Genomic DNA, 72089 nt, shown 5'->3' on the forward strand with positions numbered 1-72089 from the left:
AAAATGAAAAAAATAATTCTGGAAGAAGTAAAGGAGTAAATTTGCTCTTTTAATGATGAAATCATGGATGAAAAACTTTCTGAATCAGTTTTTCACACTTTACTGTGCTCTCTGAGCTGCAGCCTGCCCGCGGGGGAGGGGAGAGTGGGCAGTTCAGCACAAACAGCCTGCCTGGATTTTAGAAAACTCCTGATGCCTCGGTCCCACCGAATAATGAAGGCTGAAGAAGGAGCCACGCATGGGTGTGGGGTGATTATTCGAAGAATGACCCACGTTTTGATCTATCACGTATCCACTATGAAGGTGCCACTATGTGCCTCTCTGTACCCCGCATGTGCCGCATAGCATCCTCTAGTGAGCCACGACCGACCTGTCATTACAGCCTCGAATGGCTCGCATCAGCCACACTAAGCCACATAGTGCCATGATAGTGCTATGATAACGCCATGTTGGCGGACATTTAGGCATGAGTTTGGTCCAAACTTCCAGCCCTCCCACACCTGGTCCCTTCAAAGTCTGGGTTTTCAATTCACAGATTCACAGCAGCATTCAAAGATGTCCCTTCTTTTTTTTTTTTTTTTTTTTTTTTAAACACAGTCCAAAAATAGACACTCCAGCACAGTTCCGCAGTTGTGCGCTGTGCGCCAGGCTGCTGTCCACCTGTAATGCACCAGACCAGCTAGACCCGAAGCATGGGTTCCCGGAGAGCCCCCTCTGTGCTCCTCGCTGGCTCCGCGGCTCTCTGGCTTTTATTCTGAGGCTTTAAACACACAAAACTTTATGTTTGTCGTTTATTTCTACAAAAGCGCTCTTTTGCGCGCGCGCTGCTGTTGTCTTTTCATGGACAGCCGCCTCTGTGCTCTTTCTAAGTGGCTTCCTTTCCATCCCTGGCTTGCTGGCTTTATTTTTTCCCTGGCTTTAAACATAGTCATTTTTACAATGTGACTCCACTTTTGACTTTGTGTTCGTCCGTTTATTTCTGCAAAAGCGCTCTTTCGCGCGCGGTGCCATTCTGCATACAGAATGAGGTGGCCATTTTATTATATACACCTGTGGATCATTTTATTTATATATATATATATATATATATATATATATATATGTATATATATATTTTTTTATTTTATTTCTTCCGCAGCTTACAAGTCACCATGATACAACTTTTAACTTTGTGTTACGTCTTCAAAATCGGTCTTTTGCGCGCTCTCCACCTGTGTTGCTGCACAGCTTCTGCTCTTAGCTGCTCCACTGGAGTTATTATCTTCCATGGCTTTAACATCCACGTTCACGCAGTCACCCAAATTTTAACTTTGTGTTCGTCCAATATTGACTGAAATATCACTCTTTTGTGAGCTGGCGTTCTGCCTAAATGCTCGTTTGAAGCATGATGATGAGTCACTGCCTCAGTGCGCACACACAGAACGGAGCTCATGTGATCCATTAATTCCAGAAGTGATTAGAGGTGTTTTCAGCATCCAAGGTTTGACAGAAAATGATTAATCCGCTACAAAATAATTATTTTATATAGAGTCCAGTGCACAGAGCAGGTGGAATTGTGTGCGCAAGAGAGCCGCTCCAAAAATAGCGTCAGTGCGCACACACAGCGGAGGTCATATGCTCCATTAACAAGATATTAAATCAACATACTTTTACATACAACAGACATCAACATACAGACATACTTTTACAGCTAGGAACTGTTTTATCAAGCTATAAAAAAAACATTAAAAATAATTACCTTAAGCTGTTCAAAATACATCCCACATGGAGCAGGAAAGAGAGGGAAAAAAGTGTCCAGATGAAACAGTCCTCTGTGATGCCAGAAGTGATTAGAAGTGTTTTCAACATCCAAGGTTTGGCAGAAAATGATTAATCCACTACAAAATAATTATTTTATAGAGTCCAGCGCACAGAGCAGGTGCAATTGTGTGCGCAAGAGGAGAGCTGTTCCAAAAATAGCCTCTCAGGTCCTGCGAAGGTGCCAAGCGCACGGATAATGGACTTTTTGCACCACGCAAATGCCTCTAAGCCGTCGCAGTAAGTCGAACACAAACTGCGCCATGCTGTTGTTGCTAAATTTTGAACATCTTGAAATTAGCGCCATGCTCAGAGAGGAGCCTTGTTAACTGAAGATAATGCCTCTAAGAGCCACTCTGAGCCACTATACTGCCACGATAGCTCACAAAACAAAACAGGGTGCGTGGCTCCTTCTTCATCCTTTATTATTCGGTGGGACCGCGGCTTGAGAGCAGAGCAGAGTGTGACGGCACTGTCAGAACACTGACGGCGCAGCGCCGTTGTTCCATTGTCTGGGGAGAACCCTGTGATATCATGTTTTCCGATTGTCTGCTGCATGGAGAGTGGCGGGAAAAACCAAAGATGCTTTCTTGCGAGGTGTGACAAGACGTGATGTAAATAAGAAAACAAAAAGGCGGCGGTCAGGTATTTTGGTTCCGAGTAATGAAAATAAAGAATTTGAACGTTTTAAACCCAAAAAAAAAATGCCACTTGTCCAGCCGGACAACGATTTAGAGCTATTGCTTGTCCGATCACATTTTACACTTGTCCCAGTCAATCGGACAAGCATTAATGTCGATGGTAGCTTCAGATATCTGTCCCTGAAAGAGATGATGACTGGAGTGCAGTCTGAAGCAGAAACGAGGTGTTAATCTGTGAACCGCATCATCGGGGAGGATTTTTAGAGGGGCCGTTCAGTCTGTGACACCAGTATTAAGTCCTGGATGGAGGACAGGCTGGCTGCAAAAAGAGGGATTTTTAAAAAAAATCATGCAGGGAGCCTGTCCACCAACATAAAAAAAAAAAACCTTAAAAATGGTTAATAAAACAAAACAGAAAGACACATCCCATTGCCATTTCAGCAAAATGACAAGACTTTGGTGCAGTGACATTGTGCCATTGCTTAGGGAAAGTCCTGGACTCTTGATGTTTAAAAGCACAAAAGTACTTTTTATCAGATTACTCGATTCATTGCCAGAATAATCGATAGAATACTCGATTACTAAAATAATCGATAGCTGCAGCCCTAAAAGCCACCTCTCTGAAATCTTATGAGATTTAAGCCTGGTTCATACGACAGGATTTTAAAATGGTCTTTCGGTTTCCAAAACCTGAGAGACCACACACGTGAAGATAAAAAAAATCATAGCTCTAACAGGTTTGGAGGTACAGTGTGTAGTGTTCAGCCACACGGTGAGGACAACACCACCACACACCAACAGATTTCACACACGGACATTCACAGCTCAGACAGGAAATCTCGCAAAATCTCTCGAGATTAAACGTGACTTCAGAGTAAACAAACGGAGGTACTTTGTGGACTATTTAAAACAGAGGGAAAAAAGCGATACAAAAAGAAAAAGAAAAGGTGTTCTTTAAAGGAGTGGAGACAGCGCGACCACCGGACTTTCTGGTAAGTCAGAACAGCTGTTTTGATTTTATTTTCCACTCCGTGCGTCAGTCACCTCGCTTTCTGATTGGCTGAACGTCACATTCAGCAGGCTGCATACTTGTTTTGGTCGGAGGACAAAACACACACAGCAATAGTGGGCCAAGAAAATCCAACATGTTGAATATCCCCAATTTGCAATCGGAGCGCTCCTGACATCCTTCCGAGCAGATCAGAGTCCTCTTAACACACCACACACGGCAGGAATATCTGATAAGATTATCTTTAGCGTCATCACGATTGTCGCAGCGTCCTTAAGATTGTCGGAAGGGGAAGATCGGGTCCGATATTGGCCTAATTATCCTGCCGTGTGAACCAGGCCTTAGAGGGATTTGAAACCTCAATAGGGTGAATTGATTGCCGGTGTAGCGGTCTGATCAGTCTCCCCCGTCTGGTCTGTCCCCCCTGCCTTCACTGCACATGTGTCATTTCAGAGCGTCAGCAGTCATTCACTGATTAACACCTCGTTTCTGCTTAACACTGCACTCCAATCATCATATTTCTCAGCAGCAGATCTCTGAAGCTTTTGTACAACATTCATTTCCACATAAATTCAGCATTATTTCATCATGAAAGATTGATCAGGCCATGACACCAGCGCATATTCTGATTCTTTACACCCAAGCCGATCAAAGGGAATAATGTGAATATTACCATCAGATGACAAAGTAAAACCTCTTAAATCATTCTAAAGTCAGTTTATGCAGAAATGAGGCAATAATCAGTTCATCGCTGCTGACACTCTGAAATGACACATGCGCAGTGAAGACAGGGGTAATCAGCCCGCAACACCAGACCGAGATCCGGATATGCTGGTTTTAAGTGGTTTTAATCAATCAATCAATCAATTTTTTTTAATATAGTGCCAAATCACAACAAACAGTTGCCCCAAGGCGCTTTATATTGTAAGGCAAGGCCATACAATAATTATGTAAAACCCCAACAGTCAAAACGACCCCCTGTGAGCAAGCACTTGGCTACAGCAGGAAGGAAAAACTCCCTTTTAACAGGAAGAAACCTCCAGCAGAACCAGGCTCAGGGAGGGGCAGTCTTCTGCTGGGACTGGTTGGGGCTGAGGGAGAGAACCAGGAAAAAGACATGCTGTGGAGGGGAGCAGAGATCGATCACTAGTGATCGATCTCTTTTAAAGTGGGGGCTTCTTAAGCTGGAACTACAGGAGGAATGTTTTTGGCTAACTTTGCCCTTTCCAGTTAGTCTCGATTCCTCCCGTCAGTGTGTAGCTGACTAAAAACTTACACGGTAGGAGTCGACTTTTCTACTACATTTTAACACAGTCCCATCACCTGAAGCCTGAATATTTAAGAGGCTTGTGGATCCAGAGTCCAGTTATCAGAATGATGAACTCTGACAGATGTTTTTGCCAAAGCTTCTGCCTTGTCATTCCTCCTGGATGGACTGCTAGCCCCGATGACGCTCTTCTATTCACTACAAGGTTGTAATTGTTTCATCTATTTCTGTTTAACACTTTTTTTTAGTTTTTAAGTGCATCTACTGTGACTTTTATTTAACCAATTCTCTCCTGTGTGAATCTTAGGAGTGGTTAGTGTTTCCTTTAGTGGTTAGCTTGCATTAGCTCTGCAACACGCTTGAATTTTCTGGTGTACAAAGTACATTAATCTTGCGTGATGCTAGCAGATAGGGTTGCTCTTTTAGAGCGCTGTGTTCGTAAGCTAGAGCACAATCCCGCAAAACTTCAGAGAGTTCGCTGCTCTGCAATATGTCAATAACATTGAGAAGGTCTGATAACAATGCAATTTAACCGCTGCACACGGACAACAGCATTAACGTCGCAACATAAAACTCTTTGTATATTGTGCTTAAAACTCTTGTGAATACTCGTATATTGTCTGGGTTTTTAGACGTTACTATATTTTTATGTAAACATGCGAGTAGGGCTGAAACGATTCATCAAGTAATTTGACTAATTCGATCACAAAAAATGTTCGCGGCAAATTCTTTGTCTCGAGGCTTCGTTTAAAGCTGTAGTACATCCGCCAGGCCTGTGTGTGGCGCTGTAACGCTCCCACAAAAAACACAGAAGATGACCATAGCGCTAATCAATGTAGCAGGCGATGCTACAAGTTTGCAAAGCCACATGCTGAGTAAAATAAAGCCTTTTAAGAGAAAGGGTCCGCGCGGATCGTCTGAAACGGACTTACTGCGCATTTAAAGTGAAGCAGTGTGTTTGTATATATATTTTTTAAAAAAACACGTTTTGCTCCACGAGCTGTTCTCCACCTCCGCAGATGAAGCAAAAGGATGCACACTTTAAATGAGTCATGTTTAATGATTAAAAAGCGCTTTAATTCAGATTTGGTAAGAGTTTTTATCAACAGGCAGCTTTTGTGGAAACGCTGCAATCCACAGCCGTTTGTCAAAGGCTCTGTTATTCGCCAAGTATCCACAGAAAACAAAGAATTTGACTTTGGTTTGAGCTGCACTCTGTACAGCATGTATAAATATACACCAAACACTGAATAAATCACAGTAATAAAAAGTGTAAGTGAAATATGCAATAAGAAGGAAAAAAGAATGCAGACTGAAGATTTCACAGACTGCCTGGGTTTATGGTTTGGCAAAGCTCTAAAACTCTTAATATGAAAAAATAAATAATTACCCGGCAAAACAGAGAGAGGGAACACCCTAAACTTAAAATCTGCATGATGGCACAGAAACATTGTGCCACTGCTTTAGGGAGAGCCCTGCCACTACTGATATTGTTTAAAAACACAAAGGTACTTTTTATCAAATTACTCGATTAATCGATAAAATAATTGATAGAATATTTGATATTAATATGCGATAGCTGCAGCCCTACATGCGAGAAGCTCGGGTTGTTTCTCCGTTATTTTCAGTGGGAATCGCTGTGAGCCGCGATCGCTTCCTGTTCGTGTCATTTTGGTGGAAAGTGCAGTTTGCTCTTTAACGCCGTGCCGCAGTTTGTTCCAGAGTAATATAAAATTCAGTTTGCATATGTAAAGTTCCACGCAGGTTAAATGTAGCAGACACGGAATGTTTGGAATATTTGTTTTAGCAATTTTTCAGGGTCTCGTGCATGCACTCTCTTATAAAGTTTATGAAAGGCATAAAAAGCTACATTCTGGTTGTCTAATGTTCATTTGCAATCGTCATCATGTGGTTTCTCCATGTTGTTTAGACTGCAGTGACTCTCTGGCACGCAAGGGATTATGGGATATCTCAATAAGGTGAATAAAAGTCTGCTATTCTGGCGTCTCCTAGACTCAGAACCCCCTGTATTCACTGTGCATGCATCATGACGGAGCGCTCGCCGTGATTAACAGATTATCACTTCGTTTCTGCTTAAATGTGACTTTAGAATGATTTAAGAGGTTTGACGTTGTCATGTGATGGTTAATAACCACATTGTTCCGTTTGACTGCTTTGGGTGTAGAGATTCAGACAGATGTCCTGCTGTCACACTGTGATCGCTCCCCATCTCTTATGTGGAAATGACTGTTGTAGAAAAGCTTCAGATATCTGGCGCTGAGATAATGACTGGAGGCAGTTTTTGAAGCAGAAACGAGGCGATAATCTGTGAACCACTGCTGACGCTCCGAGATGACGCACGCGCAGTACAAACTGTGATAAGTTATTTCGCTAATTTTTAAGAAGGCTATAACTCGTCATTTTTTTAGCTCTGGCTATGCTAACAGCTGACGTAACCCTAAAGTCAGTTAGCAGATGCTGCTGTTAGCAGAGTTAGCTCATTTACATATAGTCTTAAAAACAAACACGGTCAAATCACCTTCGTCTGTATCGACGGTGAACCCACACAGAGAGCTCCGGTAACCTGGTAACACTCACTTTACATCCGTCCTTTTGCAGCTTGGCAACTGAACACACTCTTCTTCTACTTCTTCGGGTTTATTGGCGGATCACAAACAACGTCACAGGCAGCCGAGCGCCGCTCTCATTGGACCGACATCTCTGCTACCCCCCCCCCCCCCCACGAGCGCCACTAGCTTAGCTTATGACAAGCTAAAAGTGGACGCTCTCGTTATGGCCGAACAACTTCCACACTGTGGACGGATCGATCCTAATATCGATAATGTCGAAACCAATGCCGGCATTGATATTGAACGATCCTCGTGTAAAAAGATCGATACTCAAGCTTTTTTTTCTCTCCTCCACACACACTCATCAAAGTCTACACTGTCAGAGCAGCGCTCTTTCTTTCTTTATTTAATTTTCACTTATTGTTTTTATTTTGTTTAAAGCCAGAAGTGCACTGAAGGGAGGAAATTCCTTATTCTTTGTATTATTGTATTGTTCAACTTGGAAAAAAAAACAACTTTGAAACTGTTTACAGTATTTGTTGTGGTGTGTTAGTTTTTCTCTGTTGTGGTTTGTCAGCTCTCTAACCTCAGAAGATTGTTTTAATTTGCTTTAAGTTCTAATTTTTTACACTCTTTATTTCAATCAATCAATCAACTTTTTTCTTATATAGCGCCAAATCACAACAAACAGTTGCCCCAAGGCGCTCCATATTGTAAGGCAAGGCCATACAATAATTATGAAAAACCCCAACGGTCAAAACGACCCCCTATGAGCAAGCACTTGGCAACAGTGCTTTTTTTTTTTTTTTTACTGTGCTCCAACGCCTAAGGAAGACCTCTAACGGTCGAAACATCGCGACGGAGCACTTTTATCAGCTAACTTTCATCAGCGTTGGCAAGCTAACTAGCTTGCTAACGCTTTCGTTTTTATTTATTTATTTATTTTTTTTTTTTCCTCTTTTAGCACTGTTGTTGTGCGTTATCTGTGCTGCTCCACAGCGTGTTTAGTTGATTTTTATTTTATTTTAGCACCGTTGTCGTGCGTTCGCTGTTGTCATGCGTTGCCTGTGCTGCTTCATGGCCTGTTTGGTGCCTTGATTGGGGCACTCCTTCTGCTGAATCACCTTTAAATTATTTACACATTATTCACTTTGTGTGTTTTTAGGAATCCGCTAGGTTGCGTAGCTACTAGCTCTTAGCCGATTTAGCATGGCGGCTTCTCCTGTCTCTCCCGTACTTTTCTGCTCTGGGTGTGAAATGTTTAGTTATTCCTCGGCCTCCTTTAGCAGTAACGGTACTTGTAATAAGTGTAGCTTATTCGTAGCTTTGGAGGCCAGGCTGGACGAATTGGAGACTCGGCTCCGCACCGTGGAAAATTCTACAGCTAGCCAGGCCCCTGTAGTCGGTGCGGACCAAGGTAGCTTAGCCGCCGCTAGTTCCCCCCTGGCAGATCCCGGGCAGTCGGGAAAGCAGGCTGACTGGGTGACTGTGAGGAGGAAGCGTAGCCCTAAACAGAAGCCCCGTGTACACCGTCAACCCGTTCACATCTCTAACCGTTTTTCCCCACTTGACGATACACTCGCCGAGGATCAAACTCTGGTTATTGGCGACTCTGTTCTGAGAAATGTGAAGTTAGCGACACCAGCAACCATTGTCAATTGTCTTCCGGGGGCCAGAGCAGGCGACATCGAAGGACATTTGAAATTGCTGGCTAAGGTTAAGCGTAAATTTGGTAAGATTGTAATTCACGTCGGCAGTAATGACACTCAGTTACACCAATCGGAGGTCACTAAAATTAACATTAAATCGGTGTGTAACTTTGCAAAAACAATGTCGGACTCTGTAGTTTTCTCTGGGCCCCTCCCCAATCAGACCGGGAGTGACATGTTTAGCCGCATGTTCTCCTTGAATTGCTGGCTGTCTGAGTGATGTCCAAAAAATGAGGTGGGCTTCATTGATAATTGGCAAAGCTTCTGGGGAAAACCTGGTCTTGTTAGGAGAGACGGCATCCATCCCACTTTAGATGGAGCAGCTCTCATTTCTAGAAATCTGGCCAATTTTCTTGGATCCTCCAAACTGTGACTGTCCAGCGTTGGGACCAGGAGGCAGAGCTGTGGTCTTATACACCTCTCTGCAGCTTCTCTCCCCCTGCCATCCCCTCATTACCCCATCCCCGTAGAGACGGTGCCTGCTCCCAGACTACCAATAACCAGCAAAAATCTATTTAAGCATAAAAATTCAAAAAGAAAAAATAATATAGCACCTTCAATTGCACCACAGACTAAAACAGTTAAATGTGGTCTATTAAACATTAGGTCTCTCTCTTCTAAGTCCCTGTTGGTAAATGATATAATAATTGATCAACGTATTGATTTATTCTGCCTTACAGAAACCTGGTTACAGCAGGATGAATATGTTAGTTTAAATGAGTCAACACCCCCGAGTCACACTAACTGTCAGAATGCTCGTAGCACGGGCCGAGGCGGAGGATTAGCAGCAATCTTCCATTCCAGCTTATTAATTAATCAAAAACCTAGACAGAGCTTTAATTCATTTGAAAGCTTGTCTCTTAGTCTTGTCCATCCAAATTGGAAGTCCCAAAAACCAGTTTTATTTGTTATTATCTATCGTCCACCTGGTCGTTACTGTGAGTTTCTCTGGGAATTTTCTGACCTTTTGTCTGACTTAGTGCTTAGCTCAGATAAGATAATTATAGTGGGCGATTTTAACATCCACACAGATGCTGAGAATGACAGCCTCAACACTGCATTTAATCTATTATTAGACTCTATCGGCTTTGCTCAAAAAGTAAATGAGTCCACCCACCACTTTAATCATATCTTAGATCTTGTTCTGACTTATGGTATGGAAATAGAAGACTTAACAGTATTCCCTGAAAACTCCCTTCTGTCTGATCATTTTTTAATAACATTTACATTTACTCTGATGGACTACCCAGCAGTAGGGAATAAGTTTCATTACACTAGAAGTCTTTCAGAAAGCGCTGTAACTAGGTTTAAGGATATGATTCCTTCGTTACGTTCTCTAATGTCATATACCAACACAGAGCAGAGTAGCTACCTAATCTCTGTAAGGGAGTTAGAGTATCTCGTCAATAGTTTTACATCCTCTTTGAAGACAACTTTGGATGCTGTAGCTCCTCTGAAAAAGAGAGCTTTAAATCAGAAGTGTCTGACTCCGTGGTATAACTCACAAACTCGTAGCTTAAAGCAGATAACCCGTAAGTTGGAGAGGAAATGGCGTCTCACTAATTTAGAAGATCTTCACTTAGCCTGGAAAAAGAGTTTGTTGCTCTATAAAAAAGCCCTCTGTAAAGCTAGGACATCTTTCTACTCATCACTAATTGAAGAAAATAAGAATAACCTCAGGTTTCTTTTCAGCACGGTAGCCAGGCTGACAAAGAGTCAGAGTTCTATTGAGCTGAGTATTCCTTTAACTTTAACTAGTAATGACTTCATGACTTTCTTTGCTAACAAAATTTTGACTATTAGAGAAAAAATTACTCATAACCATCCCAAAGATGTATCGTTATCTTTGGCTGTTTTCAGTGATGCCGGTATTTGGTTAGACTCTTTCTCTCCGGTTGTTCTGTCTGAGTTATTTTCATTGGTTGCTTCGTCCAAACCATCGGCATGTTTATTGGACCCCATTCCTGCCAGGCTGCTGAAGGAAGTCCTACCATTATTTAATGCTTCAATCTTAAATATGATCAATCTATCTTTGTTAGTTGGCTATGTACCACAGGCCTTTAAGGTGGCAGTAATTAAACCATTACTTAAAAAGCCATCACTTGACCCAGCTATCTTAGCTAATTATAGGCCAATTTCAGATAAAACTGAAGTTATTGTACTTGGCCCCACAAATCTTAGAAGCATGGTGTCTAACCAGATCGTTACTCTGGATGGCATTTCCCTGATCTCTAGTAATACTGTGAGAAATCTTGGAGTCATTTTTGATCAGGATATGTCATTCAAAGCGCATATTAAACAAATATGTAGGACTGCCTTTTTGCATTTACGCAATATCTCTAGAATCAGAAAGGTCTTGTCTCAGAGTGATGCTGAAAAACTAATTCATGCATTTATTTCCTCTAGGCTGGACTATTGTAATTCATTATTATCAGGTTGTCCTAAAAGTTCCCTAAAAAGCCTTCAGTTGGTTCAGAATGCTGCAGCTAGAGTACTGACGGGGACTAGAAGGAGAGAGCATATCTCACCCGTGTTGGCCTCTCTTCATTGGCTTCCTGTTAATTCTAGAATTTAAAATTCTTCTTCTTACTTATAAGGTTTTGAATAATCAGGTCCCATCTTATCTTAGGGACCTCGTAGTACCATATCACCCCATTAGAGCGCTTCGCTCTCAGACTGCGGGCTTACTTGTAGTTCCTAGGGTTTGTAAGAGTAGAATGGGAGGCAGAGCCTTCAGCTTTCAGGCTCCTCTCCTGTGGAACCAGCTCCCAATTCAGATCAGGGAGACAGACACCCTCTCTACTTTTAAGATTAGGCTTAAAACTTTCCTTTTTGCTAAAGCTTATAGTTAGGGCTGGATCAGGTGACCCTAAACCATCCCTTGGTTATGCTGCTTTAGACGTAGATTGTGGGGGGGTTCCCATGATGCACTGTTTCTTTCTCTTTTTGCTCCGTATGCATCACTCTGCATTTAATCATTAGTGATCGATCTCTGCCCCCCTCCACAGCATGTCTTTTTCCTGGTTTTTTCCCTCAGCCCCAACCAGTCTCAGCAGAAGACTGCCCCTCCCTGAGCCTGGTTCTGCTGGAGGTTTCTTCCTGTTAAAAGGGAGTTTTTCCTTCCCACTGTTGCCAAGTGCTTGCTCATAGGGGGTCGTTTTGACCGTTGGGGTTTTTCATAATTATTGTATGGCCTTGCCTTACAATATGGAGCGCCTTGGGGCAACTGTTTGTTGTGATTTGGCGCTATATAAGAAAAAAGTTGATTGATTGATTGAACAGTGGGAAGATTGAACAGTCTGAGAACGAAGCGCTCTAATGGGGTGATATGGTACTACGAGGTCCCTAAGATAAGATGGGACCTGATTATTCAAAACCTTATTAGTAAGAAGAAGAATTTTAAATTCTATTCTAGAATTAACAGGAAGCCAATGAAGAGAGGCCAACACGGGTGAGATATGCTCTCTCCTGCTAGTCCTCGTCAGTACTCTAGCTGCAGCATTCTGAACCAACTAAAGTTTTTTTAGGGAACTTTTAGGACAACCTGATAATAATGAATTACAATAGTCCAGCCTAGAGGAAATAAATGCATGAATTAGTTTTTCAGCATCACTCTGAGACAAGACCTTTCTGATTTTAGAGATATTGCGTAAATGCAAAAAGGCAGTCCTACATATTTGTTTAATATGCGCTTTGAATGACATATCCTGATCAAAAATGACTCCAAGATTTCTCACAGTATTACTAGAGATCAGGGAAATGCCATCCAGAGTAACGATCTGGTTAGACACCATGCTTCTAAGATTTGTGGGGCCAAGTACAATAACTTCAGTTTTATCTGAGTTTAAAAGCAGGAAATTAGAGGTCATCCATGTCTTTATGTCTGAAAGACATTCCTGCAGTTTAGCTAATTGGTGTGTGTCCTCTGGCTTCATGGATAGATAAAGCTGGGTATCATCTGTGTAACAATGAAAATTTAAGCAATACCGTCTAATAATACTGCCTAAGGGAAGCATGTATAAAGTGAATAAAATTGGTCCTAGCACAGAACCTTATGGAACTCCATAATTAACTTTAGTCTGTGAAGAAGATTCCCCATTTACATGAACAAACTGTAATCTATTAGACAAATATGATTCAAACCACTGCAGCGCAGTGCCTTTAATACCTATGACATGCTCTAATCTCTGTAATAAAATTTTATGGTCAACAGTATCAAAAGCAGCACTGAGGTCCAACAGAACAAGCACAGAGATAAGTCCACTGTCTGAGGCCATAAGAAGATCATTTGTAACCTTCACTAATGCTGTTTCTGTACTATGATGAATTCTAAAACCTGACTGAAACTCTTCAAATAGACCATTCCTCTGCAGATGATCAGTTAGCTGTTTTACAACTACCCTCTCAAGAATCTTTGAGAGAAAAGGAAGGTTGGAGATTGGCCTATAATTAGCTAAGATAGCTGGGTCAAGTGATGGCTTTTTAAGTAATGGTTTAATTACTGCCACCTTAAAAGCCTGTGGTACATAGCCAACTAACAAAGATAGATTGATCATATTTAAGATTGAAGCATTAAATAATGGTAGGACTTCCTTGAGCAGCCTGGTAGGAATGGGGTCCAATAAACATGCCGATGGTTTGGACGAAGCAACCAATGAAAATAACTCAGACAGAACAACCGGAGAGAAAGAGTCTAACCAAATACCGGCATCACTGAAAGCAGCCAAAGATAATGATACATCTTTGGGATGGTTATGAGTAATTTTTTCTCTAATAGTCAAAATTTTGTTAGCAAAGAAAGTCATGAAGTCATTACTAGTTAAAGTTAATGGAATACTCAGCTCAATAGAGCTCTGACTCTTTGTCAGCCTGGCTACAGTGCTGAAAAGAAACCTGAGGTTATTCTTATTTTCTTCAATTAGTGATGAGTAGAAAGATGTCCTAGCTTTACGGAGGGCTTTTTTATAGAGCAACAGACTCTTTTTCCAGGCTAAGTGAAGATCTTCTAAATCAGTGAGACGCCATTTCCTCTCCAACTTACGGGTTATCTGCTTTAAGCTACGAGTTTGTGAGTTATACCACGGAGTCAGACACTTCTGATTTAAAGCTCTCTTTTTTAGAGGAGCTACAGCATCCAAAGTTGTCTTCAATGAGGATGTAAAACTATTGACGAGATACTCTATCTCCCTTACAGAGTTTAGGTAGCTACTCTGCACTGTGTTGGTATATGTTATCAATCAAGCACATTGTAAACATTGACACGATGGAGTTTGATGTGGAAGAGTTCAGAAAGATACGATTGGAATGTTTTGATGACCATTTACAGTTGGAGATGAAAGACTTGGGTGTTAACAATAATTAAAAAACAAATAAATAATAACAGAGATAATAATCCAAAAGGAATGAGGCAACAATATCTATAATAATATCAATAGCAAATTTAATAATAATAATAATAATAACAATAAAGAATAAATCATAATTATCACAAATAATAAAGATAGATAGGATAATAAAGAAAGATGTTCTCAATTCTTTGGAATTGAGAAGCATCATTTCATGCTTCAGTCATGTGTGGTGTCTGTATTTCACAAAGTAAAGCTGCACCACATCACAAAATTAACTCCACCGGAGTTACAGAGTGCCAGCAAGCATAAGAAGCTGTGCAAGAGAGTTCTTATTCAAGGGTTGTAACTCTCCAGCCCCAGTCAAAAGCCTAACAAGGTAGTTTAAGACCCTGGAATGACCTGGAACTTTCTTTTCCTGGTCTTGAAAAAAATGTTCATCTTTGTAACAAAAACTGGTGAGCGAAGCAGAGAAAATTAATGTCCCCGGTGTGTGTGAGAGAGAGAGAGAGAGAGAGAGAGAAATAAATTCAAAAGAACAATCCAAACTTGTGTCTTTACTCAATTATAAAATTTATTTATACATTTATCGATATGCCATACCATATTTCTTTGTTAAAGAGCCTAAGACAAAGTCTTTCAGCATGAAAGTACGTATTTTTAATGTGTGACAGCATCCTGTATCATAACTGAATCTCTGCTGTTTCTAGCAAACCAGACTGTGGCAAAATCAGGTAAAAATTCAGGGAGTTGCAGATTATTGTATAGTACAAATAAATGCACTGGGGGCGAAATAGGGACCCATCCAAGATGGCGGCCAGCTGATATGTCAGCTCCAATAGGCAGTGGCAGCCCATGAGGTGTCTACGTATATAATGTCTATGCCTGAACCTGCAATGCACACTAGAGGTGGGTGATACTGAGAATTTTGGTATTGATCCGATACCAAGTAAATACAGGTCCAGTATCACCGATATCAATACCTATACTGATAATTTTCTTATTTAAGCTTCATAGATCCAAAGGATCCAAAAGACCTAGGACAGAATTTCGTCAAACACTGTACTTGACAACAAAATACTTTATCGCAATCAACATTTTTCTTTAAAAAACATCACTCAACACAACTTTAAACAAAATGGCTGACAAACCACAATACAAGGGTGCGCTGATCCGTGTTGTGTGACACAGCGCAGCGCTGCTCTTACAGACAGAGAGTAGACTTTGATGAATCTGCGTGCGCAGCAGTCAGTGCGTGAGGGAGAGAAAAAAAATTTTGAGTATCGATCTTTTTACACAAGGATCGTTCAATATCAATACCAGCATTGGTATCAATATTATCGATATAAGGATCAATCCGCCCACCTCTAACGCACACTCTCATGAACGCCACTAGCTTAGCTTATGACAAGATAAAAGTGGACGCTCTCGTTATGGCTGAACAACTTTCCACAGTTTCTGGGGCTTCTCTGCCTGCTCAGGGTGCTGCTGTCGTTGGACCGACATCTCTGCTATTTTGGAACTGTGGGACATCTCGCGCCCACAGGTTGAGCTCCCCGGACTACTTTCTCCATCCTGCTCAGGGTGCCACTCTCGTTGGACCGACATCTCTGCTATTTTGGAACTGTGGGACATATCGCGCCCACAGATTGAGCTCCCCGGACTACTTTCTCCATCCTGCTCAGGGTGCCGCTCTCGTTGGACCGACATCTCTGCTATCTTGGAACTGTGGGACATCTCGCGCCCACAGATTGAGCTCCCCGGACTACTTTCTCCATCCTGCTCAGGGTGCCGCTCTCGTTGGACCGACATCTCTGCTATCTTGGAACTGTGGGACAGCTCGCGCCCACAGATTGAGCTTCCCGGACTACTTTCTCCATCCTGCTCAGGGTGCCACTCTTGTTGGACCGACATCTCTGCTATTTTGGAACTGTGGGACAGCTCGCGCCCACAGATTGAGCTCCCCGGACTACTTTCTCTATCCTGGTCAGGGTGCCGCTCTCGTTGGACCGACATCTCTGCTATCTTGGAACTGTGGGACAGCTCGCGCCCACAGATTGAGCTTCCCGGACTACTTTCTCCATCCTGCTCAGGGTGCCGCTCTCGTTGGACTGACATCTCTGCTGTTTTGGAACTGTGGGACAGCTCGCGCCCACAGATTGAGCTTCCCGGACTACCTTCTCCATCCTGCTCAGGGTGCTGTTGTCGTTGGACCGACATCTCTGCTATTTTGGCATTATGGGACAGCTCGCGCCCACAGATTGAGCTTCCCAGACTACTTTCTCCATCCTGCTCAGGGTGCCACACTCGTTGGACCGACATCTCTGCTATTTTGGAACTGTGGGACAGCTCGCGCCCACAGGTTGAGCTCCCCGGACTACTTTCTCCATCCTGCTCAGGGTGCCACTCTCGTTGGACTGACATCTCTGCTATTTTGGAACTGTGGGACAGCTCGCGCCCACAGATTGAGCTCCCCGGACTACTTTCTCTATCCTGCTCAGGGTGCCGCTCTCGTTGGACCGACATCTCTGCTATCTTGGAACTGTGGGACAGCTCGCGCCCACAGATTGAGCTTCCCGGACTACTTTCTCCATCCTGCTCAGGGTGCCGCTCTCGTTGGACCGACATCTCTGCTGTTTTGGAACTGTGGGACAGCTCGCACCCACAGATTGAGCTTCCCGGACTACTTTCTCCATCCTGCTCAGGGTGCTGTTGTCGTTGGACCGACATCTCTGCTATTTTGGCATTGTCGGACAGCTCGCGCCCACAGATTGAGCTTCCCGGACTACTTTCTCCATCCTGCTCAGGGTGCCGCTCTCGTTGGACCGACATCTCTGCTATTTTGGAACTGTGGGACAGCTCGCGCCCACAGGTTGAGCTCCCCGGACTACTTTCTCCATCCTGCTCAGGGTGCCACTCTCGTTGGACCGACATCTCTGCTATTTTGGAACTGTGGGACAGCTCGCGCCCACAGATTGAGCTCCCCGGACTACTTTCTCCATCCTGCTCAGGGTGCCACTCTCGTTGGACCGACATCTCTGCTATTTTGGAACTGTGGGACAGCTCGCGCCCACAGGTTGAGCTCCCCGGACTACTTTCTCCATCCTGCTCAGGGTGCCACTCTCGTTGGACCGACATCTCTGCTATTTTGGAACTGTGGGACAGCTCGCGCCCACAGGTTGAGCTCCCCGGACTACTTTCTCCATCCTGCTCAGGGTGCCACTCTCGTTGGACCGACATATCTGCTATTTTGGAACTGTGGGACATCTCGCGCCCACAGGTTGAGCTCCCCGGACTACTTTCTCCATCCTGCTCAGGGTGCCACTCTCGTTGGACCGACATCTCTGCTATTTTGGAACTGTGGGACATCTCGCGCCCACAGGTTGAGCTCCCCGGACTACTTTCTCCATCCTGCTCAGGGTGCCACTCTCGTTGGACCGACATCTCTGCTATTTTGGAACTGTGGGACATCTCGCGCCCACAGGTTGAGCTCCCCGGACTACTTTCTCCATCCTGCTCAATGTGCCGCCCTCGTTGGACCAACAACACACAGAATGTGTCTCTTTGTCCCAGATTGATCTCTTTCAGTGCAGCTTCTTGTTCTGACTTTAACACCAAGTTAACATCCAACTCTTTCATCTCCAACTATAAATGGTCATCAAAACATTCCAATCGTATCTTTCTGAACTCTTCAGCATCAAACTCCATCGTGTCAATGTTTACAATGTGCTTGAACAACAGGTGAAGTTGCTCATAAACTTTAAGTTTGTTAAATATTTATTACGGCCACTCTTAAAACTTCAGTTATCTTTATAATTTAAAATTTTAGAATTAATGTAGATGAGATATACTCATCAATTATCTGGGAACTACTTTTTGCGCAGGAATTCATCAAGCACGTCGGACGCGGGCGTGTACTAACACAGAATACCCAGAAACTGGACAGTTGTTCGGCCATAAGTCGAGCGTCCACTTTTAGCTTGTCATAAGCTAAGCTAGTGGCGCTCGTGAGTGTGATGGGCCTTTCACATTGAACACATCGTGCTGACGCGTTCAATGTGAAAGGCCCATGAGAGATCAGTGCGCTGAGCAGGGTGGGATTCAGGTTCTTCTTCTTTGTCGTTTAAATGCAGCCGGCATCCGTGTTGCACTGCTGCCACCTTCTGCATCAGTCTGTTATAGCAGTACTAAATCCTCTTCATGAGTCCAGTGTCTTTCAAGTATTTAAAAAGCCAACACTTCCCCTCTCACGTGACCTTACAGCTAAAATACTTCCTTCAGAAACTTCTTTCAGGCCTATTCTTATAAATTCTCAGAGAAGTTCTTGCCTTACTCTATTCAATTCAATTCAATTTATTTTGTTTACATAGCACCAAGTCACAACAAAGCTGCTTCACACAAGTAACATCTAACCTTACCAAGCTGGAACATTTATTACATATTAGGAATATTATTACATACACATATTATGCAATGGAAGACTCCAGGGTTGTAGCTAGGACCATGTTAGTCCCGAGTAAATTATGAGATACTGTTGAGGGGTTAGGGTCAATCAATCAATCAATTTTATTTATATAGCGCCAAATCACAACAAACAGTTGCCCCAAGGCGCTTTATATTGTAAGGCAAGGCCATACAATAATTATGTAAAACCCCAACGGTCAAAACGACCCCCTGTGAGCAAGCACTTGGCTACAGTGGGAAGGAAAAACTCCCTTTTAACAGGAAGAAACCTCCAGCAGAACCAGGCTCAGGGAGGGGCAGTCTTCTGCTGAGACTGGTTGGGGCTGAGGGAGAGAACCAGGAAAAAGACATGCTGTGGAGGGGAGCAGAGATCGATCACTAATGATTAAATGCAGAGTGGTGCATACAGAGCAAAAAGAGAAAGAAACACTCAGTGCATCATGGGAACCCCCCAGCAGTCTAAGTCTATAGCAGCATAACTAAGGGATGGTTCAGGGTCACCTGATCCAGCCCTAACTATAAGCTTTAGCAAAAAGGAAAGTTTTAAGCCTAATCTTAAAAGTAGAGAGGGTGTCTGTCTCCCTGATCTGAATTGGGAGCTGGTTCCACAGGAGAGGAGCCTGAAAGCTGAAGGCTCTGCCTCCCATTCTACTCTTACAAACCCTAGGAACTACAAGTAAGCCTGCAGTCTGAGAGCGAAGCGCCCTATTGGGGTGATATGGTACTACGAGGTCCCTAAGATAAGATGGGACCTGATTATTCAAAACCTTATAAGTAAGAAGAAGAATTTTAAATTCTATTCTAGAATTAACAGGAAGCCAATGAAGAGAGGCCAATATGGGTGAGATATGCTCTCTCCTTCTAGTCCCCGTCAGTACTCTAGCTGCAGCATTTTGAATTAACTGAAGGCTTTTTAGGGAACTTTTAGGACAACCTGATAATAATGAATTACAATAGTCCAGCCTAGAGGAAATAAATGCATGAATTAATTTTTCAGCATCACTCTGAGACAAGACCTTTCTGATTTTAGAGATATTGCGTAAATGCAAAAAAGCAGTCCTACATATTTGTTTAATATGCGCTTTGAATGACATATCCTGATCAAAAATGACTCCAAGATTTCTCACAGTATTACTAGAGGTCAGGGTAATGCCATCCAGAGTAAGGATCTGGTTAGACACCATGTTTCTAAGATTTGTGGGGCCAAGTACAATAACTTCAGTTTTATCTGAGTTTAAAAGCAGGAAATTAGAGGTCATCCATGTCTTTATGTCTGTAAGACAATCCTGCAGTTTAGCTAATTGGTGTGTGTCCTCTGGCTTCATGGATAGATAAAGCTGGGTATCATCTGCGTAACAATGAAAATTTAAGCAATACCGTCTAATAATACTGCCTAAGGGAAGCATGTATAAAGTGAATAAAATTGGTCCTAGCACAGAACCTTGTGGAACTCCATAATTAACTTTAGTCTGTGAAGAAGATTCCCCATTTACATGAACAAATTGTAATCTATTAGACAAATATGATTCAAACCACCGCAGCGCAGTGCCTTTAATACCTATGGCATGCTCTAATCTCTGTAATAAAATTTTATGGTCAACAGTATCAAAAGCAGCACTGAGGTCTAACAGAACAAGCACAGAGATGAGTCCACTGTCCGAGGCCATAAGAAGATCATTTGTAACCTTCACTAATGCTGTTTCTGTACTATGATGAATTCTGAAACCTGACTGAAACTCTTCAAATAGACCATTCCTCTGCAGATGATCAGTTAGCTGTTTTACAACTACCCTTTCAAGAATTTTTGAGAGAAAAGGAAGGTTGGAGATTGGCCTATAATTAGCTAAGATAGCTGGGTCAAGTGATGGCTTTTTAAGTAATGGTTTAATTACTGCCACCTTAAAAGCCTGTGGTACATAGCCAACTAACAAAGATAGATTGATCATATTTAAGATCAAAGCATTAAATAATGGTAGGGCTTCCTTGAGCAGCCTGGCCCCCCTTCCTAGCCCCCCCGAAGCTATAGGGTTTTATACCGCTAAAATGTTATTGGCAGGCCTTTAACTAATTTTTGGTGGTTTTAGACACATTGAAAGCAAGAATAATAAACAAAAAATTATATTTATTTTGTAATATTTTGTAAGATCATAGTTATTTTTTGCATGTTTCTGTCAAAGTCTAAATTAATAAATAACATTGAAAATGTTAAAAACACATTATTTAATGGACACAGCATTTAGTCTCTTCTTCAGAAATGACACACAGTGGCTTTTAATCCAATGAAGCAGGCAGTTTTTCTACCATCCTGACAGTTTTTTTTTTTTTTTTTTTTTTTTTTACAATTTCAGTGGGATTGCATTAAATTTTCTTTTTAAACAATATAACCCCTAATTGCCTTGTTTGAACAAGAGCTGAACCTGGACTGATTTTTCAAACCTGCTCTTTTAAATGATAAACTTTGTGAGTCATTTTTTTCACTTCTTTCACTGACGCTGTGCCCCTCCTCCTCCACTCTCTCTCCAGGGGTCGAAATACATTTTTTAACCTACTTGCACAGGTGCTAGTAACAAAAAAATTACTTGCACCAAAAAAAAAAGTTACTTGCACAAACAAAAGTCACTTTAGTCACTTTCACACCGGGCCCACTTCGAGTTGCTTCTTCCTGTGGAGTCATGATGACGCAGGAATTTCTGCATCAGGTGCGCGCAGCAGGGGGCAGAGAGGTGGTGAGAACAGCCTACAGGCATGGAAATAGAGACCTGGAATGGACGTCACATGACTAGCAGCGTGCCACATGGCGGCCATTACTAAGGGTGGAGAGAGCACCTTGAGCCTGTTAAGGCACTTGTTAAACAGAAGAGAAATGAGGGAAAAAAGGCAGCCAGTGCTTCAGCATCAACTGCACCAACTACAAAAACAAATTCCCCAATACTAAAATGAACTGTACAAGAGCCTTAATATAATTATGTAAAATAAATGTCTATTAAAGTTGTTATGTCGCAATTTAATATCAATATACTGAGACTATAACTCAACGCCATAAGTTCTTTTCATTAAGCTGTGTTCACATGCGGAAACAAAAACGTTTAAATATATTTATGTCTATATATACAGTAGTGTTCAGAATAATAGTAGTGCTATGTAACTAAAAAGATTAATCCAGGTTTTGAGTATATTTCTTATTGTTACATGGGGAACAAGGTACCAGTAGAGTCAGTAGATTCTCACAAATCCAACAAGACCAAGCATTCATGATATGCACACTCTTAAGGCTATGAAATTGGGCTATTAGTAAAAAAAAAAAAAAAAAAAAGTAGAAGTATGTTGTTGTCATTAAAAGTCTAGCAGTAATATTACAGTGGAAAAAGCAGCAAGGTAAATGAGCACAATGGCAAGACTTCAGATTTATATTTTAATACATAAGGATTGTTTATCCAGGCATGTATGGGTTCATTAGAGCTTTTAATCAGCTTGAATACAACTTACAAGGCTTCATTTATAAAACTCCATCGAGAATTATGATGACAGGAAAAAAAAAAACATCACAGTAAATGAACAGAATGGCATATTTTCCCTAAATTTCCACACTTTACATAAAACGTTTTTTTCTACCCAGGCATGTATGGGTTCATTAGAAAGAGCAATTAAAGGGCTTTAAAACAAGCCTACCTTTATTAAAATATGTTAACAAATAGCGACAATAGAGAGAGAAAAGAAGCACAGTTTGTCATAATTTCCCCAAATTTATGCATTTTACATAAAACTTTTTTTTTCACCCACACATCCATAGGTTCATTAGAAAGAGCTTTCAAAGGGCTTTAAAACAAGCCTACATTTATTAAAATCCATTAAGAAATAGCAACGCTAGTGCAAAAAAAGCGGTCAGTTTATTATTGATGATCTGCACATCTCCACCCTTAGTAATGGCGCCGCCTTGTGGTTAGTGACAGTAATAGATAGACGCGCACGAACATTCCAGGTCTATATTTCCATGTCTGCAGGTTCTCTGCACAGAGGAATCAGAGTGCACAGTTTGGCTGCAGACAGACTGTGCACTCTGATTTCTCTTCTAATTTATATTTGTTCTTGTGCTGAGCTGCAGGTCTGCGCTCTGAGTTCTGTTATAGTTTATCTTTGCTCCTCTGACTGCGCGTGCGCGCGAACAAACCGTCCGTGAGTAAATGTGGAGATGTCTGGAGTTATACTTCATGTGGACATGTCCTGTCTCTGGTAATCAGTCTGTGCACAGGACTTATGTCCTTTTTTTAAACACAGTGATGAGAGAGTTTGAGCAGAGAGCGAAGAACTAACAGACTTGTCCACATCAAGTATAACTCCAGACATCTCCACATTTACACACGGACGGTTCGTTCGCAGGCATCAAAGGAAGAAAGATAAACTATAACAGAACTCAGAGTGCAGACCTGCAGCCCTGCACAAGAACAAATATAAACTAGAAGAAAAATCAGAGTGCACAGTCTGGCTGCAGCCAAACTGTGCACTCTGCACAGTTTCTTTGCTAATAAAATTTTAACTATTAGAGAAAAAATTACTCATAAAAAGTTCCCTAAAAAGCCTTCAGTTAATTCAAAATGCTGCAGCTAGAGTACTGACGGGGACTAGAAGGAGAGAGCATATCTCACCCATATTGGCCTCTCTTCATTGGCTTCCTGTTAATTCTAGAATAGAATTTAAAATTCTACATGATTACTGCACAGGGGATAATTCTGCCTTTTTTTTTCATTTTGGGGACGTTAGCCTCCTGACCAACACTCCGGTCCAGTTGGTGGCGGTAATGCTCCACATAAATTGGTTGCCAACCGCCATTAAACACGAAGAGGAAGAAACGACAACAATGGCGTCCGTAGACGTGGAAGACGAGAGTATCCTCGCGTCCATCTTCAGGGACAGCTTCCCGGACACCTGGAGGGACAATCCGGACTTCACGGCCTACCTGTCCGAGCTCAGCTCGTTCGGAGTGGAGAAGCTGAGCCGCGAGCCGGAGCGACTGGCGGAGGAGCGCGCGCAGATTCTGCAGCAGACCCGGGAACTGGCCTTCTCCAACTACCAGACCTTCATCCGCACCGCCGACTGCACCGAACACATCTACCGGGACTTCGGTCGCGTGGAGAGCAGCGTGTCCCGACTGCTGGACAAGCTGCCCGGCTTCGGACAGAAGTGCAGGTCTGTCGAGTGGTCCGTCCGGGAGAGGCCGCGGCTCTGATTGGCTGGTCGTCGTCACGTGATAACTGCGCTATTCGTTGACGGAGCGTCTCCAACCTTCCGCTTAAGGCCTGGTTCACACGGCAGGATTTTAAAATTATCTTTCGGTTTCCAAAACCTGAGAGACCACACACGTGAAGATAAAAAATCATGGATCTAACAGGTTTGGTGGTACAGTGTGTGGTGTTCAGCCACACGGTGAGGACAACAACACCACACACGAACATTTACAGTTCAGACAGGAAATCTCGCAAAATCTCTCGAGATTAAACGTGACTTCAGAGTAAACAAACGGAGGTACTTTGTGAACTATTTAAAACAGAGGGGAAACGATACAAAAGAAACGGTGTTCTTTAAAGGAGTGGATACAGCGCGACCACCGGACTTTCTGGTAAGTCAGAACAGCTGTTTTGATTTTATTTTCCGCTCCATACATCCGTCACCTCGCTTTCTGATTGGCTGCACGTCACATTCAGCAAGCTGCGTGCTTGTCTACACATGGTACTCTAAGGAAAGACTAAACAGAACAGGAGGAGGCATAGCAATTGCTATAACGAATGCAATAGCAAAGCAGACAACAGCCCAAGAAAACCTAGAAGACAGCACAATGGAAATACTTTGGCTAAAAATAGAAAACCAAAAACAAACCAGACTTCATAGGATGCTACTACGGACCACAAGAGACATGCTATAAGGATGAGGTGGAAAGGCAGTACGCCATAATCAGAACACAAATCCAATGCTACAAACAGGAAGGAAATGTACTACTAGCAGGAGACTTCAATGCAAAACTGGAAATTAGAGCAGGACAATACCAACAAAAAAGAAAGTAGAAATGGGAGAATCCTAAAAAACCTATTAAAAGAAGCCGACTGCAAGGCAATTAACCTTAAATCTGAAACAGGCCTGTGGACAAGAGAGAACAGACACAACGATGAAAAATCTGTAATAGACTACATAATAGCATGTGACAAAATGGAACAAAGAACAACAAGAGTAGAAGTTGATGAAGCAGGAACCCTCAGACCCAAAAGTAAACATGGGGAGTCAGATCACAACACGACAGCAGCTTGCATCCAAATACCAGAGACCAGCAGAAGAACAAAAAGAATTAAAAGATGGAACCTAGAAAATGAAGAAGGTTGGAAGGAATACAACAAAGTACTGTCCAAAAAAATTACAAATAAACCTAGTGAATACAAAGAATATGAAACGGTAATAAAGGAAGCCCTAAAAGAGACAATAGGACAGAGAACAATAAGCATAAACCAACAGAAAAGAAAAGACCCAGAAACAAAAGGCCTGCGGGAGAAAGTGAGAGAGAAAAGGAAAATTTTCCAGAAGGCCAGCAAAGAGGAAAAAAGGAAGCTCTAGAGAGCTACTACGAGGCACAGAGGAAACTAAGAAAGGCAACGGATGAAAAATATAAAAAATAAGTTCAAGAGAACCTGAACAAAATTATTACCAGCAGAGACCCAAAAAATGAGATATGGAAAATGAGGAAAAAGTTAGCCAAGAAGGGACAGGCAGAATACAACTACATCACAGAGGACAATAGAGAAATCACTAATGAGGAAGAAACCAAATCCCACATAGCAAACTACTACGAGGACCTATACCGAGCAAGAGAAGGTAAACCGGAGTATGAGGCATGGACCAATAGAATATCAGCAGAGGTTGAGAGAGTTACAAACCAACTAAGACCGCAAAACATACCAAAAATATACCTCGAAGAGATGCTGCGGGTAAAGAGGAAACTAAAACGGAAAAAAGCAACGGGACCAGACAACATACCAAACGAAATATTCATAAATGCAACAAATGGCACTATGAAAATATATTGTACAATGTTTAATCAAAGGGCACATACAAACAAAATCCCTGATGAATGGAGGAACGGCCACATTGTAAGTATATACAAAGGTAAAGGAAAAAAAGGCAAATGTGCCAATGAAAGGGGAATTACCCTCAGCAGCAACATAGGGAAATTTTTATGAAAGAATCCTGCATCATAGAATAAAACCCCTGATACAAATTAGTGAACTACAGGGAGGTGGTAAGGAAAACATAGGAACTGCAGACCATATCTTACTATTAAACCACCTGATTGACAACAAAAAAACCAAGATACATAACGTTCCTGGATGTGACCAAAGCATATGATAAAGCCTGGGCAGATGCTCTGATGTACACGCTCTACAAAAATGGACTAAGAGATAAAATATGGCTAAAAATAAAGGCGCTCAACGAAAACCTGAAAGCCTCAATAATGACCAGATATGGACTTACAAGACAAATACAGATCAAAGACAGCATTAGACAAGAAGGAGTCCTGTCGGTCATAATGTACGCACTACTAATAGCCGAAATAGGCAAAGAGATCCTGAATAGCAACCTTGGAACAGAGACAGGTACAGGGAAAAAAATAGGATGCCTACTATGGATGGACAACATAGCCCTCATAGCAGAGACGGCCAAAGAAATGCAAATAATGCTAAATATAACAAATGATCTGGCAAATAGGTACCACATAGAATTTGGGGAAGAAAAAAGTAAAGTTATGATGATAGGGAAACCAAAAGATGATACAAATTTCTACATAGGACCCAAAAAACTGGAAAAATGTGTAAATTACAAATACCTAGGGAAAATAATCAACAATAACAACAACCAAGCCGACCAAATAGAAGAAGCAAAAAAGAAAGCAGAAGGAGCCTTACAAACCATCCTACAAATAGCAGGAAGCCTGGACCTAAGAGGAATAGAAATGAGAGTTATCTGGCAACTAGTGGAATCATGCATAATCCCAATAATTGGGTATGCAGGAGAGTCAGTGGTAACAACAAAAAAGGAGGGGAAAATGAGGAACCAAATCTTGGACAATATATTAAAACGGCTCCTAATACTACCAACAACACCACCGAGAGAAATCATGTATGCGGAAACAGGGCTCTGGGATATAGACCATATAATACAAAAAAACAAGGTCAACTTCCAAAAAAGGATAAATACAGTAGGATCAGACCTAATGAAAAGAATAATCAACAACAATAGTAAACCATGGAAAAGGGAAGTCAACAGGATTAAGGAAAAACTGCAGATAACGGATCAAACAAGCAAAGGAGATATAAAAAGGAAAATAGGCGAACAGCTAAAGAAGAATATCAAACAACAAGGAGAGATCAAATCAAAGGTAAAACATTACATTGAAAACGTAAAAACGTTGGAAGTAGGAAAAAGGAAACCCTACCTGGACAAACTAAACAGGATGGAAGCACATAGCTAGGGCTGTCACAATTATTACAATATTCGTCAATCACGATTATTTTTCATATTCGCGATTACTGTGAATTATTTATTTTATCCACAAAGCATAAAACGACTCATAAAACGTCATTGTGCTGCAGCCTCGCTCTCGTCTTAAGGCGGGACAATAACAAGGAGGCTGACGGCCGATTAAAACAGTGCCGTCTTCTTCAAAAGCCGTCTAAAATGCGGAGCTGTCGCTGTGTGTGTCTGTGCCTGTGTGTGCATGCGCGCGCGGAGTTAACAGGCTGCAGACTGTGAGGGAGGGGGTGGGTGAGGGAGATTCCTGAATGCAGGCGCGACACGTTCAGTGTGCAGCGAGCGCGGAGCAGAGAGAGGATTTTAACCCGAGTGAACATGTTAACAAAACAAAACGTGAAGCTGCTTTTACTTCTCTCTGAACTTTCTCTAAAGGTGTGATTCTGCTGTTACCGTCCTGTTCACACCACGTGCGCGTCGTATGCTGAATTTATGAGATCATGAGATGAAATAAACGGTCAAATAGCTTTGAAAACATATTTAAAAAATGAGAATATATGAATGAACTGAGCCACAAAAAAAAAACAATGTTCAGACGCACAGATCACAAAAACCAGGTGAGAACTCTGAACTTTAACAGCTGTTATTTTCCAAAGGTATTTATTTGTTCAATCTTGAGCTTAATGTAGTGTTTACAAAACCTGACTGATGAGGAGAAACAATTTCAGAAATGCAACAGAAACAACCACAATTCAGAAAAAGTTGGGACTGTATGTAAAATGAAGATAAAAATAAAAATCATGATGGCAAGAACAAGAATGCTGGCAGTACAATGCAACTATAGGAATAAATATGCCAATGTATAATGTAGGTTCTGCAATGCTGAGGAGGAAACCCAAAAACATATACTAGAGGAATACCAGCAAGTCAGTAGGCAAAAATGCCCGAAAGTAACAACGGAGGATATCTTTGAAGAAGATACAACCAAATTAAGAGAAACTGCAAAAGCTCTTACACAGATCGAGGAAAAGCTAAAACACTAATGTGCTGCTCCCCCCTCGGAACAGTAGGGGAGCCCCCAGCAGACCTGGGAACGCACACACGAGAAGAAGAAGAAGACTGTCGGGGCGTCCTTAAGATTGTCGGAAGGGGAAGATTGGGTCCGATATCGGCCTAATTATCGTGCTGTGTCAACCAGGCCTAAAGATAATCTTATCAGATATATTCCTCCCGTGCGTGGTGTGGTCAGAGCGCTCTGATCACAAATCAAGGATATTCAACATGTTGGATTTTTTTGGCCCGATATCGCAGTGCGTGTTTTGTCCTCCGACCACAAACGAGCACGCAGCCTGCTGAATGTGACGTTCAGCCAATCAGAAAGCGAGGTGACCGACGCACGGAGCGGAAAAATAAAATCAAAACAGCTGTTCTGACTTACCAGAAAGTCCGGTGGTCGCGCTGTCTCCACTCCTTTAAAGAACACCTTTTCTTTTTCTTTTTGTATCGTTTTTTCCCTGTGTTGTAAATAGTCCACAAAGTACCTCCGTTTGTTTACTCTGAAGTCACGTTTAATTTTGAGAGATTTTGTTGTGTGTTGGGGGGGGGTTTGGCTGGCCAAGATACTGTTTGTGTGTTTTGTGTATACTTCGGGTGGTTTGTGGGGGGCGTGTCTGAGGCTGTGATGATGGATGAAGCATCTCTCACCCTCCACTGTCATCATGACAACCCCATGCACCTGATGAGCAGTTCACGTGTAGAGTTAAAGGATGACCAGCTGAAGTGGATATCCTGATCAGCAGTTCACGTGCAGTTCCAAAGGACTTCCAGCTGAAGTAGATATCTTAATGATGTACTACATTTAAGCCATAACTGCTCTGTGTAAGGTGCTGGGGACTCAACCTTGTTACTTCTGTGTGACGACCGTTTGTCCAACACTGTGACGCCGAGGATCGCTCCAGGTTTGACGCACCGTGCCTGTTAAGGAGAAGGGTGAGGGACATGCTCCATCAGCACACCTCAGAGGTAACTAAAGCTTAAATGACTGAGTAATTAACAGTAGTAATTTGACGTCTTGCAAGCAGCAATATTTGAGCTACTCTGATAATTGTGTAAATTCGCTCTTCACAGCCGTGGCGTGCTGAATGTTGATCCTCCACAGGCTGTGAGAGCTGTCTCTTTAATTTGAGTCTGAAGTAGAACCTGAATGTGTTTGCTGATGGTGTGAATCCTAAACAGTATTTGTGTGAACAGTGACTTACCTCACCTCTCGTCCTTAACAGGCGCTGTCCGATTCATTAACCACCTGGGGGGTGCTGTCGGTAATTTCTGGGTCCAGAACTGTCGGGCTCCAATCCCTTGGGCGCTAGGAAGAGCGCGTCGTCCTCCACCCCGCCAGGCCATTAATTCACCTTTTGTTTATATATAGCACTTGTAAAATAAATCTGTTTTCTGGAACCGCTCTCTGTTTATTTAGCGCTGGGTCCTTGTCAGACGCTGGTTCGCTCCTCAACCCGCGTCCATACATAACAGATTTTGTGAGATTTCCTGTCTGAACTGTAAATGTTTCATGTGTGAAATCTGTTGGTGTGTGGTGTTGTTGTCCTCACCGTGTGGCTGAACACTACACACTGTACCACCAAACCTGTTAGAGCTATGATTTTTTTATCTTCACGTGTGTGGTCTCTCAGGTTTTGGAAACCGAAAGATCATTTTAAAATCCTGTCGTGTGAACCAGGCTTAAATCTCATGTTTTATCGATCAGTAATCAATTCAAACATCGACCTGTTCAGTCTTTAGACCTGAGGTTTATAACTTTAAAACAGAATGATTTACGTCGATTCTTAACCCTGTTTAAAGGGTTTTTTCATCAGCTTCTAAACCAGTTTCATGTAAATCAAACCAGATTGTGTTTGGACAGCAACACTATCAAACATGCTTTGTTGTCATTTTGTCCCTGTGCACTATCACAATGTTGTTAGACTGAATTGATTTTATTTGGCACCAAATCACAACATGAATTATCTCAAGGTGAGAGAAGTGTGGATAAGATTAGGACAAAGTACCTGAACACCAGAGTCGACGTGTTTCAGCCAAGGTCAGTTATTAAAAATATCTTTTTAAAGGTGTCCAGAAAAGTCAGAATCAAGACTCAAAGCAACAGTTTTTATTTTGCTAGCAAAAGGAAGCAGCAAACACCAAGACGGCTTCAGGTGACGTCACGGATCGTGTGACGTGTCATGCAGCCGGCAGCTTCCGGTACAGCAAATAATTGAATCTTACTGTAATTATAGAGTTGTGTGTGTATAATTAATAATTGAACCTTACTCTACACAAATTAGACCAACATGGTGTTTCACTGCTGTGCATGCGATTGCACGAACCGTTAAAAGAAGGGCTCCGGTGTGCATTTTTACAGTTTTTCCGCTGATGCAGAGCGGTCTGACAAGTGACAGTTTTAAAGTTCTCCATCACGTCTATATTCATTTTTTTTTTTTACTAATTTGTCCCTCAACGAGCTCTTCAACCTCCATACCAAAGGTAAAATATACAGTTTCCTCCATGAATTATGGGTCATTTGAAGCTCTTTGTAGTTTTTGACTGTTGGGAAGTTGGTTATATTTGATCCATGACTGAAGTTCAGAAGGTTCCGGGTTCAAATCCCACCCCTGCCACATTTCTCCATGTAATGTGGAGTTGTGTCAGGAAGGGCATCCGGCGTAAAACGTGTGCCAATTCAACATGCAGATCCACCTTGGATTTGCTGTGGCGACCCCAAGTGCAAACAAGGGAGCAGCCGAAGGGACTGAAATGTTATCACTGTGCACACTGCAAAAAGTTTTAAAAGATGACTGGAGAGAAAGAAGCAAAACGGTAAAAGTGACAAATCACAGCCCTTCGCGGTGTCTGATTGAGCAGGTGCACGTCAGGCTGCAGGTCCCACGTCAGCACGGTTTGAAAAAATAAACAGTCGGGCTTTTAATCAAGGAAATACGCTACACACCTCCCTCAAATCGGTGAGTGTCAGTGCTGAGCTTCATTTTGTACCTCTGTGACTGGGTACGTCCAGACTGCTCTGTCCACTGTCGTTGACCGAATGCTCCCCCCTAAAAGTCAGTCCGCCCTGCATTCGCTGTACATGCGTCATTAGCTGAGGTTCACTGATTATCGCCTCATTTCTGCTTGAAACTGCCTCCAGTCATCATTTATCTCAGTGACAGATATCTGAAGCTTTTCTACAACAGTCATTTCTTCATAAATTCAGCATTATTTTGTCATAAAAGACGGAGGAAGCGATCAGAGCGACGTAGCTACACAAGCTGCTAGCTGATGCATTCACTGTGCGTTGGTCATTTCAAAGCATCACAAGTATCGCTTGTGCTTAAAACTGACTTTAGAATGATTTAAGAGGTTTTTATTTGTCATCTGATGGTTAATAATCCCATTAATCCATTTGATCGCTTTGGGTGAGGAGACTCTGTCTCAGACGGGCTGCTGAGCTCCAAAATGACATATGGGCAGTGGAGGCAGGGCGGAGCAATTTTTAGGGGCGAACTGTACATGTGAGGGGTTTTTAACGGAAGTGAACTGTGGTCGGACAGGACGTTTTGTCCGATGTGAGTGAAAATCCGTTACACAAAATTTGTTATACGGTGTTTATTAGGGTTGTAATAAATTAAGCAATGAGCTGGAATGACGTGTGAGTCCAGAATGCTTTGAGAACCTTAGACCTCAACAGGAAATAAAAGGGTTGAGTTCTTCTAAAAACTCTTGAGGTCTAAGGTTCTCAAAGCATTCTGGACTCACACGTCATTCCAGCTCATTGCTTAATTTATTACAACCCTTGAAAAATGTCAGATACCCATTTTATAAACAGGACCCAATCTAGAGTCCATGGATCCCCACTGAGAACACGCTCGTGTGTGGTTTTAATCCAATATTCATTTGTTTCAGAAATGAAGTGCTTTACTCAAATTACATGCTTAAATCCAAATTCTGGCCTTAAAGTTTCCTTGTAAATAAAAAATACATTTTGCACACAACATATTTCCCTCTAACATCTGTTAACTGTTGTGAAAAACTACACAACAAAACCATCTTCTGGTACTTGCACATCATGATGATATGTCTGTCATTAGCATGTCATCTGTCTTTGGCAACAAAAAAAAATTCCACCACAGAAGCCACCCAGATGGCTCTGAGGGAGTCCTCAGCCTCTGTGGCTGGAGGACGCGTTGGGTCTGACTGTGCCAGCCTCTGAAATGTCCCACATGTGGAAAGCTGAAGTGATTGTGTGCTTTTTGTACAGGGGGTTCATGAAGGAGGCAGAGGAGATCGGCGCCAGTCGTCGTATGAACAGCCTTACGTTAAACCGTCACACAGAGATTCTGGAAATTCTGGAGATCCCTCAGCTCATGGACACTTGCGTCCGCAACAGTTACTACGAGGAGGCTCTGGAGCTGGCGGCGTACGTCAAGAGGCTGGAGAAGAAGCACTCCTCCCTCCCGGTCATCCAGGTGAGTCTGGACCAAAGTGAAAACCGTTTTTGGACTCATTCATGAAGAAGTAAAAATGTCTTATTTCAAATTTTGTTGTGCTCAGGGCATTGTGCGTGAAGTCCGCCATTCAGCTCAACTCATGCTCAACCAGCTCCTGCAGCAGCTCCGCAGTAATTCCCAGCTTCCTGTCTGCTTGCGTGTGATTGGGTACCTCCGGCGGATGGATGTCTTTACTGAAGCCGAGCTGCGGGTAAAATTCCTGCAGGCCCGGGGCACCTGGCTGCGTGCTGTCCTCTCTGCCATCCCTGAAGAGGACTCATACTTTCACATCACCAAAACTGTTGAGGCCTGCCGTGTGCACCTCTTTGACATCATCACACAGTACCGTGCCATCTTCTCTGACGAGGACTCCTTAGTGCCCCCTGTTGGTGTTCAGGCCGCAGTGAACGAGGCGGCGATCTTTCACGGCTGGGTGGTGCAGAAGGTGGCAGAGTTCCTGGAGACACTGGAGAGGGACCTGCAGCGAGGTGTGGGAGGCCGCCTGGACTCTCTGCTGGGCCAGTGCATGTACTTCGGCCTGTCCTTCAGCAGGGTGGGAGTGGACTTCCGTGGACAGCTGGCACCAATGTTCCAAAAGGTGGCGGCAGATATTTTCTACAAAGCTGTCCAGGAAGCGGTCGACAAGTTCCAGGAGGACATGAACACATACACGCTTATTGCACTGCCCTCGATGCTTGGAGGGACGATCCCCGCTGTGCCGCCCTGCACTCAGCCCGGCACCCTGCAGCCGCCCATGTCTCTGCTGGACTTCCAGCCACTCGCCTGCTTCCTCAACAACATCCTGACCGTGTTCAACGACCTCCGGCTATGCTGTCCCGTTGGACTGGCTCAGGACGTGACCAAATGTCTCGAAGACGCCCTCATGAATGTAAGTAGAGCTTCTTTTGGCCACATGTGAGCCGACATTGCAGGTGTGGCTCACGTTGCTCAGTGTCCCCTCGGACAGGTGACGAGACAGATCGTGGTGTTCCACCGGGCCGAGGAGTCGGCGTTCAGCCTCCGGGAGAAGGAGCTGTTTGTTCAGTTCTGCTCTGCGTACACTGACGATCTGCTGCCGTTCCTAAACCGCTGTCTGCAGATTCTGTTTCCTCCGGCTCAGCTGGCGCTCATTCTGGGTAAGAACCTTCAGCAAAACAGCCTGAGACTTCATTTTGCATCGCTGTGAAGTCTGCAAGAGAAGGTGCAGGACAGAGGAGGCCTCGAGCCGCCCGTAAACTCTGCTGTTTGATGCTGCTGCACTCCACGTGCGTGTTTGCATGTTTCACAGATAGAACAGCGCGGTGTGAGCGGCGCACGTTGTTCCGTAGCCGTGTTTGGGTGAATGCAGCTTGCATGTAAATTTCAAACTTATTTGAAGTTGCGACGCTGTCGAGCAAATGCGGTGCAGATGTCTGTGTGTGTGTGTTACGTTTCGACATGTGCAAGTGCAGATAACGGTGTCACCAGTGATGGGCACATCTAACCAAAAAGTTAGCTTCCATAACAGTTAATCTGCTAACTGAAAAGTAATGTTTTATAGAGCTAAACCGATAAACCTCTAAAAACTTAGCGGAAGTTACAGATAAAAGCTAAACCAATAACTTTCAGTATTGATGTCAGTACACTAGCAGTTACTGACACAACAACGAGCTGGCGATTGTGTGTCCGATTAGCTTTCTCTCAGCAAAAGAGACCTAATAACGGAGGAGGAGGAATAAAGACAATTTCTCTTTACACAGTAATGACTGGCCGGCATATCACGCAAGTCATCAGCAGGCATACAGTTTTAACTTATGGTTTAATTTTAACCAAACTAATTTAAATTTTCAGTTTCAATTTATTTCCTTTATATAGTGCCACATCACAACAGAGTTGCCTCAAGGCACTTCACACAGGTAAGGTCTAACCTTACTAACCCCCAGAGCAACAGTGGTAAGGAAAACTCCCTCTGAAGAAGAAACCTCAAGCAGACCAGACTCAAAGGGGTGACCCTCTGCTTGGGCCATGATACAGACATAAATTACAGAACAATTCACGGATGAATATACAAGAAATGCTATTGGTGCACAGGACAGGAGGATCGCCAACACGAACACAACAGCTTAATGCTAACTTTAACACTGATAACGCCACAGACATGCTAACGCGTTAACATCGGTCCTGTTTTTAATTTTTTTTATTTCAATTTATTTTCATTTATATAGCGCCAAATCACAACAGAGTTGCCTCAAGGTGCTTCACACAAGTAAGGTCTAACCTTACTAACCCCCAGAGCAACAGTGGTAAGGAAAACTCCCTCTGAAGAAGAAACCTCAAGCAGACCAGACTCAAAGGGGTGACCCTCTGCTTGGGCCATGATACAGACACAAATTACAGAACAATTCACGGACGAATATACAATAACTGCTGTTGGTGCACAGGACAGGAGGATCGCCAACACGAACACAACTCCCATCTCTGGATGGAGCTGCACCTCAAACAGAGAGAAAAAACAGAATCAGGCATCAGAAAGACAAAAAATACTGTATAATTTGTCAGCATTGAACAACAAGAAAAACAGAAATACTAAGGTGATCGCCGGCCACTAGCCCTAAACTTCACTAAAAGACCCAGAATTTAGGTAAAGTTGAGGCTGCAGCCCGCTCCAATTACTAATAAAATGAATTTAAAAGAGTAAAAAGCATAAAACAAAACTGTACCAGTATGCTAGCCATATGGAAGGGAAAATAAGTGCGTCTTAATTCTGGACTTGAAAGTCTCCACAGAATCTGACTGTTTTATTGAGATCATTCCACAGAACAGGGGCACGATAAGAGAAAGCTCTGTGACCCACAGACTTCTTATTCACCTTAGGGACACAAAGTAGTCCTGCACCCTGAGAACGTAAAGCACGGGCTGGTACGTAAGGTTTAATTAGGTCAGCTAGGTAGGGAGGTTCCAGTCCATGAATAATTTTATAGGTTAGTAGCAGAACCTTAAAATCTGATCTCACTGGGACAGGAAGCCAGTGAAGAGACGCCAAAATGGGTGTAATGTGGTCAAACTTTCTGCTTCGTGTGAAAAGTCTGGCTGCAGCATTTTGAACCAATTGGAGACCCCTAATGCTGGACTGCGGTAAACCAGAAAATAGAACATTGCAGAAGTCCAATCTAGAAGAGATAAATGCATGGATCAGGGTCTCAGCATCAGCCATAGACAGGATGGGACGAATCTTGGCTATATTTCGCAGGTGGAAGAAAGCAGTCCTAGTAATATTTCTAATGTAGAGGCCAAAGGACAACGAATTACCCCAAGGTTATCAGTGTCAGTGTGATGTATGACACATGAGCCGAGGCTGAGCGTTAACTGGTCACATTGATGCTGATGTCTCACTGGACCAAGAACCATCATTTCAGTCTTTTCAGAGTTTAAAAGTAGGAAGTTTCTAGACATCCAACTTCTCACTGCTGTAAGGCAATCTTCTAAGGATTTTATGTGAACAAGATTACCAGCAGTTATCGGCATGTACAACTGAGTATCATCTGCATAGCAGTGAAAGGTAATCCCAAAACGTCGCAATATGTATCCAAGGGGTGCTATATAAAGGGAGAAAAGCAGGGGGCCTAAGACAGACCCCTGTGGAACCCCAATTTTCATGTCACTAAGGTTAGAGGTAGTGTTATTGTACAAAACACAGAACGACTGGTCAAGTATGACGTCAGCCATGCAAGGGCACTCCCAGTAATCCCAAAATGATTTTCCAGCCTATCAAGTAGAATATGATGATCCACTGTATCAAATGCAGCACTGAGATCTACCAGCAGCAGAACTATAGTGGTGACCGAATCCATTTCAAGCAGAAGATCATTCACCACTTTATTGAGAGCCGTCTTTATGGAATGATATTTTCTAAAAGCAGACTGCAGTGGCTCAAAGAGATTATTCTCAGTAAGATAGTCTACAAGCTGCCGTGACACCACTTTTTCCAGAATTTTAGAGCAAAATGATAGATTTGATATCGGCCGATAGTTTGTCAATACACTAGGGTCAAGATTAGGTTTCTTAAGTAATGTTTTAATCACTGCAGATTTGAAACATTTAGGAACAGATCCAGAAGTTAAAGAAAGATTAATAATTTCCAGCACAGTCGGCCCAAGAGTGGACCACAGGTCCTTAAACAGTTTTGTTGGTATAGGACCAAATAAACAGGTTGTGCTTTTTGTTGACATTACGAGTTTTGTCAGCATGCCGAGTGAGATACTATCAAATTCTGTAAATCTAGGTAATACCTCAGTAATGGTGTCCACCTCAATAGCAGGGTGTAGTGGCTGGATTAAGGCATGCTGGGATATGTTTAACCTAATGTCTTCTTTTCTTCCCAAAGTAATCCAGGAAATCTTGTGCTGTAAAAGGAGAGCGAACTACAGGTGGTTGTCCATGCAAAAGTGTTGCCACCGTGTCGAACAAGAACTTTGAGTTATGCTTGTTTTTGTTGATCAAATCAGAGTAATAGGTCCACTTTGTAGCCAATAATACATGTTTATAGTCTAAGATAGCATCACGCCACGCAAGGTGGAATACTTCTCATTTTGAACGACGCCATTTCCATTCTAGACCTCTTGCTTTATGCTTCAGGTCACGCAGGTAATCACTGAACCAAGGTGACTGCGATTTGGGGGAGCGCGGTTTTAACACAGGTGGTGCAATCATGTCAAATCAAAAATCAAATCAATTTTATTTATATAGCGCCAAATCACAACAACAGTTGCCCCAAGGCGCTTTATATTGCAAGGCAAAAGCCATACAATAATTACAGAAAAACACCAACGGTCAAAACGACCGATGTCGAGTGTAGTTTTGAGCTCTGAGTTTAAACTATCCACAAGTCTGTCTACTGACTGGGTATTTGTCATATGTGAAGCTAAGACATCAGGCAGTCTAGCTTCGAGTTCAGTATTAGTTGAGGAGTTGATGCATCGCCGTAGTGATAAATAAGGTTGTTATTCCAATAAACACAGCAGCGAAACTGTAAACTTAATAGGTGAGTGATCAGACACCACTGATGTAAGAAGCATGATGTCAATATTCGTGACAGCAATACCACGTGCGAGAACCAGATCCAGGGTATTTCCACTAATGTGCGTCGAATCCCGAATGCATTGCCGAAATCCTAATGCGTCCACAATTTCCATAAATGATTTGCAGAGGGGATCAGAAGGCTTATTTATATGAATGTTAAAGTCACCAATGATCAGAATGTTATCTACACTAGTTGACAAGTTAGAGATGAACGTACCAAATTCATCTAAGAATTCAGAATATGGGCCAGGAGGCCTATATACAGTGACAAAGTAATACGGGTGATTTTTATTCTTCTGACCTTGGCAATCAATCAATCAATCAATTTTTTTATATAGCGCCAAATCACAACAACACATTTGCCCCAAGGCAATGTGTAATATCCTGAGCAGAGCGGAGAATCAGATGCTCAAACGAGTGATATTTGTAACCCCCAACAGCTAATAAGCTAAACCTAGATTTATAAATAAGAGCAACACCCCCGCCTTGCTTCGCATCATGAGGGATGTGACTAAATGTATATGCTGGTGGGCAGGCCTCATTTAAGGGGAGGACAGCTGTAGGTTTAAGCCAGGTTTCACATAACCCAATCATATCTAAGTGATGATCAATAATTAAATCATTAATCAACAATGATTTTGAGGACAGTGATCTTATGTTAATGAGACCCAGACTAAGGACCTTAGTGGGGTGGACAGTTGAACTGTTTGGGTTTAGAGGTGGTTCCAGAGTAGCATATATAAGATGCCTAGAAGTAGGTTTAGGTTTAAGACATTCCATGCGCGTTGTAGGTAGCAGACACGAAATCTTTGCTATTGCTGGAACAACCACTGGGCCATTCTCAATTTCAACGTCATCCAATATAGTAATGGGTATTAAGTTTGGAAAGCATATCCCTCTATGATTTTTATGGACACGACTACGTAAGCAGGCCACAGTCTCAACTTGTTGAAATTCCCTCCCTGGCAAATAAACTGCACTATCACCATAGTGGATTTTCTGCACTAAATTCCCCACTAAGCTAATGGATTCTACACCCACATTTGTCATAAGCCTTGCAGGGTCTCTAATCACCTGCTCCATGGCTTGCTGTAGATTCCTAATGTCACCCTCCCTGTAGAGCTCTATCTATGTTCGCAGACAAGATGACGGCGCCTTCCCAAGCAGGATGGAGGCCGTCCGGCATCAGCAAGCCACGGCGGCCCCAGAACGAAGGCCATTTATCAATAAAGCTAAAGCCTTGCTGTCTACAAAACTGCGCCAGCCACCTATTTAACGATGTCAGCCTGCTAAACGCCTCATCAGTACCCCGGGAAGGGAGGGGACCAGAGACTATTAATCGATGCCGACACATCTTTCTGGCAAGGTCACAAGTCCTCTCTATGTCCATTTTTGTGACCTCTGAGTGCTTCATCCTGATATCATTGGTGCCAATGTGAATAACTATGTGACTATATCTCATGTCATGTTCCTTCATCTGTCTTCCCTTCTGCAGCGTCAGCACCCTAAGATGAGATGCAATGTCGGGAGCTCTGGCCCCAGGAATACATTTAACATCAGCCGGCGTCTGTAACCTGACTTTGCGTGTTATAGAATCCCCTATCACTAAAGTCCGGTGTTTCGGCCTGGAGACAGGAGTGGAAGTCACTTGTGGGCTCAGAGAATTCACACCTGGCAAATCCAAGGGGGATAACCGATTCACAGTTCGCACTGGCGAGTGTGATCGGGGTGCCACAACCGGGCACCAAGCCCTATGGGGCTTCCTCCGTCTAGCCACAATCTGAAAGCCGTCCTCCACAGCCGGCGTTTCTAAGCTGATGCTAATGGGCTCGCTAGCTGGCCCAACACTAACCTCATCTGGAGTGCCCGTAACATCTAACTCCACTGCGCTAAGAAGCTGCTCTAACTTACGGACACGGCTCTCTAAGAGAGCCACCCTATCTTCCAACATCACGCAGGATTTACGGAGGGTGTAAAGTAGAATTAGTAGTGTACTTTGTGCACTAAGAAATTCAAGAATGTAGCCAAGCAAACACGAGCTAACCAATAATGGATAAGCTAACCACTCCTAAGGCTCACACAGACGCAAATAAATGAATTAAAATTCACAGCAGTTACACTGAAAAACTAACAGAAGTATTAAACAGGTAAAAAAAGCAGCAGCTATAAAATACACTAAACAGTTAATTAACTAACAGGAGTGTAAAAAAAATGAAATGGAAAAAATGATGGCGGGCGTCCGAAATAGCTAACGCAAGCTAACCGCAAGCGAAAATGCTAGCCGCTCCTAAGATTTTACACAGGAGTAAAATAATTACTTAAAATTCACAGCATTTGGACTGAAAAACGAACAGAAGTATTAAATGGGTAGAAAAGAAACAGCTATAAAAAGTAACAATGGAGAGGGGAGGGGTCGACCTAGCTAGCGAATGCTAACTACTAGCGATTCACAACAGGACTGTTGTTAAATAACGTTCAGAGTAGATACAGTTAATAACCAGAAGAGTGCTAAACAGAAATAAAAGAAGCGTATACAACCATGTGAAGTTCAGAGTGGCGTCACAGCAACAAACAATCCGTCAGAAGCAAGTTGCCAGATCTGTGAAAGTCAGCAAGCCTCCGTTCTGTCTATCCATTCTATTTAAATTAATGTCACATATGAGCTTTATAAAGTGAAAATATCAGCTATATGTTTTAGTTTTAAAGTAATGCACTCATTTAGAAGGTTTTAGTGTTTGGACCACACATGCTGCAGTGCATTGTGGGTAACATTTCATGACAGGAGAAATGCATTGAGACCACTGATCTCTGTATAACACTGGATCACTCATTAGCCAATATCTTTGAAGCAAACTGGCCGCCATATTACCATTCCCATGTCCTGCTCCTCAATGCTTTTTTCTATTGAGCTTTAATGAGGCGCGCACAACTTTATTCTTTGTGATTTCATTAAAAAAATACTTTCATGTGCAGCTATAAACTGCACAAATCACCAGTTCAAAGACTGTGGACGAACATTTCACCTGTGAGGATGACTGAAATGGGAAGTACACACACACACACACACACACTCATCTTCAACCACTTAGTCCAATTAAGGGTTGCGGGGGGCTGGAGCCTATCCCAGTAGTCATAGAGCGTGAGGTGGGGTTCACCCAGGCAGGACGCCAGTCTGTCACAGGGCCACAAACAGACAAACAAACACATTCACACCCACTCGCACACCTACGGACAATTTAAAGATACCAGTCCACCTAACCCGTGTGTCTTTGGATGTGGGAGGAAGCCGGAGCACCCGGAGGAAACCCACACAAACACAGGGAGAACATGCAAACTCCACACAGAAAGGCCACAAGCGGGAATAGAACCCATGACCTTCTTGCTGTCAGGCAACAGTGCTAAGCACTAAGCCACCATGCTACCCGAAATGGGAACTACGTAATGAACAATAATTTGAAGAGTTCTCTCCCTTATTCCAGCATAAAGGCAAAGATAATAATAAGAATAATAATAAGTGGCTTATTAACTCAACATGTGGAGCCACATGTTGAGCTTTGTGTTGGATGAACTATTTTAAGACATTTATTAGGTCTACTTCTGCATAGTTTTGGAGCTTTAGGTGTTGTTGCTACGAGCTTTATTGTATTAGTCTGAAGCTCACAGAGCTGTGTGTTGTCATTACATCATTACAGAGAAAACTAACTCTCCTGTAACTAGTTAAGTGCTGTTTTATTCTTTTAGTGCAACTATTTAAAAAAAAAAAATCCACTATTTCTGTGTTAGCCATCATGACTTTTGTTCATAATATGGTACAGTACACACACACACACACACATATCTATATATATATATATAGATAGATAGATAGATAGATAGTCACGTTGGGACCAGGAAGCAGAGTTGTAGTCTTACACACCTCTCTGCAGCTTCACTCCCCCTGCCATCCCCTCATTACCCCATCCCCGTAGAGACGGTGCCTGCTCCCAGACCACCAATAACCAGCAAAAAAGAAAAAATAATATAGCACCTTCAATTGCACCACAGACTAAAACAGTTAAATGTGGTATATTAAACATTAGGTCTCTCTCTTCTAAGTTCCTGTTAGTAAATGATATAATAATTGATCAACATATTGATTTATTCTGCCTTACAGAAACCTGGTTACAGCAGGATGAATATGTTAGTTTAAATGAGTCAACACCCCCGAGTCACACTAACTGTCAGAATGCTCGTAGCACGGGCCGAGGCAGAGGATTAGCAGCAATCTTCCATTCCAGCTTATTAATTAATCAAAAACCCAGACAGAGCTTTAATTCATTTGAAAGCTTGTCTCTTAGTCTTGTCCATCCAAATTGGAAGTCCCAAAAAACAGTTTTATTTGTTATTATCTATCGTCCACCTGGTCGTTACTGTGAGTTTCTCTGTGAATTTTCAGACCTTTTGTCTGACTTAGTGCTTAGCTCAGATAAGATAATTATAGTGGGCGATTTTAACATCCACACAGATGCTGAGAATGACAGCCTCAACACTGCATTTAATCTATTATTAGACTCTATTGGCTTTGCTCAAAATGTAAATGAGTCCACCCACCACTTTAATCATATCTTAGATCTTGTTCTGACTTATGGTATGGAAATAGAAGACTTAACAGTATTCCCTGAAAACTCCCTTCTGTCTGATCATTTCTTAATAACATTTACATTTACTCTGATGGACTACCCAGCAGTGGGGAATAAGTTTCATTACACTAGAAGTCTTTCAGAAAGTGCTGTAACTAGGTTTAAGGATATGATTCCTTCTTTATGTTCTCTAATGCCATATACCAACACAGTGCAGAGTAGCTACCTAAACTCTGTGAGTGAGATAGATTATCTCGTCAGTAGTTTTACATCCTCATTGAGGACAACTTTGGATGCTGTAGCTCCTCTGAAAAAGAGAGCTTTAAATCAGAAGTGCCTGACTCCGTGGTATAACTCACAAACTCGCAGCTTAAAGCAGATAACCTGTAAGTTGGAGAGGAAATGGTGTCTCACTAATTTAGAAGATCTTCACTTAGCCTGGAAAAAGAGTCTGTTGCTCTATAAAAAAAGCCCTCCGTAAAGCTAGGACATCTTACTACTCATCACTTATTGAAAAAAATAAGAACAACCCCAGGTTTCTTTTCAGCACTGTAGCCAGGCTGACAAAGAGTCAGAGCTCTATTGAGCCAAGTATTCCTTTAACTTTAACTAGTAATGACTTCATGACTTTCTTTGCTAATAAAATTTTAACTATTAGAGAAAAAATTACTCATAACCATCCCAAAGACATATTGTTATCTTTGGCTGCTTTCAGTGATGCCGGTATTTGGTCAGACTCTTTCTCTCCGATTGTTCTGTCTGAGTTATTTTCATTAGTTACTTCCTCCAAACCATCAACATGTCTATTAGACCCCATTCCTATCAGGCTGCTCAAGGAAGCCCTACCATTAATTAATGCTTCGATCTTAAATATGATCAATCTGTCTTTATTAGTTGGCTATGTACCACAGGCTTTTAAGGTGGCAGTAATTAAACCATTACTTAAAAAGCCATCACTTGACCCAGCTATCTTAGCTAATTATAGGCCAATCTCCAACCTTCCTTTTCTCTCAAAAATTCTTGAAAGGGTAGTTGTAAAACAGCTAACTGATCATCTGCAGAGGAATGGTCTATTTGAAGAGTTTCAGTCAGGTTTTAGAATTCATCATAGTACAGAAACAGCATTAGTGAAGGTTACAAATGATCTTCTTATGGCCTCGGACAGTGGACTCATCTCTGTGCTTGTTCTGGTAGACCTCAGTGCTGCTTTTGATACTGTTGACCATAAAATTTTATTACAGAGATTAGAGCATGCCATAGGTATTAAAGGCACTGCGCTGCGGTGGTTTGAATCATATTTGTCTAATAGATTACAATTTGTTCATGTAAATGGGGAATCTTCTTCACAGACTAAAGTTAATTATGGAGTTCCACAAGGTTCTGTGCTAGGACCAATTTTATTCACTTTATACATGCTTCCCTTAGGCAGTATTATTAGACAGCATTGCTTAAATTTTCATTGTTACGCAGATGATACCCAGCTTTATCTATCCATGAAGCCAGAGGACACACACCAATTAGCTAAACTGCAGGATTGTCTTACAGACATAAAGACATGGATGACCTCTAATTTCCTGCTTTTAAACTCAAATAAAACTGAAGTTATTGTACTTGGCCCCACAAATCTTAGAAACATGGTGTCTAACCAGATCCTTACTCTGGATGGCATTACCCTGACCTCTAGTAATACTGTGAGAAATCTTGGAGTCATTTTTGATCAGGATATGTCATTCAAAGCACTTATTAAACAAATATGTAGGACTGCTTTTTTGCATTTACGCAATATCTCTAAAATCAGAAAGGTCTTGTCTCAGAGTGATGCTGAAAAACTAATTCATGCATTTATTTCCTCTAGGCTGGACTATTGTAATTCATTATTATCAGGTTGTCCTAAAAGTTCCCTGAAAAGCCTTCAGTTAATTCAAAATGCTGCAGCTAGAGTACTGACGGGGACTAGAAGGAGAGAGCATATTTCACCCATATTGGCCTCTCTTCATTGGCTTCCTGTTAATTCTAGAATAGAATTTAAAATTCTTCTTCTTACTTATAAGGTTTTGAATAATCAGGTCCCATCTTATCTTAGGGACCTCGTAGTACCATATCACCCCAATAGAGCGCTTCGCTCTCAGACTGCAGGCTTACTTGTAGTTCCTAGGGTTTGTAAGAGTAGAATGGGAGGCAGAGCCTTCAGCTTTCAGGCTCCTCTCCTGTGGAACCAGCTCCCCAAACTCACAGTAACGACCAGGTGGACGATAGATAACAAATAAAACTGGTTTTTGGGACTTCCAATTTGGATGGACAAGACTAAGAGTCAAGCTTTCAAATGAATTAAAGCTCTGTCTGGGTTTTTGATTAATTAATAAGCTGGAATGGAAGATTGCTGCTAATCCTCCTCCTCGGCCCGTGCTACGAGCATTCTGACAGTTAGTGTGACTCGGGGGTGTTGACTCATTTAAACTAACATATTCATCCTGCTGTAACCAGGTTTCTGTAAGGCAGAATAAATCAATATGTTGATCAATTATTATATCATTTACTAACAGGGACTTAGAAGAGAGAGATCTAATGTTTAATAGACCACATTTAACTGTTTTAGTCTGTGGTGCAGGATAGAGCCGTCTGTCTGCTAGGAAACATTTAAAATAGGTAGGTGCTAAAATCTTTGACTTCAGACTTCACGGAGGTTAACTGTTAAGCTTTAGTCGCTATGCCTGTAAAAATACATTAGCAGTCTAAAAATGATCAGACCAGAATTTATCAGAAGCTAATTAGCCCGCTGATGGCTTTAAAAGTTATCTGAAAAGCTCATCTGATAATGAAAGTTTCAGTAATTAGCGGTTAGCGGAACTGTGCCCACCACTGGGTGCCACATCACAGACTGAAGTGTCTTACGTGCACGGTGCTCGTGCATGTCTGTTCAGTCTAAAAGTAGAGATCTGCCAGGGGAGTCCCTTATTAACACGACTCCAGTTCTACAGAGAACCGTGTCCTGATGTTCCTCAGACGTCTGTCTCCCAGCAGAGGACTTGATGTATGATGGACTCGGGTGCACAAAGTGCATGACTGCAAATCTTAATAAATCTGAATTACAGAAAACCCAGCAAAATGTGCATGGGGGCAGTGCACGGCCGTGGGCTGCAGAATGCGTGGATCTGTTTTACAGACATTAATGGATTGTGTATGGTCAACTGACTCCTCCTGGTCCCAGGTTGACCTTTAAAGTGACAAAAACTGCCCAAAAATAAAAGTAGTTATTGCAAGTAATTAGTCATACAATAGTTTGATAAAAATCACATTGTACAAGAGTATAAACTGTGACTCATCATACAAATCCTTCAACTAAATATTATTGTTCAGGTAACAAATATGAACCACTAAGTTTATTTTTCGTACAGGTGTTCCTCCAAATCAGCTGCACAAGTACGGCAGTTTGGGCTCCGTCGACCTGGCTGCGGTTCTGGAACCTCTGGACTTTGTGCTTCCTGAGCGAGAAGCAGTGCCGCCCCCTCTGCTGGTCGACATCTGCGCCGAGCTCAGTGGCCCGACCGCTGACGACCAGCAGCAAGACGAACCAGTGAGAGATCCCGATCCAACGGGAATCCCGTCGGTTCCTGCAGACTCTGAACCAGAGCTCAAGATTGAACTGACTGACCCAAAGTCCGAAAAGAAAGAGTTAGAACCCGAGAGTGTGGAGTTTGTCACAGAAACTGGTACCACTGTGGCGTTAAGCAGTTGATTAAATGAACTTTCCAAAGGTGTCTTTTGTGTATTTAAGATCACTAATCTGAATCTTTTTGTATTTTTGAACTGTTGCTTTGGAAGAATATTTTCTGATCCTGGTTATTGGGCAGCGCAGTCTCGTTTGAGGACGGGCGCTAAAAGGTTAAAATATGACACAATCCTACGTCCGGGGACAGCCGTCTGTTTTGGGGTAAATTGCACACAAAATGAAAATGCTAAGAAAGTGAGGTTGTGGTGGAAAGTGGACATGTGTTGCGGTTTGTTTCTGACCCGGAGCTCAAACGTGTCGAGGCGGTTTTGTAGGCGAGAGAACGCAGCTCCTCTCAGGTTAGCTGTGTTGGCTAACACTTACTGACACGACGTCTCACTTTCGCCTCGTCACTTCTCTACGGAAGCGTATTGCATTCACTGGATAAAATTTTTTTTCGGAATTATCTCTTGTAATTATGAGATCCCGATGTCGTGATCTTTTCTCGTAATTATGAGACAAGATCTCGTAATTTCGATATCTCGAAATTATGACATCAGTGGTCTTTTTTTTTTTTTATCCAGTGAATGCAATACGCTTCCATACTTCCCCACTGGGAACTGGAAGGAGAAAAAAAAACAAAAAAAAACTGCACCTTTAGCAGCTGAAAACAAAACAGTCCACCATGTTTCTGTGTGAAGTGACGCTGTGTTTGTGTTGCACAACCGGATGCTGTCTGGTGGTCAAATCCCACAAAATCACAGAGGCGCTCTAACCAGACTGTTCTGCCCTTTAGGTGAGCATATAATTAAATGACTTGTAGTTTTAATGGATGTATTTATCGTGATTATGTGTCTGAATGAGTCCCAGACGGGGACCAGGTGGATATTAGCGGTTTCATGATCTGAACACAGCACGGAAACTGTAAGATGAGCTCCGTCGACACACACCTGACTCTAACATCAGATTCTATATCTGGGTTTTTCTAACATGTGAACAGTAACAGCGGTTAAACACAAGGGAACATGTAATTTACATATTGAACAGAAATTAAAGCATTAATATCAGGAGGTGATGTTGTCTGTGCTTCATATATATATTTTACTTGATTTGTGTGGTGTTGGGTCGCTTCAGACAGATGGGGTGTAACCCTCACAGGAACTAGTAGTACTTAAACCACACTAACAACACAACAGTCATAATTAGATTTTGACAGGGAACAAAATAAACTGAAGGAGAAGTGCACAAAAATGTTTCAGGGTATTTACAGTAGTGTTCAGAATAATAGTAGTTCTATGTGACTAAAAAGATTAATCCAGGTTTTGAGTATATTTCTTATTGTTACATGGGAAACAAGGTACCAGTAGATTCAGTAGATTCTCACAAATCCAACAAGACCAAGCATTCATGATATGCACACTCTTAAGGCTATGAAATTGGGCTATTAGTAAAAAAAAAAGTAGAAAAGGGGGTGTTCACAATAATAGTAGTGTGGCATTCAGTCAGTGAGTTCGTCAGTTTTGTGGAACAAACAGGTGTGAATCAGGTGTCCCCTATTTAAGGATGAAGCCAGCACCTGTTGAACATGCTTTTCTCTTTGAAAGCCTGAGGAAAATGGGACGTTCAAGACATTGTTCAGAAGAACAGCGTAGTTTGATTAAAAAGTTGATTGGAGAGGGGAAAACTTATACACAGGTGCAAAAAAATTATAGGCTGTTCATCTACAATGATCTCCAATGCTTTAAAATGGACCAAAAAAAAAAAACCAGAGATGCGTGGAAGAAAATGGAAAACAACCATCAAAATGGATAGAAGAATAACCAGAATGGCAAAGGCTCACCCATTGATCAGCTCCAGGATGATCAAAGACAGTCTGGAGTTACCTGTAAGTGCTGTGACAGTTAGAAGACGCCTGTGTGAAGCTAATTTATTTGCAAGAATCCCCCGCAAAGTCCCTCTGTTAAATAAAACGTGCAGAAGAGGCTACAATTTGCCAAAGAACACATCAACTGGCCTAAAAAGAAATGGAGGAATATTTTGTGGACTGATAAGAGTAAAATTGTTTTTGGGTCCAAGGGCCGCAGACAGTTTGTGAGACGACCCCCAAACTCTGAATTCAAGCCACAGTTCACAGTGAAGACAGTGAAGCATGGTGGTGCAAGCATCATGATATGGGCATGTTTCTCCTACTATGGTGTCGGGCCTATATATCACATACCAGGTATCATGGATCAGTTTGGATATGTCAGAATACTTGAAGAGGTCATGTTGCCTTATGCTGAAGAGGACATGCCCTTGAAATGGGTGTTTCAACAAGACAATGACCCCAAACACACTAGTAAACCAGCAGAATCTTGGTTCCAAACCAACAAAATTAATGCCTCGCAGATGTGAAGAAATCATGAAAAACTGTAGTTATACCAGTGATTCTCAACCGGGGTGCCGTGGGCAATTATCAAATATCACCATTATCGGGTGTATGTGCTGTAATAGTGTGGCAGATGGTGTAATGCTCTTTTATTCCAGTAGATGGCAGCAAAGCGCGCAGTAGCGCTGAGCCGTGTGCCGACAAGGAGGCGTGATCGCCATTTTAATTCCGGGCAAGTTAGTGATTTGTGTGCATAGAAGTTCACTTAGTCTCGTCAAGAAACAGGTGGAATATGTCGGAAAGCTGCACATGTTGGCAAAGTCACAAACGGAGGAACAAGGGAGACAATATTTCCTTCCATAAGTAAGTGGTTTTGGTTCTTCTTGTCACTTTGTCCGTGATATTTGGATGATAAACAGCTGTATGTCTCCTGTCGTACCTGTGTCACCCGATGACACGGATCATTAATTTCACTTATGTCTAGTTGATATTTTCCACTGCTAGACCAATGTCTAGTTAAAATTCTTGTCGTTAGTGACTAAAAATTGTTCGACAAGACTGGGGAGTTTTTTTTGTTTCACCTTAAAATGAGATTAATGACCCGCGCTGTGCTGCCACACACACAGAGATGTGCACACACACACACACACACACACCGCTGACTTCATGAATGAAACTCGGTCAATAAAGGATAATTGTGTAAAAATATAATATATATAAATGTATTGTAATGGTTTTAGGAGCCGCGCTGCGTTTAACAGCAGCAGCGCAGATCTGTGTAACTTTCAACACTAATATTTGAGAATGTGTGTGTGTGTCAGAGTAAGTATAATACTTTCCTGACATAATTTAATGTAATTTAACTGGCTCGATATCCAGGTCAAAATGGCATTTTAACACGTATTTTGCGAGCATTTTTCTGAGTGTTCAGTCGCGAATCTGCATTGAAAATGCATTAACATCCGGGCACTTCATCAATATTTTGCCCGGTTAGACGTCATGTCTCTGTCCATGAAGGGACATTTACGTTTAGTGTGCAGCATTGGGACTGCGCTCTCTAGTTCTTATATACAGCTCTATGACTATAGTATACTGTGTTACGTCATATCTGTACTGCACGTGTTGCTAACGCGGTGTGTGACACGTGACACATGACATATGACACATGACAGTGGTGTGCCGCAGGATTTTGTAAATATAAAAAGGGTGCCGCGGCTCAAAAAAGGTTGAGAATCACTGGGTTATAGAACTAAATACTAGTTTAGTGATTCACAGGATTGATAAAAAAGCAGTTTGAACATAATAGTTTTGAGTTTGTAGCATCAACAGCAGATGCTACTTTTTCTACTTTTTTTTTTAACTAATAGCCCAATTTCATAGCCTTAAGAGTGTGCATATCATGAACGCTTGGTCTTGTTGGATTTGTGAGAATCTACTGAATCTACTGGTACCTTGTTTCCCATGTAACAATAAGAAACAGGGGGTCGTTTTGACCGTTGGGGTTTTACATCATTATTGTATGGCCTTGCCTTACAATATAAAGCGCCTTGGGGCAACTGTTTGTTGTGATTTGGCGCTATATAAAAAAAAAATTGATTGATTGATTGATTGAAATATACTCAAAACCTGGATTAATCTTTTTAGTCACACAGCACTACTATTATTCTGAACACTACTGTACATCTCAACAACAAAGCCTGGATGGATGATCTGAAGCATTTCCTGATCAGCAAAATATCTGTGATTGACTGGTATGAATGACTTCATAAGGACACCATTACAGATGTGTATTAATATATTTTACATTAACATTGTGCATCAGCCCTCTGATGACTTTCATATTTTAAATACATCCATCACTTATTAACATGTCTACATTACTGACTGTGTGTGTGTTAACTTGTTTATGCAAGTGTGTTTATGGTAGACAATCTAACTTCCAATAAATACTTATGTCATTTTGTGTTCTAAGGAGGATCCCGACCCCAGCGGCTGCAGTTCCTGAAAACTCTAACCTGCTGTGCACATAATACTTTTGAAAAACTACAGTCCCCGTGGACAATATGTAGCAAATGATTTATTATGCATGTTTAATGTTTAATTCAGAGTTTTGGAGGAAAGACTCGTGTGGCACAGAGCATTAAATTCAGGACTTTATGATATATTTAAAATAAATGACATTTCTGGTCAGGCGAGTGCTTTCGACAGCTGTGTGACAGCAGCAGGCCTTTAGTTTTCTGGTTGTAGAACGACGCGCGGCGCTCAAGTCATTAACACCTTTAAACGGAGTCACTTCTTTTTCACAAACTTCTTGCGGGCAGAGTTGGGGTTGGCTCGCCACCTGCCGCCGCCACACTGGCTGTCCCGGATCTGCAGGTTGGCGGCGCGGCTGTAGATGTCGTTCTCACAGAACGGCGAAGCTCCTGCTAGGTAGTCAGGATTAAAGACGTCCGTTTTCTGGCGAGCTTTCCTGGACAACCTCTGCTGGGGGAAACGCTGGTCTTCCACCAGGTGGGGGTTGTTGGCATGTTTGCCCCCCTGAGGCAGCGGTAAGGAGTACTGCGGCACAAAACACAAACTGTTCAGGCGGACCTGCGTCTCAACAGAACCCCTGGTAATACTGGCTCTGTTTTTATTTTCTCACCCTCAGGCCTCTGGGGTTCAGCACTTTGGGGTTCCTGGAGAAATGCATCTGCATGCCGCCATCCTCGCTGATAGTCACCGCCAGCTTCTTCAGTGTCTTGTTGCCACAGTGAGGACAGAAGACCTTTGCCATGTTGGTGGTTGTTCTGGAGAGAAAACACATTTGACTAATCTGCCATCACGAAATACAAGCCGCCGTGATGGAGGACGACACTCGCTGCCTTCCTAGTGCCCGTCTGTCACAACGCAATAAAATCTCTTGGATGATCAGATTGTCTCCAAAGTGGATGCCTACATTCTCCATGTCAAGTTCTCAGAAAAGCCTGACATTGACCTTACTGTGACCTTTATAAAACACAACTCCTTTATTGAGCTGCTCCTCAGGCTGAGGTGGAAAAACCAGGACCCGTATCCAGAGCTGCCAAGTCCGTCTAAAGACTCTATCAAGGAATGTCAGCCTCCGAGTGATCCAGCAGGTGTCTGAGAGCAACCACCAGACACAAACTCCTGAGTCTTCTAAGAGCTGTGATTGGTTGTCACAAAAAAAGGAAAGAGAAAAAACAAACAAAAACAAAAAAAATGCACTCGGCGCTCCCAGTTACGGACGGACAGTGAAATCAACCAATCATATAACCTGAACTGTACCAAGATGCGTCATCGTGAAAATAATTTAATGTCATGATGATGGAACTCAGCAAACCTAAATGAATTGTGACGCAGCTTGAACACGTGTGAAGAAACCTCACTGACATGTCGATCGCACCGGTCAACACCAGTTTTCCTGCACGGACTTTTTCAAAGGATGCTGGGTAATCTGGGGGCACTGAATCCAAATCTGGAGTTACATCACTTTTTTGAGATGTGAAAACAAAATTGATATTTGTGCTGAAAGTTTAAAATTTATGTTGCCTTTATGAACCCATATATGGACTAAGTCAGCTACTCCCTTAAGAATGCATTTTCAAAACTACTTTTATGTTCGCATCCTTTTAGAGCGTTACTGACCACCGTATACAAATACTAAACACGTCAAACATATTGAATAATACAATCTGCAGCATTATGCTCGTCACCACTGAAAAGCTCATTTTTTCTTAGTTTTGTGTCTTTCTCTCAGAATTAAATTTGCAGCTTTAAACCAACAGCATGGAAAAAATACAGGAAACAGTACAAGTGTCACTTTAAAATGATCAGTAGCAGGACGGACTATACAGAGAGACTTGACCGTATGCACTGTGTCCTCTTCTTCTTCATCATCAGAAGTGGATGAAGATGTGGAAGAAGTAAACTGGTCGTCATCGATGTCTGGTACAGCAGATGGATCTGCACGTGCCGTTTCTTTTTCTTATTACTAAATCCCTCCATGTTTACAAGACAGACATAGTTGTCATCTAAGTGGTTTCTTGCTTCTCTCCAAACCATCAACACGCCAATTCTGAGCTCAGCGTTCTGTCCTTGAGACCAGGATCTCAGTGTTTCCACACAAGTTGTGCAAACTTGGTGAGGCGCCCAGTTTCTGTCCTGGTCACCAAGTGGTACTCCGAAATAAGCAAAGTACACTCTTTAGATAAAAGTACTGATGTTAGGTCTTTGAGGTGGTAAAGTCAAGCAGCCACAGACAGAACAGAAAATATCTGGGTCACTGCAACACTTCCTTGGCCTGGAAGTCAGAGTCTGAACCTGTCACACAATAGCAAAGATGTTAAGAAACGAAAGCGGTTACAGTCAATGATACGGTTAAAAATGACAACATTTCTTAACCTTATTATTTTCTCTGGAAACAGCTGGTTTTCTAACTTCGTGGTTACGACTCGTGTCAAACACGGAAGCAAAAGTTGTCTCTCTCTCGCTTCTTCAGCGCCATAAACAATATTACGGCTCTTTGTTCACATTTTATGAACCTGGTTTAAAAATTCTGCTTTTGAAGCTGCTTTTGTGTGATTCATAGCATCAAACTTGTGAGTGAATGAATAACATTTGTATCATCCATCAATACGGAACATTTAGACTGCAAAAAAAACTGCAATGTGACAGAGAAAATCTGGGCTCAAATTCTGATTCAGCACCCCAAAATGACCCTAAATCAGTTCTCAAAGTCCATGCAAGACTTTCTTTTGACCAGTTTATACTGATTAGCTTAATGTTATGTGCCGTAGGACACTCTGGTACGTGCTGTAATCCAAAGTGAGGGCAGAGATTGCAGCACATAAGACAAGTTCTTCTCAAATAGGCGAGTTTAGCTAGTGGTGGGCAATCGTGCCATGGTTTCCCTTTCTACCAATCACCTCAGCAGGTGATTTCATTGATGATCAGGGCCTGTATGCACAAAGCAGCCTGAGGCTAAAAATAGCTCCTAGTGACATTATTCTAAGAAAAATCTTAGAAGATGAAAGTTGTCCGCAAATCTCCTTAGGCCTTAAGAGAACTCCTAAGGTGCCAAACTGGTAAGAGGACGGAGGAGGACTTTTAAGAAACCTAAGAGTGTCTTAAAGAGAGAAGCTGGCGGAAAAGACGGAGAGGAAGCAGAGACATTCTCTGTATGTAGGATGACCAGTGTTGGGCACAGATAACCAAAAAATTAACTTTGATAACAGATAATCAGATAACTGAAAAGTTTTCTTTGATAAAGATAAAACAAAAAAACACCCAAAAATGTATCGGAAGTTACAGATAACCGATAAATTCCAGTATTGTCTAACGGAAAACTTGCAACTACTAACAAGCTGATTTTGAGTTTTAACATTGTTTCTGGAAGCATCAAAAGCAACAACAGACCCAAACAATGAGTCAGCACTTCTGTCTTTGAGCGTCCTGCCCCCTGCTGGAAGCTCCTGTTTACTACATGGCTTCCAGCACAGAAGCAGCTGAGAGGAACCACAAAGCTCAACTCTACTCAATCACAGCGCTGCCGTCAGGTGGAGGTCTTGGAAAATAAAGCAGTGCTGACTTATGGTTTGGTGTATAAATAAAATGAATACTGATAGAATAACTCCATTAATGTCAATTCAGTCATATATCTTTTAATGTTGAATAATGCACTATGTCATGTGTTGGTGTTTACAGATAAATGTGCTTTTGTAAAATGTCATTTTTTTTATTTGTAAAAAAAAGGCATTTTCAAAAAAAAAAAAAAAAAAAAAAAAGCCAAGTTGTAATTAGATAACCGTCTGATATAATGATGATGGGTGATGATGATGAGGGTGCGCAGGCACAAGCACATCACCCCCATTCTTCACTCCCTCCACTGGCTCCCCATTCACTGCCGTATTCAATACAAAGTCCTCCTGCACACTCATCACTGTCTCTACGGTGCTGCCCCCACTTACCTCACTGAACTGCTCACACCACACACTTCCACTAGGACCGGTCAGGCCAACAGCACTGTCTAGCTGTGCCCAGGACACGGCTCAAGACCATGTGTGATAGGGCCTTCTCAGTGGCTGCTCCCTGTCTATGGAATGCCCTCCCAGACCATCTCAGGGCTCCACAGATGGTGGATGCTTTTAAAAAAGGACTCAAAACCTACCTTTTTACTCTGGCTTTTAGCTAAATAATTGCTACTGTTTTATCGCTCTTATTTTGATTTTACATTGATTAATAGTCTTTTGTGTTCTTCTGTTTTATACTGTAGCACTTTGGGATTTGGTGTCAAATGTAAGGGTGATTCTTTATCTACAGGCCTTGGGGCAACTGTTTGTTGTGATTTGGCGCTATATACATGTGCTCTGATGTCACTGTTTATCTCCATAGAAACTACCCAAACAATCTCTCATACAAACTGTTTAAAGGGACATTACAGTGTTGTGGTGGAAATTACGGCAATAGTGTGGGACAACTACATTTTGTTTAAAAAAAATCACAACAGTTGTATGACACTGAATACCCCAATTATGTTTTGATTATTTTACTGATATTTTATTCAGAGATATTTTAAAACATTAGAAAAAATGTTTCTTTACCATTCATTTTTATCATTGAAGATCAAAAGTCTGGGTGTGGGACAAGCACAAAATGACAATATTTGCATATAATGATGCTTAAAAAAGGTGAAAAAGTCATTATAGACTACTAGAACAAATTTCTTAACACCGTTCCATTGTAAAGATAACTATAAAAGTGTGAAATTTCCCCTTTTTTCTGTTTTTCATACAATATGCTCAAAGGACATAATAAGTGCCAGTAGTCTAAGAATCACCCGTAAAGTGCATTATAAATAAAATTTATTATTATTATTATAACTGGTGTCAAAATAAATAGAACACTGCCATGATCTACTGGTGCCAGTGCGAGTTTTGGCCCTTTCTCAGCTGATTTTTCATGGTACAAGAATTTTTTTGTATCGCACAGTTTCAGGTTAATCCTGCGTCCTGCATCGTTTAGTATACATGGAGTAACAAGCTGCGTTTAACATCTCACGACCACCTCCTGATTGCCAATCGTATGGTCAGATGAAAATCAAACCTGCTTGATATTCTGGTCGGCCGTCGTGAGGGTATCCTGCTGCTGAAGCGCTACAAGTGTCCAACCTCTCACACTGTGCATCTGCAAACACCGCAGACCTGTCTCGTAATGTTTTTTTGTTTTTTTTACTTTGATGTCTCCCATTGATAGTTTTTGTAAATTAAGTTTGAAAAAATCTTCTGTTTACATTTTGCTTCTGGAAACACGAGTCCGACGTGTGGTTTTTGAACGTACAATGTGTGTGAGAACATAAATCCTGCGCTCTGAACTTTTACACCGTGCGGTTCTGTGGTACAGTTTGAGCTGGAACCGAGAACAGTGATTGAAAATATCAGCCCAGCTTCAGGGCGAATACTGCCATGAACAGTCCTTTGCCTGCAGAGGATAGAGTGGTTTCTTCCAGAAGCAACTCTCCTCTTTTTGCAGAGGGTAGAACTACACATCTGTTACAAAACATTTAACAGGTAGGTGCTCAACTGATTTTAAATTTTATAAATGTTTGTAGCTGTTCAGCTTTATTTACCACGTTAAGTCTAAAAATTATCGGACAAAAATTTATCAGAAGATACTTAGTCCAATAATGGTTTTCAAAGTTATCTGAAAAGATAATCCGATAATGGAAACTTTATCTTCGATAATTATCGGTTATCGGATTATCAGAACTATGCCCACCACTGAGGATGACAGTGAGTCAGTAACACACTACCAGCTTGATCTACGCCGTTATTTATGTTAATTTACTGTCTTAATGTATTTATAAATTGTTAAGGCTCTTGTTATCATATACACACACATCAATATTATCATTTTATTATTATTATTGATATTTTATTTTCTTATTCTATTTTTTATTTGATTTTTAAATGGACCACAATGGAAATAAGTGTTTTCACTTTCTTGTGTCATGCATGTAATTTTAATGTATTTACAATTATATTATGTACTTACATTGAACTTATTAATAAACTCACACACTTTTCATATGTAGATAATCGGCATGTGAATGAGATATGTTCAAACGTCTCAAGCTGTCTAACAATTCATTTTGTTTTGAACTGCGTGGAATAATGAAAGACAGGAGAGAGCTTTTGTCTTTTTGGCACTCTGCCACTAGGAGGCGCTCTTATTTTTCAGATGAAACAACACAGGGACAGCATCAACCACAATACACTTTTCACTTATGGTGACACCATGGTGACACTTAAAACACTAAAGCAATTGAACTACAAAAACTCAATAAATCAACAACAGTAACAACATTTTTAAACTAACATGAACCACAATAGTAACATTTAAAACCCCAAAACCCAGAACTCCCATAATGCATTGCAGCACAAGAATTTACAGGTTTAGGAACTGGCCCAGCGATCACTCCAATTTCATTTTGCTGAGTATCATCATCATGACATTAAATTATTTGCATGATTTGCATGATTACACATTTCTTAATCCAATTATATGATCAGTTGATTTTACTGTTCATTAATATGTAGGAGCACAGAGTGCATTTATTTTTTATTTCCCCCTTCCCTTTCCGTGACAACCAATCACAGCTCTTACAGGACCACGTCATACCTAGCAACAGGGTCAATCCCACCTCCTCACTAAGACTGGAGTTTCAGTCGCCTTCTTGCTCAGAGTTGCTCTCAGACACCTCCTGGCTCACTCGAAAGGCCCCCTGACATGAGCATGCCTGTAACTCACGCACTAGCACATGGGTTAAAGCAATAAATTTTCATCTGACTGAAAGTTTTTCCTGGCAAAAATCAATGCCAGCGATTCCCTATAATGTGGCGTATTCTAAATAGCCTCTAAGGAGAGACAGACAAAGCATAAAAAGAATGCAAAACTTGAACATAAAGGTACATAGAAGGATGGCGGCGGGCGGGGTGTAGTCTTGATTCTGGGGATCTGGGGATCTGGGGGTGCCCCCCCCCAGAACATTTTTTTAACCCTCTGGGGTCTGAGGGGCATTTTTTGGACAGTTCACTCGCCTGGCATAAATGTTTTATTATTGCTGTTAATGCTCTTAGCATCCCACAATCAAGTTTTATGTCTCTTTTCTTTCAAGACAACCTGTGCTTTCAGAATATATATGTTTTTGTTGTGTTTTACAAGTGTAATAAAGGTTTACAATCAGAAATAGGCAAGGAAAAAATAAAGCAAAAAATAATTTTCCACACACATCTATTCAAAAACACAGCAAACTATAATAAACAACTGTTTTGACACTTTATAAAGGTAATTTGAGGTCTTGTGTGAAAGACTGAACAACAAAAAGGTTCAAACAAACAAATGCACATTTTGAACAATATATACAAAATGGTCTATGCGTTTTGTTGTCCACTGATATGGTAAACAGTGCTTTATGCAGAGAAAGCAACAGAGTTATCCAGTAACATTCACATGCAAACTAGTGGAGCAATGCTGATAGTTACACACTCCTTGTTTAAGCACGTGAGATTGTCATCAGAGGCTCTCCGTCTGCTTTCACTGATCGCTGTACGTAATGGCGCAGGGCACACTGAGTATGTACTAATAGTATGTACTCATTGGAGCACCCAGGGGGCTATTCAAACGGGCCAACTAGTAACACATCACTCCTGAAAATTATCTTTGGCTTTTCACGTGAAGTAAATCTGGCCTACGACTGGATTTTAGAAAACCATGTGACGGTGAACCAATTCCGATTGGACACTCACATTGTGCACGTCATCACACAGCTTCTATAAGGAGTACAAAGATGGCTGATGGATAGATAAACTTTATTGATCTCACAGAGGAGAAATTCACGTTACGTCAGCTCTTAAAAAACACACAAGGTGGGTGCAAGTAGAGGACAATGTTCATCGAACAGTGTGTACAAGAATAAGCAATAATAATAATAATACTTGTAACAGGACAAGACATAAGAAATGAGGTAGAAATAGAATATGTATGTATATATACACACACACACACTCACACACATACACCCACGTACATACCTATATACATATATATGTATACATATGCATATACACATATACATATATAAACATGATTGGGATTGAAAAGGAGATAGGAGCATCTTATTTACAATATGTGAAATGGAGTTTAGGTGTGATAAGGTGACATTAGTGCAGGGATTAGTAAATGAGCTGTTATTGCACGTGATTTGTGGACATATTATTGCATGTGATTATTGTACAGTCTGACAGCAGCAGGGAGGAACGACCTGCAGTATCGTTCCTTCTTGCACTGAGGGTGCCTCAGTCTGTCACTGAACGAGCTGCTCAGCTCCACTACAGTCCAGTGCAGAGGGTGAGAGGAGTTGTCCATGATGGATTTGAACTTGGTTAACACCCTCCTCTCAGCCACCTCCTCCAGAGAGTCCAGAGGACAGCCCAGGACAGAGCTGGACTTCCTGACCAGCTTGTTCAGTCTCTTTCTCTCCCGCTCTGTGCTACCCGGAGCCCAACAGATGACAGCATAGAGGAGAGCAGAGGCTACAACAGACTCATAGAAGGTCTTAAGCAGAGGCCTGCTCACTCCAAAGGATCTCAGTCTCCTCAGGAGGTGGAGGCGACTCTGGCCTTTCTTGTACAGGGCCTCAGTGTTGTGAGTCCGGTCCAGTTTGTTGTTGAGGTGAACACCCAGGTATTTGAGACTGTCCTGGCTCAAGACTGGCTGGCTCAAAAGTCTGTGGAGTTAACTTTTCAGCAAAAAAATAAAAGTAAGTTTCTATCTCATATCATTAAAAAGTTATTTATAGTTTAGTAAAGCTTGGTCTTAGCCGTCGTATACAACGACATCGGCCCCACAGGGTTAAAGACCAAGTCAAATTTTGTGTATTCTGGTGAATTTTAAAAGGTTTGAAGCCCCCTGAAACAAAGAAAACACTTCAATCTGTGAAATAAAAACACAGTATTGATTATGGGGGGTCTGGGGGATCTCTCCCAGAAATGTTTTAAAAGAGCAACTCAAATTTTGTATATTCTGGTGAATTTTAATGGGTATGAAGCCCTCTGAAACAAATAAAACTCACTTCAAACTGTCAAGTAAAAATTCTTTGTCTTCTGTAGTATTTTGATTTGTTCTATTCCGGTAAATGCACCAAATGGGTGCTGTGTTGCTGCTGTACAGTCAATAAAATACAAAATCAGGGTCTAAAGCAACTGACAATGTTGTCCTGCTGTGCACAAAGTAACACTGTCACCAGTTCTGAAAACACATGCGCACTGAGAAACTCAAAACTGGCTTATTCCCATTTAATCTGTAAAATGCGCTCACTCACAAAACAAACTAGGGATGTCCCGATCCGATCACGTGATCAGAAATTGGGCCCGATCACGTGGTTTCACACTTGATCGAAATCGAACGTTGCCTCCCAATCAGGAATCCGATATAGATTTTATCCTCATTATTTTGATCAGCGCTATTTCAGGCTCATTATTGCAGATTAATGGGCCTTTCACTCATCGGAAGCGTCAGAGGTGTGAGACGCGTTGCTTTTTAGAGGCGTCAGAAGAGTCGCTTTAGCTCGGCTTTTGACGGGACGCTTCTGACGGGAGCGCGCATTGCCTCTTGTCGGCAGGCTGACGTGGTCAAAGTTCAACTCAGTCTTTTTTTTTTTTTTAAATTGAACAAAAGAAAAAACATACGTTCAACCGGACAGAGGTGGGGGGAGTTACACACGCAAAGTTTCTTTTGCAGAACTGCTGTTGGTGTGTTTACGCGCTCAGCCTGACGCCTCGATGGAACGACAAGAGGATGATGGACACTTTCCCACCGAAACTCTTGCTCAGTCATCCCTCCGTGTGCAGCAGGACCCGGTGCTGACCAAGTCCTCAGGATGACGATCTGTCATGTGAGTAACAAAAAGAAAAAAACAAATTGTCCTGTGATCGTTTGTCTACAAAACGGAGCGAGAGATGGTGTGCACGAGCGACGTGCACAGTCATCACACTTAGGAGCGCGTCTTAAAGAGCTTCCATCTTCATTCACGTTCACTGCGCTGCTCTGAACGTGTTGAACCCTGATAAAGCATCAGAGGGACACTGAGGACTGTCAGGATGCAAATATAAGGAACGACGCATCGGGCCAAAACACGGAAGACTACTGGCAGAAACCACTGATCTGTACAAATGGTAAATGGACTGTATTTATATAGACGCTCAAAGCGCTTTACAATTATGCCTCACATTCACCCCGATGTCAGGGTGCTGCCATACAAGGTGCGCACTACACACCGGGAGCAATAAGGGATTAAAGACCTTGCCCAAGGGCCCTTAGTGATTTTCCAGTCAGACGGGGATTTGAACCACAGATCAGTGCAGAAACCACGTTTTTCTGAAGAAAAATCCTTGGAAATGTTTGTTGTTGTTTGTTACCTCAAAATTTCTGATTACTGTTTAAAAAAAGTTTAGAACACTTGTAATTAAAATAGCTAAATTAATAAATGGTTCTTTAGAAACCTTTCATCTGTAAATTAAAACCACCTGTTATTTCAGATTAGATCATTTCTTGTTTAACATAAGGAACCTCGGACATTTATTTTTAGACAAATAAAATAACATGGAAATTTGTACATTTTTTAAGTCTGGTAGATTATTACTTGATTGTTCAAGCTACCTCAAGGAGAAGTGCACTGTTTAAGTGATAAATAATAAAATAAGGTGATTAAAATGAAATTATTATATATTTAACATTTGTTCATTGTTCATTCAGTTTTTTAAAGTATCGGATCAGGACTCGGTATCAGCAGATACTCAAAATCAGATGACTCGGAATCGGATCGGGGCCAAAAAAAACCTGATCGGGACATCCTTAGCTGCAACTAATGATTATTTTAGTCATCGATCAATCATTTTTTTGTTGTTGCTTGTTTTGTTGTTTTTGTTTTTTTACTTACATGTGAGTTTTGCCATTATTTCTTTAAGTGAGTTATTATTAAAAGGCCTTTATCATGCAACATCAACGTCTGACCTTGTAACAAAGTTATGTTATATTCTCATCAAAAACATACCTGGAGTAGTGTTTTGTTTTATTTTGCACATACATACATCACCGACACACCACAGAGAGATTTCTATCAGGTTTCACTCGATTATGAGCATTTTTAGATGCCTAAAGCAACTATCTCAACCACTGACAACATATTACAGCAAGAGTCCACAAAAGTATTTTAAAGGCCTGACTAAAGTGTAATATGTTATATTTAATAAGATATTTGCATGAAAAAAAGACAAATGTGCAGTTTACTGCATTTTATTTTTTCTTGTGTAAAAACACAGCTTAGATGTGGTTTGACCAAAACAAATTGTCATTAAACTTAAATAAAACAGGGATGAAGTGGAGGTTTAAGAGTCACTCGGTGTTCACAGGAAACACTTATTTATTTCTATATGTATGTTCATTGTTAGTTGGTTTTATTGTTTCTGCTGTGTTTTGTTTTATCAGGGTCTTTTTGTCAGTATCTCTAAAATTGTATTGTAGCAATATTAGTTATTACTATTGTTGTTGTTGCTATTATTATTATTATTATTAATATATAAATAAAAAATACAATTCATAATACATTTGACTCTTTTACGACAACAAACGCTAAGCTATTAATTATTATACAGAAAACAAATGCACAAACTCTGCTGAGATGTGAACAGCTTAATGCTAACTTTAACATTGAAAACACCATAGACATGCTAACACATTAGCATCGGTCCTGTTTTTAAGTTCTAAAATACATCTATCAACTGTTTTAGAAAACCATAACAGGACAGTTTAACATAAAAAAAGGTAAATATTACTCACAGACATATGCTCTTTAGGGTTTTAGCGGGGGAAAATTAAGATAAAGCAAAATAAAACAACGAACCATCGAAGCAGTGAATCGGATCAATGTTTCATTGGTTCAAAGCAAAGCCACACCCCGTTCTACTTTGGGAGTGAGAAGGACCGTGGCTCATGGCAAGCAGTAAACACAGTGGAGAGTGAAAATGCACACAGTCCCTTCCTCCTCAGTGCAGCGCCATACATGCTGACACTGCGGCTGCTTTGATTAGTGCAGAATGGGATGTTGCTTTGACAGTGAGACTATAATATTTTGGCCCCAAAACACGCATGACACCACGTGCGCACGCGTGTGGTTACATTTTCCAAATGACGGAAATCCGTCGTGGTGACGGAGAACTTTAATCCATGCACTGGCATGACCTGTGCCATGCTGGAGAGTAAACTCGTCTTTAACTGGTGCAGACAGGACGCGCGAGGGGAGAATTTTCAAATGTTTAAAAAAAAAAAATCTTTCATTCATAAATATGGTGCTATGTGGCGCGATCTAATCACCAACATGATGTGCAACTCGTCAAGTGGAGCAATGAAGAAGTGAACAGAGCGAGTGGTGACGTCAGCGGATCGCATCAGAGCGCAGCTCGTCTGAACGATTATAACAAGAAATTAAATCTGTTATAAACATACTTTAACAGCTGCACACAAGAAGGAAAGAACACGCAACTGTTTTACCAAGCCATGACAATGTAAACATGACAAATATTTACCTTTTTAGATGGCTCCAAATGCTTTCTGCAGCTCATTAGGCACGCGTCAATGGCTGAAGCGGTCCTGTGTGATTCATTCAGGAAGCGATTAGAGCCATTTTCAACGGCCAACTTGTAGAGAAAATGATTAATCTGACACAAAATAATTATTTTATATACACAGCATCCAGCGCAGATCACATGGCAGGCGGTAGAACAAAGAACGGCGCCAAGCTGGGATCGTCACGACAACAGGCGTGCAAGTGCGTGAATCATAGTCATGCTCGTGTCAGGGGAACTTTAGGCTAAGATTCCTTGCCAGGAAATGTTAGGCTAAGTTAGGAGCTCCTTGAGAGGACGTTGAGATACTTCGTGCATACGGACACAGGAGTTTATGTTCAGGTTAAAAGCTCATCAGCAAACCCACCTGCTGAGGTGACTGGCTGCAAGGAAAACGTGCACCGTCTCAGCCCTCGCTGCCCACCCCTGGGTTAGGCTCTGGCTGCTGACACTGCTTACTTTGATAATAATTTTATGAGTCTGACAGGACTTACATGCAATTGACATTCTTCGCATGTCCAGGTATCGCAGTGTTGTGATGACCTTCATCTCAGATGTTATTATGTCACTACGCTGGGTGGAAAAAGTAAGTTCATTCCTGATGAGGTCGACCACAAACATTATCCTGCACCATCGAGCCGGCAGCGTGTTACTGAATCACTGCCATTCAACATACAGAGAATATCTCTGCTTCCCGTCTGTCTTTTCTGCCATCTTCTCTGTTTAAGACACACTCTTAAAAGTCCTCCTCCCTCTTCTTACCAGTTTGGCACCTTAGAAGCTCTCTTAAGGCCTAAGATGCTTTGTGAACAACTTTTCATCTTAACAAGGTAAAATTCTAAGAAATGTCTAAGAATTTGAGAAATTCTAAGATTTTTCTTAGAATAACATCACTAAGGGCTACTTTTAGCCTGAGGCTGCTTCAGGAGTTTTAAAGTCCTTTTCCTCCTTCGGCCGGAAACAGAAAATTAAGCTTTTATATAAAATCAGCTCATGTACAGAAGATAGAATAATACACCAAACATACCAAATAAGGTATTTTTATCAAAGGTGTGCAGTCAAGATACTGGGATCAGGCACCGGACAGGATCCCCCCCCCCCCCCACCACAGGGGGAAAAAATACAACGGACTCACCTGAAGCAGGCGTGACATCGCAGGATGTGATTCCTCGCCTGTTTGATCAGCATCCCACTCACAGAGAGAATGTGAAGGCCAACCTGAATGAGAACGTTCTGCAAAGGCCACACGCGCACACAACACACACACACACACACACACACACACACACACACACACACACACACACACACACACACACACACACACACACACACACACACACACACACGTGCTCTGAGTCCCAGACACGTCTTTCAGCTTGAGCTGGTTTGAGTTTGTGTGTGTGTGTGTGTGTATAAGATGAGCCAGATTTGAAAAGTCGGTCTGAACACTATCCAGCTAGAAAGCAATCCAGATTGAATCCAGCTCGAGCCGGATTGCCAACCCCAGTGTGAACGGGCCTAACAGATGCACACCACCACTCGGAGTCAGACGCCAACGAGGTGGAGGAGGGGCACGGGTAACAGGCTACATGTCCTCATGCTCGGTGAACCAGCAAAGTCCTCAAAAAGGACACAATGATGACACAAACCCATCCCAACCAGTCTTAAACCTTACTGAGAACCTTTGGGTCCATTTTAATGTTTAATTTAGTTGCCTACTAATTGGTGCATACATACTGGCCACTTTATTAGGTACACTTCTCAACTCAACTTTATTTATAGAGCACATTCAAACAGCCAAAACTGAAATAAAGTGCTGTACATGAAGGTCATACACACAATAAAAGCAACCCAACAACAACAAAACAGCAATAAACAACCAAAACAACTAAAACAGAGCAAAGTCTCATATTGTGTTAAAAGCAAGTGAAAAAAGTCAGTTTTAAGATTGGTTTTAAAAACAGACAGTGAAGACGCCTAATGTGCAGGTAGATCATTCCAAATTTTGGGAGCTGCAATTGAGAATGCTCGATCCCCTCTGAGCATTTGCTTGGACCTCGGTACCTCAAGAAGCAGCTGATCAGCTGAGCTGCGACAGCGTGCAGGCGCTCAGAGAGGTAGGGCAGGGGCGGGGCCATTTAAAGAGTTAAAAACAAATCAAAGAATCTTCAAATGAACCCTCAAGTGCACAGGCAGCCAGTGGAGGGAGGCCAGGATTGGTGCAACGTGCTCCCTCTGTCCTACTTGTTCACAAATATCTAATCAGCCAATCACATGGCAACATCTCAGTGCATTTAGTCATCAAGATGTGGTGAAGACAACTTGCTGAAGTTCAAACTGAGCATCAGAATGGAGAAGAAAGAGGACTTCAGTGACTCTGAACGTGGCGTGGTTGTTGGTACCAGACGGGCCGGTCTGAGTATTTCAGAAACTGCTGATCTACTGGGATTTACACCCACAACCTTCTCTAGGGTTCACAGAGAACGGTCCAAAAAAGAGAAGATATCCAGTGAGCGGCAGTTGTGTGGATGAAAATGCTTTAAGGGCAGGGATGATGGACAGACTGGATGAACAGGCAACTGTGTGATGTCATGACATCAATATGGACCAACATCTCTGAGGAATGTTTCCAAAGCTTTGTTCAATCTATGACACCAAGAATGAAGGTAGTTCTCCAACCCAGTATTAACAGCATGTACCTAATAAAGTGGCCGGTGACTGTATTCCCATAAAAAAGCCAAAACTGTATTTTTCTAAACATTCAGGTTTTTGGTTTCTGTTAACATTTTGGATTGACTGAGATTTCTGGATTTGTTCAACAATAACATTAATCCTCAGGAATAGTGCAATTTACCTCATAATTGTTCATGTAGCAGTGATTTAATTTTAATCTACCTTCTACTGAGCAGAGTGCCCCCTGCAAAAAAAGCCCCCCCAAAAAAAGTAATAGAGAATTTGCTACCTGCATGGCAAAGTCGGTGGTCAGACATGCAACTTTGACATCAGCCGGAGCCATACAATCAGCAGACTCCATCTTGACCTGTGTGATGTTACTGGCAGTGATCCAACCTCCTCCTTCATCATCATCATCATCGCCATCTTCAGGCTCATTCTCTTTGTTTTCATCTGGCGATTGTTCCTCAGCCTGTTTGTGCTCCACCCCCTCCTCCGTCTGCAGTCGGTCTGTCCTGCTGTTTGATTCAGAGACTCCGCCCACTTTCTGTAACAAACATGGCAATAGTTAGCTGATTGATCATTCATCAGAAAAACTCAAATACATTAATATTTGTAACAGTGATTAATCATTACACCGTCTTCAGAAACAGGATAAAGGACACTGGCAGCAAAGCATCATGGGACATCTCCATGAATCTGAAAATGGACCTCAGCAGGTTTACCAGTGAATCCAGCAGCTCGTCATCGACGGACTGGATCGGGTCTCTCCAGAACCGGAAGCTATTAAACTCTTCATCATCAGCGGCGGCGTGACTTTGTGCGTCAGCCTCTTTGTGCTTGTTGTCCACCGGTTCCTGGAGAAGCAGCAAACATACACTGAAGAAGACCAGCGGTGCCACTAATGCCCCTGGAGGAGTCCGTGCTTCACTACAGCCACAAGCTAAACCTGCTGACTCTTGGATTTTACTGACCAGTAAACTTAACAAGTCTTCATCGAGGGACGGCAGCGGGACTCTCCAGAAGTGAAAACTATTAAACTCCTCGTGGTTGGCTGGACGCGATGTCTCCGCCTCTTTTTCTGTCTGCCGGTTGATCAAACTGTCCGCGGGCTTCTGGGAAGTCATCAGTGAAACAAAACCATTTTGATTTTACATCGCTCTCAACACAACCTCAACCGAAGAGTATAAACGTTTAACTATTTAAAAAAGAAAAACAACTCATTTTACTCCACAAATAAATGTGAACTCTGTAATTAAAACTACGTGAGACGATTAAAGACAAACACTCTTACCCTGGAGGGAAAATGGAACCCTGCAACATTAACCGGAGCCTCTGGGCGGCACTGTGTACTGTCAATATTAACCTAAAAATAAAGAAAGTTAAAGTTCTATCAGATCCAACTGCAATACAAGAAACCAATTAGCTCAACATTACAACAGTATGTCGATGGTAGCTTTTAACCTAGCTAAACAAGCTAATTAGCCTAGCACAAAACCAAAGACACACTGAAATTATTAACCTGAACACAAACATCATTTATTATAAAGACCGGAAACAAACTACAAGCAGGCGGTAACTACGAGCCTAGCTTAGCATAAGGGCGGGCAGCAGAGAGAAACTAACAAATATATTTGGGGAGGTGATGGTCTAGTGGATAAGCGTTGGGTTTGAGACCAGAGGATCCTCCATTCAAATCCCAGCCTGAGCGGAAAATCACTAAGGGCTCTTGGACAAGGTCCGTAATCCCCTAGTTGTTTCTGGTGTGTAGTGGGCACCTTGTATGGCAGCAGCCTGACATCGGTGTGTGTGTTTGTGTGAATGGGTGAATGTGAGGCATCATTGTAAAGCGCTTTGAGTGTCTGATGCAGATGGAAAAGTGGTATATAAATGCAGTCCATTTACCATTTAAACAATGAAAATGTTCTACTCAGACCTTCAGACATCTTTTATTAAATGAAACATCCTAAATGAGACCAAACAACTTAACAACAAAACATGAAAATTCAGTATATCCTATATATTATATTCCAATTCTGAGGTGGAACTATGCCAGTATATAAAGGTGTACCTAAATATCTAAAAACGAAGCGTAAAATAGGAGAGTAGAAAAGAGTAGAGTAGAGCCACTTATGAGAACCAGGGATGGTAGGTTGAAAAGCTTTTTTTATCCCACGGGAACTCTCCCTACCCACCAAAAGAGCTCAAGAAAAAGGTATATGTAATATAATAAGTAATAAGACATAAGAAGGATAAGACATCACAGGAGAAGATTGTAGTAAAGGTAATTAGTATGTAGACTAGTAGTAAAATTAAATATAGTTAGTAGGCTAAGCTATAAATCTGGTATTTTATTATAGAAACAAGCTATGATGTAATGTGTACTGGTATCTATCTAAAATAACTCTGTTAGCATACTAAAGGAAAATAAAAAGCATAATCTATATGCTATCAAATGGAAACCTAAGAACTTAGGTACTATATGTTATGTTTAAAAGAACACATAAACTGATGAATCATTAAAAATCTACACATGTAAAATAAAAATGTAAATAGCGAAAATAAGCTAATTATAGAAGAGCTAAATTAGCCGTTAATAAGCCAACCGTACCCAGCAAGCTAACACGATCAACAAAAACAGTAATTAGTGTATAAAGTATAATAGTGTAGTTAAACCTACAGTAACGGTATTAACAAATACATATAAAATAAATGTGGACAAAAGTATGAATAAAAGTATGAATTAATGTGGGTTATCAAAGACAAAAGAACCAACTATGTTGTAAGCTACGATGAACATTGCTAAGGCCGGCTAGATAAGCTAATGTTAGCTGTTAGGTATAACTAATTGTACCCCACTCCTCCAATATTTACTTAAATATAATAATATTAAAAAGGGAGGAACAAGAAAAAGTGCGTAGAAATGTATATGGAGACATAAGTACATATATTTGCAGAAAAGAGAAAAACGGTGGGCGTTTTAATCACCAAACCTGCAGCTGCTAGCGTTACATATCTGGCTGTTTCTGTTGTGTGGGCCGCCAGAAGAGGAGGTACTGCTGGCCCACCACCAGAGGGCGCCCTGCCTGAAGTGCGGGCTTCAGGCACGAGAGGGCGCTGCTGCCTCACAGGAACAGCCGAGGTGACAGCTGTCACTCATCAACTATGACAGCTGTCACCAATCATCTGCACTTCACCCCGGATAAAAGCAGGATGACACCTCCACCACGTCACCGAGATATCGTTCTTCTACGGAGGTAATACTCTCAGCCTGAATATTCCAATATTGATTCCAGTAGATACATTGTTGCAGCTGTCTCCCCGGAGGACTGGCGTGGGCCGCGACTGCTTTGCTCTGCTTTCCGCCAGATAAGTGAATAGACAGACACTGCACGAGTGTGTGTTAGAGGTGGAGGTGGAATTCCCACCGTTGTTGTTACTGGGTGTACACACACCCACACTTGACTGTCTTTGCTCTTCACCAGCAGTGGCCACCTGAGGGACTCGGGACCTGGCGGCTCCAGTATCCTTCGGGTTCGGTGGCGGAGGAAATCGTGTGGTTCCGGTTCTTCTCTAGATGGATGTCTCTTATCGTCGAGCCTGCCCACACGACACCTTTATCCACTGACTTTGTATTTATTCTATAATCTGCTGTGTGTGGTTGTGGCATCCACAACAGTAAAGTGTTCAAATTTAACTCATTCTATTGTCCGTTCATTTACGCCCCCTGTTGTGGGTCCATGTCACTACACTTTCACAACAGTTTCTTCTTCTTCTGCTATATTTTTAACACAGTATTCAGTAGCTTTGCCCTCATGTGGGAACACATGTAATTACAGCTGATCATCCCAGTAACGTGTTAAACATTAAACTTGCATATATATATATATATATATATATATATATATACACACACACACACACAGAGATCTAGCAGTCCTGTGGCTTGATCTAACAAATGCCTATGGTACAGTGCCCCATAAGTTGGTCCATTACACACTCAAAGCCTACCATGTCCCTGACAAAGTCCAGCTACTCCTCCAGAACTACTTTGGGAAATTCAAGATGCACTTCTCTTCGGGTGACTTCACAACCAACTGGCAGAGACTGGAGGTTGGAATTGCAACAGGGTGCACCATCTCAGTAATATTTTTTGCTGCAGCAATGAACCTCCTGGTTAAGTCAGTGGAGAAGCCAAGGCGGGGAGCCGTACTGTCGAGTGGGATCCAGCAGGTCCCAGTCAGGGCCTTCATGGACGACTTGACAATTACGGCCAGGTCGGTCCCAGAGGGCAGGTGGATCTTGGAGGACTTGGTCGAGCTTACAACTGCAGCAAGGATGGAGTTCAAACCATCGAAGTCGAGGAGTTTGGATAGTAGAGAAGCTTGAATCTTCGACTGGACTGGGTTGCTTGACACGAGGACGTTTCGCTTCAAATTGCAGAAGCTTCCTCAGCTAAAATTCTTGCTCTGGTGGTCTGACTTCTGTCTTGACTCTTGTAGAGAAGAATAATTGAAGAATAGTCGAAGATTCAAGCTTCTCTACTATGGAAACCACCTGGACAACTGAGAGCCTACACAGAAACATTGCGACCAACTGTGGGCATGATGCCCTGGCACTGGTACGTAAGCTGGAAAAGACTGCTAAAAAGATAGCTAACTTTAGAAACCACTTAAGATTTAACCTGAGATGCAAACAAAACAATGTTATTCCCAAATGCATGAAGCAAAAGGCACTAGAAGCAGGTCACACAGCAGAAAAGAACCAGCACAGTTACCTTAGGAGGATTTTGGGTCTTAGAATTAGAAGGCTTCATTTTAAAATATTAGACCTCCAAAATAATCTGGATAGTCTGCACAAAAGGTCAGAAACCTTAGTGGGGGAAGAGGCCCATAATAAGATCACAAAGTTCATAGTTAAAATTGAAATGGCTGAGCATTTAAAAAGTAAGGAGCGGCAAATCAGGAAGTTTCACAACCTTTTAGTGCAGAAAAGGCGTACTTTCAGGGGGAGTATTTTTAAAGATACACCCAGACAAATTAGTGACAACAGGGAAAATTGGGTAAAGAATCTCTCCAACAGGGTTCTTACACAGACAGAAATGGATGTGCTCGCTAAAGGACTAAATTTATCAGTGACCCCTAAACATATACCGACAGTAGATTACATCACTGCAGTAGAGTCAGCCATTAAACATAACAGTTTGTCAGAGTCAGAAGCTGGGGACCTCCGACTAAGGCTGAGTCTCAATTCTACCCCTTGGCCCTTCCCCTTACCCCTTCTCCTCCGTTTTGTGCGGGCACGAGAGACGGAGTGTCTCAATTCTTTTAGTAGCGAGGCAGAGGGGTAGGCGAAGGGCTTCAAACCCTCCGTTTGGAGTGAATCTGGATGCACACTCCGTTCGGAGGGGTAGGAGGAGCTTAGTACTGCTCTCTCCGAAAAAACAAACATGGTGCCAAAAGAGCTGCACAAAAGAAGCGGCTTTCATTACAAATTACACTGTTTAGAAAGTTATAACTTGCCAAAAAACTTTACAGGCAGTTGTCTATGACAGCGTGTCTGCTGCTGGATGCATGTTGTGTATATTGTCATTCTGAAGAATATCGTAACGTCACTCGTGCGCTGAGGTGTTAAAATGCACATACACACGAACGCTACGATAAGACACTTTTATATCTCACAATGGAGAAAATCATGATAAAGGACAAGCACGTTAATTCGTATGTTCATAAATCTTTGGATAATAGCGCCCCCTGCTGTTGGATTTCAAGGTCTGTAACGTGTGTGTATTTAGTAAACAAACAGGGAGCCCTGAACACACTCGACTCCTAATAAGAAAATGAGGCAGAAAATGAGAAGAAGTTTCATCAATGGGAATAAGTTGGAAAATATATACAGACGCATATATATATGTGTAACACATAACCTGACGTCCTGACAGACTGTTATTATTATTTTTGTCAAGGAAATTTCTAAAGGAAATAGGGCTGGATGTAAAAAATGGGAGAATTTGAAAAAGAAATATTAACAGAACTAGATGCAGCCCAGAAGATACATACAGGTGCTGGTCATATAATTAGAATATCATGAAAAAGTGGATTTATTTCAGTCATTCATTCAAAAAGTGAAACTTG

General features: G+C 41.9%; 3 protein-coding genes across 3 annotated transcripts in view; 1 reads left to right on the forward strand and 2 right to left on the reverse strand.

Moving 5' to 3' along the window:
- Nucleotides 1-7358, reverse strand: part of katnb1 (katanin p80 (WD repeat containing) subunit B 1) — a 171221-nt gene extending 163863 nt beyond the window's left edge. Inside the window, exon 1 of the mRNA XM_034160314.1 lies at nucleotides 7254-7358. The gene's annotated coding sequence lies outside the window, so the exon portion shown is untranslated. The remainder of the gene's footprint in view (nucleotides 1-7253) is intronic.
- A 16260-nt stretch (nucleotides 7359-23618) lies between these two features.
- On the forward strand, nucleotides 23619-46712 carry cog8 (component of oligomeric golgi complex 8). The gene is made up of 5 exons (XM_034182897.1): nucleotides 23619-23986; nucleotides 32616-32823; nucleotides 32909-33733; nucleotides 33812-33980; nucleotides 45917-46712. The coding sequence occupies exons 1-5, from the start codon at nucleotides 23658-23660 to the stop codon at nucleotides 46255-46257; spliced, it is 1872 nt and encodes a 623-aa protein (XP_034038788.1). The 5' UTR covers nucleotides 23619-23657; the 3' UTR covers nucleotides 46258-46712.
- Nucleotides 46713-50671: 3959 nt separating this feature from the next.
- nob1 (NIN1 (RPN12) binding protein 1 homolog) lies at nucleotides 50672-69969 on the reverse strand. The gene is made up of 8 exons (XM_034160326.1): nucleotides 69952-69969; nucleotides 67250-67321; nucleotides 66930-67070; nucleotides 66681-66812; nucleotides 66245-66502; nucleotides 64415-64512; nucleotides 51243-51387; nucleotides 50672-51157 (listed from the first exon to the last, which is right to left on the reverse strand). Exons 1-8 carry the CDS (start codon nucleotides 69967-69969, stop codon nucleotides 50888-50890), a joined length of 1134 nt encoding a protein of 377 aa, XP_034016217.1. The 3' UTR covers nucleotides 50672-50887.
- Nucleotides 69970-72089: the final 2120 nt, after the last annotated feature.

The sequence above is a fragment of the Thalassophryne amazonica genome, chromosome 2 (assembly GCF_902500255.1).
Source record: "Thalassophryne amazonica chromosome 2, fThaAma1.1, whole genome shotgun sequence".
In the NCBI taxonomy this organism is placed as follows: domain Eukaryota; kingdom Metazoa; phylum Chordata; class Actinopteri; order Batrachoidiformes; family Batrachoididae; genus Thalassophryne; species Thalassophryne amazonica.

What these genes read in the sequence shown, in the direction of transcription:
- cog8 (XM_034182897.1), top strand. Translation starts at nt 23,658, where the DNA reads ATGGCGTCCGTAGACGTGGAAGACGAGAGTATCCTCGCGTCCATCTTC. An exon ending in CCTCCCTCCCGGTCATCCAG is followed by an intron (nt 32,824 to 32,908) that starts GTGAGTCTGGAC and finishes TGTTGTGCTCAG; the next exon opens with GGCATTGTGCGTGAAGTCCG. An exon ending in TCGAAGACGCCCTCATGAAT is followed by an intron (nt 33,734 to 33,811) that starts GTAAGTAGAGCT and finishes CCCCTCGGACAG; the next exon opens with GTGACGAGACAGATCGTGGT.
- nob1 (XM_034160326.1), bottom strand. An exon ending in GGTTCCATTTTCCCTCCAGG is followed by an intron (nt 67,071 to 67,249) that starts GTAAGAGTGTTT and finishes ATGACTTCCCAG; the next exon opens with AAGCCCGCGGACAGTTTGAT. An exon ending in TGAACCCCAGAGGCCTGAGG is followed by an intron (nt 51,158 to 51,242) that starts GTGAGAAAATAA and finishes TTTGTGCCGCAG; the next exon opens with TACTCCTTACCGCTGCCTCA.